At 44.9% G+C, this 53,840-nt stretch overlaps 1 protein-coding gene across 3 annotated transcripts; it reads right to left on the reverse strand.

The window, feature by feature from the left end:
• Nucleotides 1-1,564: 1,564 nt before the first annotated feature.
• On the reverse strand, nucleotides 1,565-29,198 carry IRF4 (interferon regulatory factor 4). Of its 3 annotated transcripts, none has more exons than XM_083623960.1 (9): nucleotides 29,083-29,198; nucleotides 21,790-22,063; nucleotides 16,966-17,152; nucleotides 16,453-16,541; nucleotides 14,868-15,009; nucleotides 11,110-11,217; nucleotides 9,351-9,704; nucleotides 8,073-8,185; nucleotides 1,565-5,490 (listed from the first exon to the last, which is right to left on the reverse strand). In XM_083623960.1, exons 2-9 carry the CDS (start codon nucleotides 22,021-22,023, stop codon nucleotides 5,347-5,349), a joined length of 1,371 nt encoding a protein of 456 aa, XP_083480086.1. In that variant the 5' UTR covers nucleotides 22,024-22,063; nucleotides 29,083-29,198; the 3' UTR covers nucleotides 1,565-5,346. The 3 variants fall into 3 exon arrangements, with proteins under 3 accessions (XP_083480086.1, XP_083480088.1, XP_083480087.1); XM_083623962.1 differs by having other exon boundaries at nucleotides 21,790-22,066; nucleotides 29,083-29,154; XM_083623961.1 differs by having other exon boundaries at nucleotides 11,110-11,220; nucleotides 21,790-22,066; nucleotides 29,083-29,154.
• Nucleotides 29,199-53,840: the final 24,642 nt, after the last annotated feature.

The raw sequence follows: 53,840 nt of genomic DNA on the forward strand, positions 1-53,840 counted from the left end.
GCAATATTTTCTCCTGCTGTTGAGGGTAGGACTCAAACCAATGGCCTCAAGTTACAAGAAAGGAGATTCCAAATAAACATCAAGAAGAGCTTTCTGGCAGTAAGAGCTGTTCGACAGCTGAATGGTCTCCTTTGGGAGGTTGTGGACTCTCCTTCCTTGAAGGTTTCTCAGCGGATGTCGGCTGGCCATCTGTCATGGATGCTTTAGCTGAGATTCCTGCATTGCAGTGGGTTCGATGAGATGATCCTTTGGGTCCCTTCCAACTCTGCAATTCTGTTTTATGCATGTTTTCTCAGACGTAAGCCCCTGTTATCTTTAAAGGAGCTTATCCCCAGGTAACTGTACATAGGTTTGAAGACTTACAGTGCAATCCCATACGTTTACGACAAAGCCCTATTGAATTAGATGAGGTGGAGTCCAAGAGAAGTGTATATGATTGCTATGGGGTGGGAGTGTGTGTATATTAAACAATTTTGGAGTGACATTCAAGAAGAACTTTAAAAAATGCTTAAAATATCATGTAAAAAAAAATACAGAGGTGCACCTTTTGGGAATTATATCTACTGACATTTCTGCTGCTAGGTAAAAAGTTTTCTCATAAGCAACTGTTGCAGCCAGAATGATTATAGCAAAAAATTGGAAGGGAAAAAAAACTCCCTCAATAAGAGAATGGCAAATAAGATTTTGTGAATATATAGAATCAGCAAGACTTACAGCAGTGGTAATAGGCCAATCAGACCAAAAACTGATAGAGGAGTGGACCTGCGTGAAGGAATACATCAAAAAATATTGTTCTGGTATTAATATATCAATATGCAATGAATGAAACTTATAGAGTAAAAAAAAATAAGAAGAAATGGGTATAAGATGAGATAGCCAAAAATAATATTGATAACACAGTGAAAATAAGAAAAGAAACAAAGGAAGCCACATATAGGTGGAGGGAAGTCAAAATTTATGTCTGTATGTTTAGTTTGTATGTTTGTTTTCTTTTTTGTAATCTAAGTTGAGAGGTGTATGTATCTATGTATAATAAGTGTGTTTAGTGTTCTGGTTTGTGTTTCTAAGTATTGCATTTATCAATAAAAGTAAAAAGAAGAAGATGAGAGAGATAAGTGTATATGATTGCATAAAACAATGGAATTTGCCACCGCAATATATAGTAATGACCACCAACCTGGATGGCTTTAAAATGGGTTTAGACAAATTCATGGAGGGTAAGGCTAGGCTACTAGCTGTGATGGTTGTGTAACTACCTCTAGTAGCAGAGGCAATATGCCTCTGAACCCCAGTTGGAAGTGGGAAGAATGATGCTCCATACCCTTCATTCATGTCTTAGCTGGTCTCTGGGAGAATTGGATGCTAAATTAGATGGTCTTTCTGTCTTATCTAGCAGGAATCTACTTACATTCTTATGAGCTGCTAAAAGACTTGAGATAAGATTTCAACAGCAGGAAGAAAGTAGACCTCAAGAGGATATAAGCAGAATTTGAACAGAAACAGGAAGTTGTTCAGAAGCCCCCACCCCCTTTTAGCCATTTGAAAGAAACACTGGGAAAGAGACTAAAAATTCATCACTTTATTTTACAATATTACATTTCAAACAATGTCTCAAAAATCCAGCTTTCTTTTTTCCGCTATTAATAGTACATTTATAGCTCTGTTCTACTACTAGCCAATACAGTGGTACCTCGGTTTACAAACTTAATCCATTCCGGAAGTCCGTTCTTAAAGCGAAACTGTTCTTAAACTGAGGCGTGCTTTCCCTAATGAGGCCTCCCGCCGCCAGAGCCCTTCCACTGTTCGGATTCCAAGATAAAGTTCTCAAACCAAGACACTATTTCCGGTTTTGCGGAGTTTGTAAACCAAAACGTTCTTAAACCGGACTGTTCTTAAACCAAGGTACCACTGTACCACTGTATTCATACCCAACTTGATCCAGTATTTCTATCTGTTCTATTACTACCTTCCTCAGCTGCTCCTGCAGAAACTAGACAAAATAAAAGCTTGAAACTAAATACTCTGAGCACACCTGTGATCCCAAATACTTAAAAGGAAGTTTCGTTTAAGAGCTATGGAACTTGCTTAAAAAAGAAATGTGGTTAGAAATTGTAAACACCGCACTTCAAAACAATACAGAAGGCATGATCCAACAAAACCCAAATAATTTTGAGATTTAAGCTTTCGCTTAAGGGCAAACTCAACATTGCACAGAAAGGTCTGTTACGTCACCCTGACCTCTTTTAATTGGCAGTCAGCTTCAAACTGATGAGCAGATTTTGAACTGAGGGTGGGTGAATGGAAACAGAGCTTCTCATCCCTTTTTTTGACATCACTTTTTCTGCTCAAAATTCCTTCTCCCCAGTGGCTTTTCTCCCCAATGTGTTCCACATAGAAGCAGGGCACATATGTGGAACAGTGTGGGTAGGGCAGTTGGAAAAGGGTGGTTTTGAACAAAATAGTAAGCAGAAAATGGATTCCTTGGCTCAAAACTGCAGTCTTCCAAAGTTCATTTGTGTTTAAATACAAACAAATATTGCAGCCCATTGAAATAATACAGGCATCACTTTTCTGGATTCTGGAGCACAGCTATTTGCATATATCACATTTGCCAAAGCCATTTCCAACTGTGGTTTCCATACCTTTCCCCAAAAAGTATTGGCAATCCTAAAACAAATTGCTAACATTGAGCTTCCTTCCAATGCTAAAAATACCCCATAAGATAAGACACTGCAAAAACTCAATTTGCATAAATGAATCAGTAGGAAAAAGCACTCCCTTCTGCCTTGGATATTCAAAACACAATTTGGTTCTTGGTAACCTTTGCAACTCCTTATAGTGAAGACTAGGCTGTATACAGAAATATCTTGGAAATCAAAATTACTGTTCTTTCCTCCCATAGCTCAGGCCTGAGTTCCTATGCCTGTAAAAGTCATTTGAAAGATGTACTGGACAGCAAACTGAACGCTACTAGGTCAGTTGGCCATCTTTCCCATTCTTTTCTACTACAGGGGGGACATTTCACCTTTTTAAAAAGAACCCTCTTAAAAAACAGCAGGAGTGTCCATTCAGTTGAAAGTTGGTTCAGTTCCTTATTTGTAGGAGAAAAAACGCACACACAAAATGCTCATGCTATGGAAACCAGTATGTCACCTTACATAAAAGTGTTCGAATCCAGCCTGAAGTAGTTCACAGCACGCACCAGCATTTTCCATTTATATATACATTTATTCCACAGTTGCCACTGAAGTGCTTATTGTACCACTTGGAAATATGTTCCATTCAAATCAATAGGACTGTCCGCCAAGTAATGAATTATGAACCATTGTGCTATAAACATAGATGCCACACTGCCTTGTATGAGAAAAAGATGTAGTCATCAAGCCTTTGAAAATTAAACACAAGCTGCATTTCATAACTGGAATTCAGAAATAACATTTCTTTATACAACCAACAAAATAAAGGGGAGGGGGCTGCAAGCAAAAAAAAAAAAGTTCTGTCACACATGAGAGAGAGAAAAAGAGAGAGAGAATGTGCTTGTTCGCTGAATGGATCAACACCACAAATGTATATGCCTGAATATAACCAAACAGCTATGCAGCGCCTATCAATTTTTCAAGCTGAATAAGATTAATAGTACAGTCATATGCATGTTTACTCAGAAGTAAGTCCCGCAATGTCAATGGACCCAACTCTGTAGTAAGCATGGTAAGGATTGAAGCCTAAATACATCAGGAAAAAATGTGCCAGGTGACGGGACTAGCTATTTAGGAGAAGAAAATGGATATTATATCCCAAGGCATCATGCATCTTTAAGATGTATAAATTCGGGGGGGGGGGAGTGTTAGAACATGGGTCTTCTGCCAATTGTATAAAAATATACAATTTGTCCCTGATTAGAAATTCAAGTAGAACACATTTTTAATTTTAATACTTCAATGCAGGAAAAAACACACACCTACAAATAGTTTTTAAGGAAGGAAGGGATCTTGATGACTATTTCCTATGATTCATTAGAATATGCTGCTTTGATACTGACATGTCTGATCAAGCAAATAACCAATAACCTGAAATTTCAGTCCTCCCTTTACTTTTAAAATTAAAATAGTGATGGAAATAAAAACAACATGGAGGTAAGGGTGGGAAGTCAAAACATTAAGGAATATGTGTGTTGATTTGTGTTTTTTTTTGTTTGTTTGTTTTTGAAATTCAATAAATTTTAATATTAAAAAAGGAAATCACTTGTGGTCACATAGTTACTTATGTAACTGGAGCACTTAACTCTGTCCTGAATGAGTGCCAATGTCTGTCAACATTATCACTCAGAAGAAATAATTCTGCCAATAAAGTCAGTTGTGAATTTGCCCAAAAACTGTTTTGAGTGCTTAGATGGCTCATATTAAACTACAGTGCGCTTGTGAGTTCACAATCGGTTTGTATATAGATTTACACTGATTCATCTTAAATCCTGTGCAAACACGTGTTTCACTCTTTGGTAATTGTTTTTTTAAAATGCCTGAGGCTGCAGGACTATACATACGTACCCTGGGAGCAGGTACTACTGAACTCTCAGTAGGCATGTATAAGATTGCACAGCAAATCCAGCAGTTATTGGAAAGAAGCTTTGACTTAAGCATTAAATGAGCTTTATGAAAATGACATATAATGGCATAAATAACATAGCATGATAATAAAACATTTATCCTAGGAATAATTCTGATGCAGAGTCTGCTGCACATGTCCATTTTTCAAAAGAGCAACAATATACACTTTTTAAAAAACGTGAAAAAATGTCAGAAATTATAGTTCTTAAAAAAAAAAAAACAACCATACACCTGTACACTGCAACTTTCTTTAAAGACTATATAGATGTTTTTGAAATAGTATACTTATAAAAATTACAGAATAATTCCATTTCGTTGAATAATGTGCTTTTGAGTACCCCCTTATATCTTAAGTAAGCTGCTGCTTCGGTCTAGGAATTCTTGCCCTGAGATGTCTAATCAAATAAATAATTAAGAGTCTGAAATAAGTTCAAGTCATCTATAAGACACTGCCTCCCTTTAAGAAAATGTAAACATAGGAAGTATTTTGTCAGTTTCATCCGCTAACCCCAGTGTTAGAATCTGAGGTACAGCAATCCAAAAAAAGGAGGGAGGAGAGCATATGTCCATTGTAATATATTTTTAGGCTTGACCACAACCATTCTTTGAACTTAATTGTTGTTGTTGTTCATTTCCCAGGGGAAATCCAAGCATTTACTTATAACACGTAGCTGTGAACCAACGATTCTTGCATTAGGCATAACATCCAACACGATGCTTCAAGGCACCGATTTTCACATGCTTATTCTGGAACAGAGGAATGATGGAGAGCTCGATGGTAGTCTTCTGAACTGGTGACTTGTTCTGGTATATCATAGCCTCTTAGAAAAGGTCCGGTGTTTTGCTGTGCAAAGTAGTATAGCTGCCTTGCAAACATGGGCTCAACCTTAACAGATAGAAAGGTTAATGGGACACATAGCCAGATGGTCTGATTCATTCATATTGAATATATATATATATTAATCATAACAAGTCAACGGAGTTCCACATTAGAAAGCATTTCATTTGTGTACTATCTAGTTTTGTCAATTCCAATGGACTTGCTGAAAATACTGAAGAACATGCTTCTTTCCAGTAGCAATCATATACAGTGGTACCTCGGGTTACATACGCTTCAGTGTCCTTACAGCTAACGCCTTTCATCCTCCTTTATTTAGGGCTATTTAGCCTATAACTCACAAAGGTGTTAAGCCAGAACATCAGTGCAGCAGTCTCCTAAATGGCTTAATTAGGTTGTGAATCAGGTTGTTAATTATAAACAACTGTATATTATAAACAATACTAAGAAACATTCAGCAGAAGAATTAGCTGATCAAGATCACATTATTTGACCAAGGTAATCTTGGAGAAATAAGATAATCTATGTTTTGAGCTTCAGCGTAAGTTGTTTCAAAGTACACGTAATACCTGCAATTTTCATATGAGTTACAGTGGTACCTTGGGTTACAGACGCTTCAGGTTACAGACACTTCAGGTTACAGACGCTTCAGGTTACAGACACTTCAGGTTACAGACTCCGCTAACCCAGAAATAGTACCTCAGGTTAAGAACTTTGCTTCAGGATGAGAACAGAAATTGTACGACGGCGGCAGCGGGAGGCCCCATTAGCTAAAGTGGTGCTTCAGGTTAAGAACAGTTTCAGGTTAAGAACGGACCTCCGGAACGAATTAAGTACGTAACCAGAGGCACCACTGTACATACATACTAGGAACAAGGCCCACAGAAATCAGCAGGACTTGTTTCTAAGAAACAGGCATGGCGCTGTCCAGCATTCTACTACAGTTTCATGTACACAGAAGCCTATACACATGTGCAAGCGCAGGCTTCAGAACATACCAGGTCTGAGATCCTTTATGTGTCTTGGACTAACATTGACCTGAAACATCTACTGCCTACAGTGAATGACGACAAAAATATATTTTCCCTTGCTGAACATGGTCTTTCTAAAAGTATGGAGCTCCTGCAGAGCCCTGGAGATAGCAAAAACTCCACACAGGCATACAAAGGTAGTGGTAGGGATGTTTGAAATGTTATTCCTCTTCACTATGTGAATTGCCTACTTGATCAGTTGCAATAAGTGCTAAATCTTCCTTACATAATCAACTTTTACAGTTGATTGTTGCGGCAGAAATTGTAAAAAAGAGAGAGAGAGAGAAAAGACCCGCAACCAAACATAGGGTGGTATCTGCTTAAATCTACGAGTAAAATTATTTCTACCCACAATGGGATTTCCCCACTCCTTCCCCTGCACCCCCCCCAAATCTGCTCCAGAGAGAACAGATTTAGTTGGCAAAGGGGGGAGGATGGGGGGGAGTCCCGTTGTGCAGGCAGAAGTCAATCCACTCATGCAAGGAGTCACTCAGGGCTACGTTGACACACAGCTTTCAGGACAAAGTTGCAGTGGTACCTCGGGTTAAGAACTTAATTCGTTCTGGAGGTCCGTTCTTAACCTGAAACTGTTCTTAACCTGAGGTACCACTTTAGCTAATGGGGCCTCCCGCTGCCGCCATGCCACCGCCATGTGATTTCTGTTCTCATCTTGAAGCAAAGTTATTAATCCAAGGTACTATTTCTACCTATTTAGCGGAGTCTGTGACCTGAAGTGTCTGTAACCTGAAGCATCTGTAACCCGAGGTACCACTGTAACTCGTATGATAATTGCAGGTATTACGTGTACTTCGAAACAACTTACGCTGAAGCTCAAAGCATAGATTATCTTATTTCTCCAAGATTACCTTGGTCAAATAATGTGATCTTATACAGCTAATTCTTCTGCTGAATGTTTCTTAGTATTATTTATAATAGAATGCACAATTAACAACCTGATTCACAACCTAATTAAGCCATATAGGACAGTGGTGCACTGATGTCCTGGCTTAACAGCTTTGTGAGTTATAGGCTAAATAGCCCTAAATAAAGGAGGATGAAAGGCGTTAGCTATAAGGACACAGAATGCAGGGAGCACTTGGTAAGTGGGAGGAGGGAATCACTATGGAAGTAAGGGGGTGAGATTTCCACTCATCCACTTTGCTCAAAGCATCATTTATTACAGCTTTGCAGAATGCTATAAAAACACCAACACGGCACAAACAATTGGTGGCAAGCCAAAAGCCCCCTCTTTATAGTTCACGTCTAGTTTATTTAGTGGTATTGAAATAAACTGTGATTTCCAATTTCAGAATATTTGAATTGTTGTAACATTTAGCTTAAATCAAAAGCGTAATCACAGATGTGAATCACTCAGAAACTGGTGTTGCATATTTCCAAGCGATTATCATACTTAAGGAAGTTTCAGTTATACTGTACTGCCTAGCTGTAAGAGTGGTGATTTACCTTTCATTTCAATGCTCCTTTTCAACCTTATTTGAATATATTGGATTAACTTAATTCACTTTAAGTATTCACCTTACCCCCTTTAATATATTTGCATACCCCTAGTTTCAAGCAAATCAAATCGTTTATACTTACATGGGCTGTAATTTGTTTCCTTTGCCTTTGTGGATCTGGAAACTCTTCACCGAAACACAACACAATCTGGAATCTAGGCAACGGCCGCCCATGGTGGGCAAATACTTGTAGTTCTGGAAAGCCAACAGAAAATACTCAAGCTATTATGTAGGACTAAACTTCAGAGCTATGGCAGAAAAACAAATATCATGGAAAATCAGCCTATATTACTGATCAAAAGATTCTGTGGCAATGAGGATGGCAAAAGACGTAACAAAATCTAGAATCCAAATCAGTACATATCTGCAACATCCTATCCAGCAATATTAAAAATTCTAAACTTCCCTGGTTCTCCATCTTTCCAATCAGGTACATAAGCGTAACAAAATTTCTCTCAATTTGGCAGGACATTACTGTTTCCAGTTTATTGAGTGCTTCCAGGTATGCTACAGTTTTCTGTATTTACCCTCAAGCTGGGATAAACCAGAGCTGGCTGGCTTCCAGAAAAGACCCCAGATTTTAGAGGAGAACCTTTAAAATATGTATGGAGAAGACACAAGTCTCCCACATGCCTTTAGCGGAGTTACAATTTATTATTTGTTCACTCAAAATTGTATAACTGGGGGTTGATGGGGATTTTACAATAAAGACTATTGGAATCCAAAAAGGCAAATCTATAAAATGGTGCTTCCATTAAAAAAAAACCCCCACTAAATAATCTGTTTAAAATATTCCACTTTCAAATGTGCTGGAGATAAGAAATGTTCGTTTCAGTCCAGTTGTTTCTATATCCAGTCCACATATCACAGTCTCTAATTAAGTGGATGTGTTTATATTAGCCCATTTGATCTCACCAAAGTAAAACCTGAAGCTGCACAATCTTATATCAATGTTATTTTCATTGCAAAACAGCCAGTGTTGTACATACCAAAAGTTACACATACTGTATAAATGAAAGTGTTAGCACCCTGGACACCAAAGACTAAAGGAGCATTTAAGAATGCAGATAAGATAAGAAATAAAAACCTTCTGAAATATTGCACCACTGAAGAGCAGGCAAAAAAAATGTGTGTGAGGAGCATTATTAGCCGACAGTAGGACAACTGGTGAGTTGACATTACATTTCTCAAGTGAAGGCTAATTAGAAATTTTTAGCAAATTAGGTAATATTTCAGCTCATGCTATGGTCAAATAGAGTGAATGTGCATCCAACTCTTTCTGAAACTCACTGCTATGACAAAAGAAGAAGCTTGCATCACACAACCTACAAGGATGCATTTATGACTGTAACATACATACCTGACAAAAACTGCTGAGTATCAAAAAGTTTGCATGTCTGCTCCCTTTCCAGTTTGTTAGGCCTGTCGTTGCAAAATGCCAGAGGACCATCCCAATAGATCCTGCTTTGGCAAAGTCTCTTAGCATAGAGTCCGTCAGGTGTCATCCAGAGTATTACTCCCCTTTCCAGGTGGCTTAAGGATTTTTCAGTTATTTTCCTCTGGTTGTGATCTTCTGGATAAGGGAAAAGAACTTGGTCCAGCCCGCTGACCTCATAACTTTGGCCATGAGATATTCTGCACCCCTCAGGACTTGAAGTAGTGACTTCTTTCACAAGAGTTTCGTGGTAATATAGACAGATGTGCAGTCGACAATCTGAAAGCATATTTATGCAAAATTGTTGTTAACTGTTGGACACAAGACGTTACATGTCATGTAACGTCTAGGAGGAAGCTAAGAAGCATTGAGGTTGAGTTGCACATAGCATCTCGGAGATGTGGCTTCAAACCACTTTTCAGACTTTGAACCTGAGAATGCATATACAATTTTAAAACCACTTGCTAGGAAATTAAGCACAGTGGGACTTAAACATGTGTAAGATTGTGCCACACAGCAGATTAGCTGGGGAAATGTTGGTTGTGAGGGTATTGGCATAGTGATTCCTATGATTCACTGAGTTGAGCTATGCAGTAGCCTTGCTTGTTGGCCAAGTCAAATTGCAGGCTACTTGATAGCTGATAGGTAGCTGTTCCATGGGGGTTTTTTTGGTGGTGGAGCATTGGAACAAGTAATAAATAGGGCTGCTGTGCTGTAGGTACGGGCAGCAAGAGCTATAGTTAGTGAAATCAGCCACCCTTACACCAATATAACACATCTACAAACACGCCACTAAAAATAACTTTGTGCAAATGCTTAAGCGGTACGGAATTCTTGTCAACATGTACATTAATGGGAATTGACTAGTAGTTGTGCATGAACATCAATCATAATGTACACTCACATGACAGCATGGAGAAAGTTTACCAAACAATCAACAGGGAATGTTACAGCCAATGGTATGAGTCGTTGCCAAATGATTTGGGGGGAAATTAACTGATCAGTTGTACTTTAATGCCTCGTTGAAGTGCAACACCTCCACATACGTTTCACTGATTGCCTGGGTAATCCACATAGTATTAGACAGGAGAATTTTGTTTATTTAAATATTTATATGCCCCTCTTCAGTGGAACTTCCATAGCAGTTTTCAAAAATAATATAAAACATTTAACAACCAACTAAAGAGAGGAAAATATATTCAAGTGTCTGTGATAATCCTTTGATTAACACTGAAAGGATAACATGGTTGGTGCTAGACAGGTCATCCTTGGGAGAGAACTCCACAGATAGGAACTTCTATTGAGGAGGAGCTCTCTCTGGTTGCCTCCTGCTTTGACTGGCCAATAAGCATACCATCTAATTGACTTTGGCCACCATTTTCCAACATCATTTGGAACCCACGGACATTCACTAGGCACTGCACAAAATTCCTTGTTCATGTTGTCTGTGAACATTCTCCACACTTCATATATATGTGCACAACCAACATTTATGCACACCCTGTATTCACCTTACATTTTTTTAAACCAAATCAGAGAACCAAACATTGATGGAAATTTCACAGTTATGCTCTCATTTGAGCTCACGGGGAAAGGGTCTCTGTGTGTGAAACTTATCTGGAAAGTTATGAGAGGGCGCTCATGAATTCAATGTTACTTGCCAGTTGTTGAATTATTTATATACCTGACAATGGAAGAGCTTCACCAGACCTTATGCTCGGCTCTATTGGGATCCCAGGAGTCTGTGCCTCGGGTGGCGCACAAGCGTAAAAGGTTCCAGTTACCTGACAACCTGCTTTCACAAACAAAAAGTTTCTGTTCACAAACTATGTTGCCAAGCGGTCCAAAATCCATTGAAGGCTTTCTCCCTCCAGTCTGAGAAATTCACCTTCCATTTCGACCTGAACACATTTTGTTTGTTTGTTTATATGCTGTCTTTCAGCAGCGCTCACAGGTAGTTTACGAAAACCTTGGCAGATGCTTCCCTTCTCCTGGACTCTGGATGTTTCGGCTCAGTTTGGAGGGCCTTGTGCTGGCTGCAGAGATGGATCCCTTGGTGCTTCTGTACTTCCTCACACTAAGTGGTACCTCGTGGATGCTTTAAACCAGCGGTTCTCAATCTGTGGGCCCCAGATGTTGTTGGACTACAACTCCCATCATCCCTGAGCTCTGGCCTTACTAGCTAGGGGTGATGGGAGTTGTAGTTCAACAACATCTGGGGACCCACAGGTTGAGAAAGGCTGCTTTAAACCATTGCATGACTCCAGAAGGGGCATGGCACTGGGAATGACTTCAGGGGCTTACTTTCCAGTAAATGTGTTTAGTATTTCGCTCCACCAAGGTACTCAAAGTGTCACGTGTGGTTCTATCCACTTTATTCTCATAACAACTTTATGGGGCAGTAGTGCCAACTTGGGCCCCAGACTGTGGGTGCCCAGCGCATGCACGCTGTGATGTCATAACGTGACGCTGTGATGCCGTATCGCAATGCAATGTTATGGCGCATGTGCGCTCTGCCGCCACAGTGGCGACTGGGCCAGGGCCTGCACCTTTGTCGCAGGGCCTCTATTGGGGCCTGCTGCAGCAGTAGTCGCACTCTGGAAGCATGTCTGCAGCCGCAATGGGCCCCAACAGAGACCCTGCATGGGGCCAGTCGCTGCTGCAGTGCCACAGCACCAGAGGCAAGGCAGCAGGCGGCATGGGCAGGGGGCAGAGGCTGGGCACCCACAGCAAAAAAAAATAAAATAAAATGTGGGTGCCTGGGCCCCCATGGCTGCCTGGAATTGGCAGCACTGCTGTGAGGCAGGCCAAGCTGGGAGACAGTGACTGGTCCAACGTCACCCAGTAAATTTTCTGGTGGAATGGGAATTGAACCTGGGTCACTCTGATCCTAGTTCAGCCCTCTAATTACTAATCGCACAGGCTTTCAGCCTTAGAGTGACGGCAGATTTAACATTTATACAGCATTGGGAGCAGTATGGAATGCTTTCACTAGATTGCATCCAAATCTACCGTATTTTTCGCTCTATAAGATGCACTTTTCCCCTCCTAAAAAGTAAGGGGAAATGTGTGTGCGCCTTATGGAGCGAATGCAGGCTGTGCGGCTATCCCAGAAGCCGGAACAGTGAGAGGGATCGCTGTGCAGCGCTCCCTCTTGCTGTTCCAGCTTCTGGCTTAGCCCCTCAGTCCCTTCCCCCACCTCCCGGAAAAGCCCACAAGAGCCGTGCTCCCTTTAAAGAGCCACGTGGAGCGTGTATGCGGCTCTTGGGGGCTTTTTCCCTAGGAGGGAGAAGAGCAGCCCATCAGTGATGGGCTGCCTTTCTCCCTCCTCGGGGAAAAGCCTGCAAGCGCCACACACATGCTTCACGTGGCTCGTGAAAGGGAGCGCTGAGCAGAGCCTGGGATGCATACAGGCTCTGCTCAGCGCTCCCTTTAAAGAATTCCCCCCCTTGCATTCCCCCTCTAAAAACTAGGTGCGTCTTATGGTCAGGTGCATCTTATGGGGCGAAAAATACGGTACTTGCCCCTCTCAGGCTAAGCGCTTGAAAAAGAAAAAGAAAAAGAAAAGCAAGAATGCCCAGTTGTACAAGTTTAAAACTAAAACCTACTTTGCATAGGATCGGCTGGCTTTGTGATGTCACAGAGCTAGGAAACCCTCAAGGCAATCGGCTTTAATGATTCATGGTAATGATCGAAAGAGATGCAAAAGCATCTAAGTGATAAACTCTCCCACAGAAATCAATAGGACTTAGAGAAGTGGTTGACTTGGGGGTGTATCATTGTGCCATAAATATCTGTTCATTTATAATGTATCTTTGTATTGCGTTGAAATCAGCCAGATTCACTCATGGGCTAGTAGGTGCAAGAGGGAAGCCAAAAATTAATAAAGCAATATGCTTTTATTTGACAGGCTTCACTGAACACATTCCATGTTTATGAAGCTCTTGGAGCAGCGATTGCCAATTTTAGAAACCTGAGTAATAGGCATTGGCACCGCACTGCAACCACACAGGCAGCTGGCATAGTTCATTTGGTACAGCATGAAACACTTAATATAAGGGCCATGGGTTCGAGCCTGACGCTGGGCAAAAGATTCCAGCATTGCAGGGGGTTGGACTAGAGGACCCTCACGGTCCCTTCCAGCTCCGCAATTCTATGATTCTATGCACACCCCATAGCCATGCAAATATACATGCCCCACAACCATCCATTCACAACCCCATCTGCCCTCCAACACTTTGGCTTGGAACAGTGTTTCAGCCTTTTTTCAAGCTTAATTTGTTTTTGGCAAGGGGAGGGGTGTCATCTTCCTGGAGAGTGCGGCTGAGCAGGAACTGGTTAACCCACTCCAGGAAGTTCTCTCTCTCTCTCTCTCTCTCTCTCTCTCTCTCTCTCTCTCTCTCACACACACACACACACACACACACACACACACAGGCAATTAAGCTTAGGGAAAGCCTTCTATTATAGTACTTTATTTTATTTTAAAAAAAACTAATTGCAGGAGGGGGAGGGGGATTTTTTTGGGTTGCAACAGAAAGGAAAGAAGTCTTCTTTCAGGCCTGACTACAATGGGTGTGGTGTGAGGAGGGGTTACTGTGGGCACCAGGAAAAGCTTTGGCAGGCATATGTGTGCTTGCATGCGCCATGTTGGTGGCCCTACTATGCAGAACAGGGGTGCCAACTTGGCTAAAATACTAGAGGATACAGTACATAATTGATCACATGATGCGGTGCACACACACCATCTGAATGGCAATGCCCATTAAATTTAGAGGGCCCTGGCCTCCTGAAATATTTTATTTTGGGGAGTCAAAAAGACCTCAGCCCCTAGGGGTTGGCTCTTATGCTGCAGAATAGCATCAGTTTTGTCAACACTGAAAAGCTTTCATTATGTGCACCATCAGAAATAGGCCCATTTGACTTACCTACTTTGCCTCGTCCATTATTCTGAATCTTCAAAGTAAAAGCACTCCACACCCCTGTGGAGAGTGCACCATTTTCTTATACTGAGTGCTAATTGTAATGGAACCTTAGAACATGCTCCAAAGTTAACCACTTCTGCAAATCCAATTGATTTCAGTGAGAGGGAGCTTGCAAGTGCTTGCCTATCCCTTAAAGGTTTTAAAGTGCTTACTTTTGGCTGCCTAATCTCATTCATACCATTGTACTTTCTTCTAATAGTGGAATGCACATATAGAGTTTTCCCACTTTCCAAGGCTTCCCCATTCATTTCAACGAAGAGGGGATGTTTACATACACAAAGTGCTGGACATACTGAGCAGTGTCTTCTAATTAAATGAACGAGGAAATCCGCTTTACTCAGGAGCACCTTGTTCACAACCCCATGGACACAGCCACTGGGCCAGGAACCACAACTTCTTTCACAATTTAAATAGCCACCAGATACAGCTCTGTCTAAAAACACTGGAATCTTCTTACCGTTCTGACATGCTGGGCTTTGCCAATGGTGGTTGCGAGCTGCAAAAGGAACACTTGCACACTGGTAGGAGATATCGGGGTGTGACTGCTCTGGCATATAGTCCCTCCAATTACGGTCATGAGACACCATGTAGCTTGGCACCTGCATGTTTAACGAAACATTACTTAATGTGGTGTTGTTTTTTTAATGCATTTTTTAAAAAAGGTTTTCCATCACAGTTCTAAGAAGGAGAAAGAAAACACATATCAGCAAAGTATGTCAATTCACAATGCAATTTCGCAAAAAGCAGGTATGTGTGGCCAAAACCAATAATACAAAATAACAAAAGAGGACGGGAGAGGCATTGACAGATCTTATACGGCATGCAAGTCAGGCAAACAGCTCTGAGTAGGGGTCCAAGATCTCAGAATAGTTGTGATCCATTCAACTTCAGACAAAAGTAATGTTCTCATATGCTGCAGGAGAAGAAAGGACCTCTGACCAATGAGCTCTCAAAGCAGCTGTGTGGTCCTTTCAGTGCTGTCAAACCAGTTACTTAGCGATGAATAAAGTGTGCAGGGTCAGGCTATGGTGTCCCACACATCACATAATGGTTTTAAGGTAAAGGGACCCCTGACTGTTAGGTCCAGTTGCAGACGACTCTGGGGTTGTGGCGCTCATCTCGCTTTACTGGCCGAGAGAGCTGGCGTACAGCTTCTGGGTCATGTGGCCAGCATGACTAAGCCGCTTCTGGTGAACCAGAGCAGCGCACGGAAACGTCATTTACCTTCCCGCCGGAGCGATACCCATTTATCTACTTGCACTTTGATGCGCTGGCAGGAGCAGGGACCGAGCAACGGGATGTCACCCCGTCACGGGGATTCGATCCACCAACCTTCTGATCAGCAAACCCTTGGCTCTGTGGTTTAACCCACAGCACCACCCGTGTCCCCATATAATGGTTTTAGTTATAGTCAATTGCAGACAGAATCTTCAGCTTTCCCACCCGGACTACATCCCATCCTCAAAATGTCCAAACACAAAATGCTCTCCAGAGTCTTGCACAGTGTTCTCTCCAAAACCTGCTACCAGAGATTATTTGAGTACAGGTGCCAGGGGGCAGAACATGGGACTCTATGCACACAAAAGATGTGTTTCACCACCGATCCTTAGGTTCTCCCCTGCAAATAATGAAGATACAGCACCCAAGGTCCCCTTGGAAGAGGAAGCGCACACAAAACTGATGCATTGGTGCAAAGCCAGCGTTGTTAATTAAATTTTTTAAAATGACATTTACAGGGGGGTGTAAATATTTGAAATGTATGAAGATGAATACTTGGACTGCAAATGATGAAACATATATGAAATGTAATAAGAGCTAATAGTATGGATTCAACGGAAAAAAAAGGATCACAGCAACACCTATGAACTCTTTGAGAACATTCTTTAAGTTGTAGTTGTACTCTTTGCTACTCTTTTTCAATCTCACACTAGATCAAGGAATGAAATAGCAATGGTATCAGTACATCTTCATCATTTGACGTCAAAGCTCAAATACATCCATATTATATATATATATATATGTATGTATGTATTTATACATACCTGAGGTGGTAGTGCAGAGTAAGACGAGTTCATGGTGTAAGTATTATTCATAATCATTTGGGGATCTTCCATGCTAAGCTGTTTTGCTCCTGTGTATATAAAACAGGGAGATTTACGCATGCGTATCTTGAAGAACCTTGTGAGAAAAGTAGCTTGCACATTAAAAATGACATTGTTATTGCTTCAGTCTACTTCCTAGCCACGAAGTTTGTTGGCACGCTTTACAGATAGGGGATAAATCTAGAAATCTGTCACTGGAAAACTTTATCAGGATAAAAGACAACATACATGCAAATCACCCGAATTGTATAATTTATTTGCTTACAGAATCAGGCAGAACTGCATCAGTTATTTGAACCCTAGGTGCTTCTATTGTAAACCTATATAAACAAGCATTAGATTTTTAATTCACCAAACTTCATTGCTTAAAGTAATTATAGCGCTGTTGTATATCCCCATCCCACCCCAGCACCATCTCAATAAATGGGATTGTTTCATATAATACAAGATTACCTTTCTTTGCTCCTTCTGGTACTATTCTGTACACTTTATAGGGGTCTGATATATCCAGCTGGCTTCTTTCAACGAGTTCTTCAAAGTCATTGCTCTTGTTCAAAGCACACCGCAGTCTTGTTTTCCAGGTGGGGGGATCTGGCTTATCAATGCCTTCTCTGAACTTCCCTTTAAACAGAGCCCAAGCCTGGAAATATTGATGGTGGTTAACATCTTGTTTTTAAAAACTTCTTTAAACATACCTATACTCAACAATATAAATGGCACGCTGTGTGTGTTCATTGTGGAAGTTCTCTGATGGGACTATCACTAGCTTTTCCCCTGCCACTATAGGATTTTCACTTCCCTAGTCATAGTTCAGCTACAAACCAAAGTTCACAGTGCAATTTTTCAGGACCCAGCAGAGAAGACTGCAGTAAAAGAACTAGATGTCGTCCTAGATTCATAGTAGATACTTCAGTTCTACAGGAAGTATATAGACCCTGTGCCATTCGCAAAGGCTGTGTGCTATTTTAGTTCACTGCAAAACAGCATGGAGTAGCCATGTTTTATTTCTTCATTTATGAATTAGATAGTTTCTATCCCGCCATTCCTCCAGTATGGAGCACAGGGCAGCTAAGAACAATAGTGTATAAAATGTGTGTGTGTGTGTAATTTTTATATAATAAAAATGTAATCCATTGAAGGACACTTGTAGTGCTGCATCACAATTCTAAATTTGCATGAAGTCATGGTGAGATAGCTTGGAGGGACACTGAGGGGGGGGAAAGCAATTTTAAACAGTGGCATTGTATAAAGATACTTTGGAATATTTGAGGAATCTGTGTCCTTTATCTCTCTTGCCTGAGGCAGCTGAGGAATGGAAGACGGAGAAGTTTGAGTACAGCATGAAAGGAGAGACACTGAAAGTAAGGAAAGGTGGGTGCTTTAAACAACAGCAGAAGTTTCAGCAAAGCATGGATGGAGGAACACTGAGAGGAACAAAGTAGTGATTTTAAAGAATGCCAAAAGTTCGAGCTGTGCAAGCGGGTGGGGGAGGAAGACAATGTGGGGGAGGAAGTAGAAGAAGAAGAAGTGTTTGGATTTGATATCCCGCTTTATCACTACCTTAAGGAGTCTCACAGCGGCTAACAATCTCCTTTCCCTTCCTCCCCCACAACAAACACTCTGTGGGGTGAGTGGGGCTGAGAGACTTCAGGGAAGTGTGACTAGCCCAAGGTCACCCAGCAGCTGCATGTGGAGGAGCGGGGAAGCGAACCTGGTTCACCAGATTACGAGACTACCGCTCTTAACCACTACACCACACTGGCATTTTAAAGCAATATTTGAGTACAGTAAGAAGGGAGTTTGGAAAGGCTCTCGGTAGTGGCGCCCGCCCTGTGGAACGCCCTCCCATCAGATGTCAAAGCGATAAACAACTACCTGACATTCAGAAGACATCTTAAGGCAGCCCTGTTCAGGGAAGTTTTTAATGTGTGATATTTTAGTGTATTTTTGGTTTCTGTGGAAGCCGCCCAGAGTGGCTGGGGAAACCCAGCCAGATGGGCGGGATACAAATAATAAATTATGTTGTTGTTGTTGTTGTGTTTTCTTTTTGGTATTATCTTTTGTGTTGTACCCATCTCTGCTATTTTTTCTTGTTAAAATTTGTTTGTTTTAAAAAAGAATACCCTCACTGTCACGCCATCCCTGCTTTACTGTTGTTGTTTAAAATCGCCATTTTCCTCTCTGTTTTTATCCACTCCCCACTTTACTCAAACTTCTGCCACTGTTTAAAACAGCCACTTTTTTCCCTTTCAGTGTATCTCCCTTCTTGCTGTACTCAAACTTCTCCCTCTTCCATTCTTCAGCTGCTTCACATGAGAGAAAGAACGAACACAGAGCCCTGTGCAAATGGGGTGTAGAATAGGAGAGAGGAAGCATGAAAATGGAGTGCTCTGTGCACAAGGAAGAGTTGAGAAAAGTAAGGAGGAGGGTGGCAGGGAAAAGGAACTAAAGGTGATAGCTGGGATGCAGATGGAGGGTGTGAGAGGCATGGGAATGGGGTTGAAGATGTAAGTAGGGTCATTAAAAGTCTGCAGAATAGGAGGGGGTAGCTTCATAACTGGGCAGAAGACAAAAAGGGTGCTTAGTAGTTGCAATGTGTGGGAGGAGGATACAGAATGTTACCATGCAAGTGGTTTATGTGCAAGAGGAGCGTGTTACACAAAAGGAAGGGGAGGTGAAGGCATGGGGAGAAGGTGAAAATGGGTGCAAAGCGGGACTTCAGAATAGAAGACAGAAGTGAGTTTGGGAAGGTGAAAAAGTGAGCATGATGTGAGAAGCTCAAAGAGGTTAATGAGGGAATGGCAGGCAGTTTGCGAGTGGAGAAAGCAGGGGTGCAGTATTATAATACAGTGGTACCTCGGGTTAAGTACTTAATTTGTTCCAGAGGTCCGTTCTTAACCTGAAACTGTTCTTAACCTGAAGCACCACTTTAGCTAATGGGGCCTCCTGCTGCTACCGCACCGCCGGAGCACAATTTAGTTCTTATCCTGAAGCAAAGTTCTTAACCTGAAGCACCATTTCTGGGTTAGCGGAGTCTGTAACCTGAAGTGTATGTAACCTGAAGCGCATGTAACCTGAGGTACCACTGTAGATATATAAATCAGGCTGCAGTTAACCACCTATAAGCCTTCCTGTTTTTATTTGTGTATTTATTAACACATTTTTATCCCGCCTTGTTCCTCCAAGGAGCTCAAAGACACAGTCCTCCCCTTCTCTGTATTATCTTCACAACTACCCTGTGAGGTAGGTTGGACGGAGAGAGTGTGATTGGCCCAAAGTCACCCAGTTAAGTTTCAGGCCTGAGCAGAGATGCGAACCTGTGTCTAGTCCAGCGCTCTAACCACTATACCACACTGCCTCTCAGAAAGATGTCAGAGATTCTATGCAGGCAGAAGGAATGGTGGATTTTTTAGGACCTTAGGTATTTTAACCAAAGTCAGACTCATTGGTCCATCTGTTGTCTCCCCCAGCCCTACTTTGAGATGTCAGAGATCAAACCAGGGACCTTCTGCATGCAAAGTAGATGCTTTACCACTCAGCTATGGTCTCTCTCACTATATAAAAAATAATAATGCAGCTATGGTGGCAGATGTGGTCCCAGCTTCTTCTAGTCTTCTCATTCTGTGTGGTGCAGAGTTCAATAAGAGCCATGCTTGCAGACAGCACACGATGGGAGCAAGGATGTAAAGCCACTCAATCTTTCATAATTGGGATGTGGAATCTGTGACCCTTTGGATGTGCTGTACAGTGGTACCTCGGGTTAAGTACTTAATTTGTATTGGAGGTTCGTTCTTAACCTGAAACTGTTCTTAACCTGAGGTACCACTTTAGCTAATGGGGCCTCACTGCCGCCGTGCGATTTCTGTTCTCATCCTGAAGCAAAGTTCTTAACCCGAGGTACTATTTCTGGGTTAGCGCAGTCTGTAACCTGAAGCGTCTGTAACCCGAGGTACCACTGTAGTCAGGAATTATGAACTCTTGTTTCGTATCATGCTGAGGTGGAAATAACTTCTGCCAAGTCCAGTCTAGTCACTGGAATCTGCAGGTAGCTAAAAGGTAAAAACTATTTTCAAGTCAAGAGATGGCTTTTTAAAAAGCCATGTCACAGTATGAGTTCAGTACACAAAGCTAAGAAAGCCATACGAACATTTAACATTAAGGCTGAGTAATCAAGGAGGGAAGGCGTTGCTTGTGGATTCAACCAGTAGCGTAAATGGTTCCTTTTAAAAATGAGTTACTATTAAAAGTAATTAGCTACATTCATTTTAGCAGAAATGGAACAGTGTTGCTCCAGGTAATGCTATTCAATAACAATCAACGGAAGGAGTTTTAGAAAGGAAGTCTTGCTAAACAGTTATTATGGTGCTTGCTGAAGTTTAATGACAAAGGCTGCAATCCTGTTCAAAATTGTACACAAGTTCCATTGATGTCTACAGAATGCAAGTTTGTGCAACTCAGAGCATCATTGCAGCCATAAAGAGTCACGCCTTGGGGTAGTTAATCAAATAAGGAAGAGGGAATTGTGGAACATGGAAGGAACCTTTCAAGTGTGACAGGAAAGCAGCTTAGCTGGCATTTTAATTCAGAAGCATCTAGGATGCTAGTTGGGTAGAAAAGATAATTCCATCATTGATTGGTGATCATTTAATTTCTCTCTTAAAGTCGGAGAAAAGAAGTGCCCTAAAATAAAAGACCCTCCTAATTCCACTCTCCAGCGATTCTAATAGGGGCAGAGTCCAAGCTACCTCTTGGTTTCTTCAGTCTACACACAGTTTAGGGAACATCAAGTATTTCTTTAACTAGTCACAGGTGAGCCTCTACTGCTAGGGAAAATGTACTTTCACTTGTTACAGGCTATAGGTTACAGAAGGACCCTGCGCCTTTGTGGAATTTGCCAGTGAGGCTGAAAGTGGACAGAGGGTGGAGTTGGACCAATGAGATCTAGGTTCATATCCCAGATCAGCTAGGAAGTTCACTGAGTGGCCTCAGCCAAACCTGTCTTCCAGTCCGATCTACCTTGCAGAGTGTTGACAAGATAAAATAGCCAATTCCATGTACGTTACCCAATGGTCCTAAATCATCTAACTGCACCTGACCCTAAATCTGGAACCAGTTCCACTTACAAGCACGGGCCATTTCCAAGTAAATGCACACTTTGCTTCTGATGGGAGACTGGAGCCAAACTTGCGCAAGGAAATGCAAACAGCCCCTTCGCCTCTGGCTGAGATCCAAGCCACTGGATCGCAAAATCTGCGAAATCTGGCTCCAACCCCTTACCTTGAAAAGAGCGGCGTCCTCCTCTCGATTGTAGTCCTGCTTGCCCGCGTGCTTCCAGGGGATGCGGAAGATGCTCTTCTCGTCGTTCTCCCACACCAGGCCCGGGTACTTGCCGCTGTCAATCTGCTCGATCAGCCACTGGCGGAGTTTCCCGTTGCCGCAGCTCACCGAGCTCATCCCGCCGCCGCCGCCCTCGCTGGTGCTGTGGATGCCGCGCTCGCCCTCCAGGTTCATGCCACGCGCCCAGCCGACGTCGCCCGCTCCGGCGCCTCCCCTGCTGATGGGAGGGAGAAGGGTCACGTGCCACGCGCCAGACACACGCGCGCGCGCGCTTCAGCGCCTCCGGGCTCTCCTTTCTCTCTGGCCTACAGAACGCGCCATTCCGCAAGTTTAGCGGGAGAAGCGCGAACTTCTTCTCCGCACCCGAAGGTCGGGGGTGCCGGTGTCCACCACGGCTGGCTCCCAAGCATCCCCCAAATTTCCCATGAAGGGGCCGGGCAACCACAAATTTCGGTGCCAGGGCCACCATGCACACTTCACGGCGCCCACGGTCGCGGGGTCAAGTTAGCACTCCTGGTATCCAGACTGTGAGAGAGAGACCCGTTTCACGAGGAAGCAGGGAGACCGTTCGCTCGTTTGGCGCCAACACAGAGTAGCCCCTGCTTATGCCGCGTCTCCCTCGCTCTCTCTCTCGCGCGCACCTCCTCTCCTCGCAAACACCTCAGAGCGGCCCCTGAGGAGAGCCACAAAATGGTGCCGCCCTCCCCGCCAGGGAAGGAGGACAAGGGGCATAGAAAGGGCGAGAAGGGGTGTCTGCTGCCCCTGAGGAACCTGCCGGCCGAAGCCGTCGCCTCTCCTTCGGCGTTTTTCCACCCCTCCCTTCCACCCTCCTGGTCACACTTCTCCCTGACCAGCTCTTCCGAATTATCTTTCTGCGTGTGCCTGCTTCGTTTTGTGCACTCCTCCCCCCTCAGAGCCGTCTTTGGTGTTGTTTTCTCCCCTGACAGGCAACCCACATGGCCCAAAGCCGCGCCTCACCCAGCTCCCACTTCCCTGTCGCCTTCCCTCTCCCGCAGACGCTCCTCCGTCCCCGCTTCCTTCCTCTATTCTGGCCTTCCTCGCGGCTGGCACGAGCCGGACCTCTCCTCATACTCACAGAAGCCCCTTCCACTCTCTCCCCGGCCGCCGTCCTTCTCTCTCTCGCTCCCTCCTTTTTCTCTCTCTGTTCAAACCCCCCGCCGAGGCCTTTCCCCCTTCGCTTTCCCGCCCACGCCGCGGACTCTCCGCAGGAAACTCCTCACATTCGCTCGCCAACGCGGCTGGCCCTGTTACCGTCATTCCCGCCCGCGCGCCCCGGCCCAGAGAAGGCCGAGAGGGGACTCGGCTCCGAGCAGCCGCTTCGCCCTCGTGACACATTTCCTCTCAGCCGCCCAAGAAGCGCTGGCTCACAAACCCGCGGCCGCCCCGGCTCGGCGGGACTCCCGCCCGCGCGGCACGAGGGGCGCCCGCCGATCCAGAACGCGGGGGATGGCGCTGCGCCAGGGGCCAGACGCGCCGCCTCCGCCGCGGCTCTTGGGCGCGTTTTCTCGGGGGAGCCCTAGGAAAAGGCGCCCCGGCGAGGATCGCGGCGCGCGTTGGCGCAGCTGCGCTCAGACAGTACTATTTGGCCCCTCGCCGACTTGGAAGCACTCAAACGCTTATGAAGCACTCAGCGCAATGCTGTGGGCTCCCACGGGGTGCGAGGCCACTGGCGCCCCCTTGGGGGCGTGATTTCCGAGTAAACGTGCATAGGATCGTCCTGCTCCAGCGCAATCCTGTGCCTATTTATTCTGCAGTAAGTCGCGCGCAGGGTTTGTTGAAGCAGCTCCCTAGTAAATGTGTGTAGGATCGCAGCTTGCGAGTCCGTGTCTTCGAGTTTCGGGGGCATAGCTGTCAACTTTTCCCTTTTCTTGCGAGGAATCCTATTCGGAATAAGGGAATTTCCCTTAAAAAAAGGGAAAAGTTGACAGCTACGTTCGCGGGGCTTGCGAGTAAACCTAGAATCCAAGAGTTGGAAGGGACCTTGAGGATCATCTAGTCCAACCCCCTGCGATGCAGGAAGATGCAACTGTCCCTTTCCCGCGATCTTGGTATTTTCAGCACCATGCTGTAACCAAACGGAGCTACCCAGTGGTAAGAGGATCGCGCGGCTAGGCTGCTACTGCCGGACATCTTCCAGCCACGCTGAAAATCGATGGAGTTGTTTCGACAATGAAATACATTGTGGGTATTATGTAACCAGTCAAGGCAGGATCTGCGGAAATTCTGGTGCCGAGATTGAAGACATCAAGCCTTTGCTACTGCCCTTAAGCAGCGAGGTCTTCCCACCCCAAAGCAGGTTTTCATCCATAGAGATCAACGGTAAACAAGCACACCTGCACAAATTCTACATTAACGAATATCCCAAAGGGCGATTACCGAAGCAAAGCCTTCTCGGGGCAGAGAAAGTGCTTTGAAAAGCCACACATGCACATCTCCCCCCCCCCCCAAAAAAACAAGACGATCGGTATGTATATAAACATTATTTACACCAAAACACAAGCATACTTACTGAACCACGAAGCTAAGCACTATAAATAAACGCTGCGCACACCGCAGTGCTTACGTGTGGGCCGCAGGAGACTTACATAAGGAAAGGCGCAACCCCAGACTCACTTTCAGTGCCATTGGACTCAATGGGGCTTCCTTCTGGAACTGCACTGCTGCTGGAGGGGCAATACCTTACAGAGATAGGCGGCTACATTTAATTATCTACATGCAAATAAATATTATTACCAACGGGTGGATGCTGCTTTCCTATAGGGAAGCAGAGGCGGTTGAAGTTTAAAAAGGGAATATAGACTGTATAGTAAAAAAGTGGATGTATTATATTAAGTAGAGGCATTCATTGAATTGGAATAAATGGGTAATCACAGACCCCCCGGCGGAGGCAGGATTGCGTTTGCTTACATCCATCACTTGCTCTCGTTCTCCCTTCCCTCCTGCTCTTGTCCTCCCCCCCCCCCGTCGAAATTTCGACGGGAAGCTCCCGGCCAAGCGCCTGGACAGGGGTTCATGCCCTTCTATAAAGTAAAATCTCGTAGGTAGAAATGAATGTGAGCTGCAGGGCTAGTTATGCGCTAAGTATCATCTGGTCTCCCGCTTCTTCCATTCGCCAGGCCCTTTTCCCGGGAGACCTGGCGCTTGCTGCGCCCCCCACCCCATCCCAAAAACAAGAATCACCTTCTCTTCATTCCTGCATTGCAGGGGGGTTGGGCTAGATGGCCCTTGAGGTCCCTTCCAACTCTTCCATGATTCTATGAACTGTTTGCTTTCCCTCTCCAAACGGTGGCCATTCCCACGAGATGACCGAGACCCGCATATACTTTCTCCCTCCCTCGCATCCTTCCTTGAGCTTTGCACAACCCACATTCTGCTTTCATAGAACCTGAGCCCCCAAATTCGGGGGGGGGTTCTTTCCTTTTTCTGTCCTCTTCAAAGCTGGCAAAAAAAAAAAAGTTGTTGAAATTCAACAGCTGCCTCGGTTGGTCTCAGAATATACTTTGGTTCTCTTGTGCTGCGGGCAAAGTTTGTACTCGACCTGAAGTCCTAGTCAAGCTTTAAACTGCTCCGGTTCCGCTTTCAACCTTAGAATCACAGAATTGTGGAGTTGGGAAGCGACCCCAGAGGGACATCTAAGTCCAGCCCCTTGCAAATGCAGGAATCTTCCCGAACTCGAACCCACGACCATGAGATTGAGAGTTCCATGCTCTAACGACTGAGCTGTCCCAGTCACTTCTGTTGCTTGTTCTGCCGTGGCCCAGGAGGCTGCGGTCTACATGGCTGCCTCCTGTGAACCAACACACCATTTTAATACGTTTCTCAGAAGACTTGGGGGGTTCAATCGACTTCACCCATCAGTTATGCATAAAGTGAGTTGAACCTGAGAGTAAGCCGTGCGGGATCAGACCCAAAGTCGGCACGGTATCCTGCCTCCCGCAGCAGCTATCCACACACTTACAGGAAGCACAAAAGGGAGGCATGAATGCAACGAGGAAAGGGCCATAGATCAGTGGAAGAGAGCGCAGAATCACAGAATTGCAGAGTTGGAAGGGACCTCGGGGGTCATCTAGTCCAACCCCCCAGGAATGCATGATTACCAGTTCGAATCCCCTGCTAAGATGCAAAAGAACCCTGCCTAAAACAATGAGGAGGAGAGGAGGGATCTACCTCCGGTTGGTAGAGCATTGCGACTCTTCATCTCAGGGATTGTGGGTTCGAGCCCCACTCCGGGTGAAATGTGCCTGCATTGCAGCGGGTTGGACTAGATGATCCTCGCTCGGGGTCCCTCCCAACGCTGCAATCCTGAGACTCTGTGACTTGCGCTATTGGGAGCTGGAGTCCAGCAACATCCGGATCGTGCCCCAGTTGAGTTAGATGGGCTACTGGTCTGACTCGGTGTAAGCCAACTTCCTAGAATCCTCCCCTGCTGCTTGCCCTCTTGCAGCCAGATACACTGCCTCTGATCCCGGAGACTCTATCTAGCTTTAGGAGAGGGTAGCTAATTAAGTACTTGCCTGCCTGCCTTCATATCACCGTAACATACATTGCCTATAGGTTCTCCCAGCAAGGGCTTCAGTTACCTTCCTCTAGGATTCACTCACCCCACATGGCAGCTCACCTGTGCTCTCTGTGTGAATGGGTCTGGGGGCTGGAGGGACAACAGAGCCCCTTCCAACAAATTTTCCACTCTTCCAGCTGCGCGAGAACCCTACCGATGTCTTAATCATCTGAAGCAATCAAGAGAAATGTAGATCTATCTCAATACTATTTACCCACCCACCACTACTGCTGCTAATCTAAAGAGCATGGTTAGCTTGATATGAGAGTAAATAGGAAGGTCCTCAAAGTTTAGGTTACCAAGGTATTAAATGCAGAGTCTGGGAATCAAAAGGCAGTTCTGGAATCACTTGATCTCCATTAAGATCGGGCAGCAGCGTCGAAGTCTGTCCTAGCAAAGACAAAAACCTCCTATCACCTCCGAGGTGAGCTCTTAGGACGAAGGGCGGTATATAAATCTAATAAATAAAAACAAAATAATTTTTTAATTTGTCCTCGTGAGTTTTCCTGGGTCAGGAAGCAGCTCTGATCCAGGGAAGCTCGCGATGACCAATCACACCTGTTCCCCTCTAAGGCATCACCAAGCTGATTTTTTTTAAAAAAGCACTTCCGAAAGACTGCAGCATCAGAAGAGAAACTGTCCCCTACAGAGACCAGTAGCAGGCTTTTCCTTACTGAATTGGTCTAAACTTGCAGCAAGCTTTGGGGGAGCACATCATTTTCCTTTCTCATCCGGAAGGAGAGCGCTGTGCGGTTCGAAAACTTGCTTAATATAATAGAGCCAAATTTCTTATGCTAAAGGGATTTTTAGATCCATGCGGCTGTGCCGGAGACCAAACCTGCGGAAACTAAAACTGCAGAACTAAACACACTTGCAAGGCGGTAAGTCCCACTGAACTCAGTGTGGCTCACTCTGGAGTAAACATGCTTAGGGGCAGTGTCAACGTGCAGGCGTATTTATTCTGGAGTAAAACCCCTCTGTGCTTGGTGGGGCTTACTTTCGAGTAAGTGTGCGCTGGGCTACAGTCGTGAAGTGGAATCCTCTGCACATTATGCACTGCTGGGAAGGATAAATGGGTGTTACTCCCTCCTAAGTGGGTTTAGGATTGCAATCTTAGCTGCTCCCTCTTTCTACGTGAAGTGTACGGCTAGGGTCAGAGGAAAGAGTATCTTTGCAGAATATTTGCACAAACAGGGCTGAAGTCTCCTAGCTGAAGTCTGCGGGGGCGCTTCCAGACGGTCGCTATTTTCGAGTGGGACTCGATCACATCCTGGCAAAGTCAGTTTACAGAGCACTTTTCGGGGTAAGGAAAGAGGCACCCGAATGCGCTGCACAGTAACAATTGTTATATGACGGAACGTCGTATAACCTCCCCGTCGATCAATCGGAATGGACTAGGCTCGGTAACGGGAGCCTCGCGAAAGAACGTGGCTCTCGGGTTGCGCTCAGAAATAAAAGAAATATCACCCGGAGCCTTCACTTCTGCAGCCTGCAGCAGTTGTGGGGTGAGAAACCTCGCTTGGGCAGGCCTTAACCGAAAGGACTAGGAATCCGGTGGGTAATTTGCTTCCCAAAAACATCGCCCGCCTCCCTCCTTTTAACAGAACAGACCAAAAAGAAAGAGGGAAACGACAGGCCAGGAGCCAAATCTTTAGCCACCTTTCTTCCCATCTCGGCACAGAAGAAGTCTCAGCCACGTGATTCGGCATCACCTCTTCTTGGGCCAGGATCAGACCCACATCTCTCTCCCGCACCTGCCCGCCACGCCACGCGGTCTCCCCGGAGTACTACGAAATGCACTTCATTCATAAAAGACGACGAACGCAATCTCGACTAGCAGAGATAAGGGAAGCGGAGCGGAGCCGCCGGAAGGGGTAGAAAAGCGATTCAACTTGCAAAAAGGGCTGCGAGAGGGAGAGGAGACAGACGACGCTTTAGAACAAGCTCTGGAAGAGGATCCACAGGCCAGTTAAGCCCGCACACCTCCGAGATGAACTCGAGAGGCGGGGATGGGGATTGCTTGGCAAATGGTCCGTATCCTGAACCCGTCGCTATTTGGCCTTCCGATCATCACCTATGGCTGCAATAATCTTATCTAGATGGAGAGAAGTCCTACGGGATTCAAGGGGGCTAGGGCAAAACTGCGCTTTGCAGCCACGCACTGGTACCCATAGCTCAGTTGGTGGAGCACGAGACTCTTGAGGGTCGTGGGTTCGAGCCTCAACTTGGGTAGAAGGTTTCTGCGTTGCACTAGATGACGCTGGTCCCTTTTAACTCTACGATTCTATGAATTCGTCCCCGGTTTACTCTCGCCACCACCGCGGCTGCGCGCGTTAAAGAGTCGACTGGCTTAAGATCACCAGGAGGGCTCGGAATTCGAACTCGGCTCCCTCAAGTCCAAACTCCAGGACTTCTTTGCTTTGCTTTGCCTCGCTCTCCGATGAGTGAACTCGGTCTTAACACAGGCTGAGGGTCCCCGTGTGCCAGATCTATAGCGCACCTGAAGGCGGTCAAAGAGACCTCACTCCAGAGCGGGATCTCTGGAGCACGTTTACTCCGAATTAAGCCCCATTGGACACGGAACTGGCTCCCTCTCCATCACCAACTGTCCCCGCCACCCCCTGAATGAAAAGAGGGCGATTTGGCAAACTTACCTCTCTCTCTTTCCTCCCTCGCGAAGGGCGTGCGCGGAGCCTTTTCTCCAAATGATTTTGGAGACGTGGGGGGGGGGGGGAGCGAGAGAGAAATCAGATTTCAAACCGGAATAAACTGAGCCGCGAGAGGGAAAGGGGAACTCTCTTTTATGACCCAAGCGGAGAGCCTGAGGAGGGGGCGGGGCTTTAGGGGGCGGGACTTGACAGCGGGATGAATGCTGGATGCGTCCCGTTAGAGGGCGTTTCAGCATCAGAGAAGATGCGCAGAAGAAGACGAAGGGCTTCCTTCATGCATCCCCGCGTTTCCTAAACGAGATTTGCTAGGGACTCCCACGCCACCCTCTCCCTGGAAGCCCTAACCCTTCAAACCCCCGACGGCGGGTTCACACGTGTTTAGTTCACCCCAACTTGACTGTTGCGTCTCAGATGTTGACTTGTCTGGCTAAGGTCCGGCCAGCGCAGACAGAACTTCGGATGGATTTTGTTCACACGTCGCACCGCTACTCGCATCGTGTATGCTCAGGAATCCGCTGCAGAGGAACCATTACACGTGAACGTGTGAACCAGCCCCAATGTTGTGTTGCCCCAATGCCAGGGGCCCCCTCCTCCTGCCTTGACTGTATGACTTCCCATGTCCCAGGGCTGAACAGGTGACAAGCCTAGAGAACACGGTTGCCACTCTCCTTTAGAACCAAAGAGCAAGTTATATTAGTCTCAGAAAGAAAGAAAGAAAGAAAGAAAGAAAGAAAGAAAGAAAGAAAGAAAGAAAGAAAGAAAACGAAAGGAAGAAGAAGTGGGCGCTTTTATTCTGAGCAAAAAGCAGCGGCACGCCAGGTTTCTGTGGGAAATCTCCCCTCTCCCCTGCCTGAAACTTTTGGGCAGCCGAAGGACTTGTGCTCCTTTTGCATTAACAGATCTGTGGCATTTCTGTCTGTCCCGCCCTACGGATCCAACCCACAAACATGCCACGAAACCGCGAGGAGCAATCACGTTTCTATTCAACTCCATTCCCTTTCGTCCGCCCAGTTTGACCCGGGTGCTAGAGGAAGCTTCTGTTGTTTTGAAAAAAGCTGCTTCTAGACAGAGAGATATCTGGTTTCCATCAAATGGCGAAAGTGTTCACAAAGAGCCCTCGACAAAACCTTTCGTGTTTCATTTAAGTAAAGCCTAGGGGCTTTCTTCTTAGTTTTCAGAACTGGATGACAACTGGAACTGAGAACAGCGCCACCCTATGCTGGGCTTGAGTCTCTGCAAAGATGGGAGCATGACGCCACCACCCTGCTTATGTTCCAGATTGAGGAAACACGCAACGTTGATCAATTGGTTGTCTGTATCAGCAGCCTTGGGGGACCTGTGACCCTTCAGATGCTGCTGGAATAGAATAGCCTCCATCCCTGACCATTGCATGGAAGCTGGTGCCCAACAACATTGGAAGAGCCACTCAGGTCCAAAAAAAACATCTGTGCAGCCTTGCAACTCCAGAATTACAGGGGAAGGCCCCACACCCCTTCATCTGCATGTATGCAAAGCTAGACCCATCAACTGACACTTTTTTCGTTTGGTTCTCGAGCCAGTCACCAACTTTCCCAAGGTGGTCCTTTTGAAATCAGGCAGGGCTGCGCAAAAGAGAAGCAGGAAGATGCGGTTTATTGGTGCTGCTGACCGTTTTAGGGGACATCTAAGAGTCATGGGACGTGGGTGGCGCTGTGGGTTAAACCACAGAGCCTAGGACTTGCCGATCAGAAGGTCAGCAGTTCGAATCCCTGCAGCGGGGTGAGCTCCCGTTGCTCAGTCCCTGCTCCTGCCAACCTAGCAGTTCGAAAACACGTCAAAGTGCAAGTAGATAAATAGGTACCACTCCGGCGGGAAGGTAAATGACGTTTCCGTGCGCTGCTCTGGTTCACCAGAAGCGGCTTAGTCATGCTGGCCACATGACTCGGAAGCTGTACGCCGGCTCCCTCGGCCAATAAAGCGAGATGAGCGCCGCAACCCCAGAGTCGGTCACGACTGGACCTAATGGTCAGGGGTCCCTTTACCTTTACCTATAAGTCATGCACACCCTTGGGCAACTTAGGAGCGAGCTGAGGAGCAGGCTGAACTAGCTAGCCAGGTCTCCCTGATGGCCTACTTCTAGATACCCGAAGTGGTAATGCAAGAAAATGATGGCTCTGAGCATGTGCAGAGTGCACTCCTCCCTAACCCCTGTGGAAGTAGTGTCCACACATATTCGGGAGTCAATTGCAACATTTTTCTGGACATCACTGAGGATCTATCAGACCCAGAGGACACTCTCCTTATCTCTCTCCACCCCTGCCTTGCTCTCCTTGCTCTCTGTACTCTTTGAAGCATTACAGTGGTACCTTGGGTTACATACGCTTCAGGTTACAGACTCCGCTAACCCAGAAATAGTACCTCAGGTTAAGAACTTTGCTTCAGAATGAGAACAGAAATCAAGCAGCGGCGGCTGGAGGCCCCATTAGCTAAAGTGGTGCTTCAGGTTAAGAACAGTTTCAGGTTAAGAACGGACCTCCGGAACGAATTAAGTACTTAACCCGAGGTACCACTGTATCATCATCATTATTATCATGATCACTATAATTAATAATGATTATTATTTGGTACCTGCCCTTCACTCCAGGGTCCCAGGGAAGGTTGCAACAACAATTAAACAATTCAATGAACTTCACTCCTATTGTTCTACCAGCCTTGTCTGGCTGAAGATAAGAGATCTCAGGTGGCGCAAGGGGTCAGTGGGTCGGGCTGTTAACCAGAAGGTTGCTGGTTCAAGCCCACCCAGGGATGTCTGTGAGCAAGATTTCTGCTTTGCAGGGGGTTGGGCTAGATTTCCAATGGGGTCCTTTCCAACTCTACAGTTCTAGGATTCTAAGGTCTCTTGCTCCTCAAAAATATTCAGCCCATTCTCCCTTGCTGCGTTTTATGTTTGGAGTTTGCCTCCCAGAGCACTTCCTTCAAATCCTTTCTCAAGGCTTACTTGTTTATATCCACTTGCTGCTATAGGTAAGCCTGTAACCAAACCTAAGCACGGGCAACTGAAACAACTTCACATTCTTTCCCTCTTGAGCTTAATAATAATAATAGTAATTTATTATTTATACCCCGCCCATCTGGCCACTCTGGGCGGCTTCCAACAAAATATTAAAATACAATAACCTATTAAACATTAAAAGTGTCCCTAAACAGGGCTGCCTTCAGATGTCTTCTAAAAGTCTGGTAGTTGTTTTTCTCTTTGACATCTGGTGGGAGGGCGTTCCACAGGGTGGGTGCCACTACAGAGAAGGCCCTCTGCCTGGTTCCCTGTAACTTGGCTTCTCGCAGCGAGGGAACTGCCAGAAGGCCCTCAGTGCTGGACCTCAGTGTCTGGGCAGAAGGATGGGGGTGGAGACGCTTCTTCAGGTATACTGGACCAAGGCCATTTAGGGCTTTAAAGGCCAGCACCAACATGAATTGTGCTCGGAAATGTACTGGGAGCCAGTGTAGGTCTTTCAAGACCGGTGTTATATGGTCTTTCCCCCCCTTCCTTTGCCCCGACACCCCATGTCAAAGTTTCATTATAGGCTCCTTGTGAAAAGTTTCCTTATACTGAGTCAAACTACAGTGGTACCTCTGGTTACGAACTTAATTCATTCTGGAGATCCACTCTTAACCTGAAACCATTCTTAACCTGAGGTACCACTTTAACTAATGGGGCCTTCCACTGTCACCACGCCACCAGCGCATGATTTCTGTTCTCATCCTGAGGTAAAGTTCTTAACCAGAGGTACTATTTCCGGGTTAGCAGAGTCTGTAACCCGAAGTGTTTGTAACCCAAGGTACCAATGTACCGTATTTTTCGCTCTATAGGACGCACTTTTCCCCCTCCAAAAATTAAGGGGAAATGTTTGTGCGTCCTATGGAGCGAATGCAGGCTCCTTGGCTTCAGCGAAAGCAACGCGAAGCCTCCAAAGCACAGAGGGAGCGCTCCAGAGGCTACGCGTTGCTTTCGCTGAAGCCTGGTGCGCACCGACCCCTCTCGCTCTCCAGGCTTCAGGGATAGCCGCCTGAAGCCTTTGGAGCGCAGCGGGAACTCGGGCTGTGCTCCAAAGGCTTCAGGTTCCTTTTGCTGAAGCCGGGAGAGCTGTGGCTTGAAGCGCGACCGGCGGTGTCTGCGCAGCTTGCCCTAAGGCAGCTTGGCCGGCCGGGTGGGCTGAGGGAACTCCTTGGCTATGCAGACGAAGTGCGGCATCACCGCCTGGTAGCTCGAGTAGATGCCCATCAGCTCTGTGGGCTTGGTGGCAGCGGCAGCCATCAAGCGGCGGAAAGAGAAAAGCAGCAAAAAAGGGAACGCCGAGAAAGAGCGCGCGCGGCAGAAAACCAGTGCCCCGAAGAGCACCTCGCGCTTGGGTCTCGCTTTGTGCTGCTGCTTATTCTTCGCTGCCTTGAGGCGTATCTCTCTAATGCGAGGGAGACCCGGGCGAAAAAGGCAGGAAAGCCGCCGGAGGTGGGACGAGAGGGTGGCTTCTGCAGCCGAAAAAGCACGCTGGGGAGGAGGGTAAATCCTGCTGGTGGCGGCGACGGGCAGAAAGAAGCGGGCGCTCCGCTGGTGTCCCTGCGCCACGCTCTCTCTCTCGCCTGCCCACACAGGAGCTTGCTCAGATGACAAGCAATGCCACTGAAAGGCGGTGAGGCCGCTTCCCTTCCGCCTGACGCGCGCTCCCACCGCCCCTCTCCCTCGCTGCTGTGGGGGGATTGCTCTTTCAAGGAACGGCGGAAAGACCCGCCAGCACCCACCGCAGAAACGGCAGGGGAGGGAGCGAGGGAACCCAGAAGGTGAGGCGGGGGGGGAGACGAGGGACGCGCCAAAACACATTGCCCCTGCCTGCTGGGGGAGGGGGGTTCCTGGAAAAGAAGCGGCCCCTTTTTTGCAGGGGGAGGCGGCGAAGGCAGCCGGGAAGGCAGACGTGGAATAGGCACGATGGGATCTCCCGACTTTCTTACTTTTTTAAAAACTTTGAAGCAGCCACAGGGGAAGCATAGAATCATAGAAGTCCGACTTTGATCATAGAATTGTAGAGTTGGAAGGGGTCCCAAGGGTCATCTAGTCCAACCCACTGCAATGCTAGGGGATTTTATTAGCAGCGTTTACAGGAGGGGGGTTAAGCGCATGAGTGTGGATTTAAACCCCGCTCCCCACATGGTCTGTTTCCTTCCTCTTTGCAGCCCCAAATTCTGGCTGCTGTTACCCCACCTGCACTGGGGACGATTTTCACACACAAACATGACTTAAGACGGCAAAAAGATCAGTGCAGACATACATCGTGTCGCTTGCAAAGCAGCGCTTGGTTTTGTCAACCCGATTTGGAAGGAAGATGTCTTTGGGATGGTTGGTCTGGGGCTCTGTCGCTTCAGCCCCCCCTAACCCTAGCCTTGTGCTGCAAAACGGATCCCCACATCAATTTTCTTGATTTCCCCCCCCCTAAAAACTAGGTGCGCCCTATGGTCTGGTGCGCCCTATGGAGCGAAAAATACGGTATTTGTATTGTGTAAGCTGGCTAGCAACGGATCTCCAGGATTACAGACCAGGATCTCTCCCTGTCCTGTCTGGGGATGTCAGGGATCTCCCCCCACTGAGCCAGCATTGAGAGCCCCACCATTGAGAGCAAATGTGTCTCACTCACCTTCCTCAACTTGTAGCCTACAAGGCTCAGGCCTATTGGGCAGCCCTAAACAAGAGCATTCTTAAGTGAGGTTGGCATATACTGCAACATTTTGTTGCAGCTGCCCCCAGTTATAGCACCGAATGATCATTCAAATGCACTTGTTGAAAATGGAAGGGGGCAGTTCACACAGTCAGATGCGGGTCTCAAGTGTTAAGAAATGAAGCAGCAGGAAATCAAAAGATACTGTGGATCTGTGAATGGCCTCACAACTGATTCCTGGGTTCAAACTGAGATAATTAGAGCAAATAGCTGTGGGTTAAACCACAGAGACTAGGACTTGCTGATCAGAAGGTCGGTGGTTCGAATCCCTGTGACGGGGTGAGCTCCCATTGCTTGGTCCCTGCTCCTGCCAACCTAGCAGTTTGAAAGCACGTCAAAGTGCAAGTAGATAAATAGGGACCGCTCCGGCGGGAAGGTAAACGGGATTTCCATGTGCTGCTCTGGTTCGCCAGAAGCGGCTTAGTCATGCTGACCGCATGACCCGGAAGCTGTACGCCGGCTCCTTCGGCCAATAAAGCAAGATGAGCGCTGTAACCCCAGAGTCGGTCACGACTGGACTTAATGGTCAGGGGTCCCTTTACCTTTACCTATACTTAGGATGTGCCAGTATGCCTCCAGTCAATTACCTTTTGTAATCAGAGCATTCTCAATTTCCAACATTTTGAATATTAGAAGCGCAAGAAAAGATGCAGAATATATTAAGAAACCCATCAAAGAAGATGAAATTAGGTAAGATGGAACCTTAAAACGCAACTGTATGTAATTTGGGTTATAAAAATTGACGTTGGGCGAGTAGGAAGTCACTAGTTTTGCTGTATTGGAATATAACCGTTGAGTAACAAATGTAACTTTCAATATGGAAGAAGAATAAAATATTATTATTTAAAAATATTAGAAATATTCTGCCCTCCCCTCCGTTTTTAAGCTATTCATACCAATTTTACCTTGCTTGTGAATCCCCTCGGCATATTGCCATTTCTTGGAAACAGTTACTTTACAAAAAAGAGTGTGTGAGAGAGAAAATCTAGCACAGACAAACTATCCTGAGTAAGAACAGATGTAAAACAGAGTGTACTAATAGTGCTATCCTATGAATTCCTACTCTGAAGCAAGTCTTATTAAGTTCAATGAGACTTACTCCTAGGGAAATTATTAAAGGACCTAAATTTTCAGCCTTTCAGGAAAGGTAGGAGGATGAACTCTGTACACAGGAAGGCCCATTTCGCTTTCTCGTAACCACTTTGCTACTCTGTTAACCACTGGTGTTTTTACACTTCTTTTGAAGTCACTCTAAGCATTTGCCAGAAATAGTTATTGTTTCTTCTAAACTCAAGGCCTTTGAGTATGTGACTGCTTGGGGGAAGAGGAGCCTAGTCTGTCCTTTAGCCTTTTTTTCTCTCAGCTAAGCCACAGGCAGAAATTCAGCAGGTGTCACTTTCCCTATCTCTACAAGGGGGAAACCACACCTGTTGAGTCAATACCTGTCTCACAGCTCTTAAAATTGCTCCTGCCAGAATTAAAACTGCAAACCCGATTCCCAGCCTCAGGAGACCCTCAGGATGACATATTTATTTAGCATTTATTCTGATTTGCTTGCACAAAATTTATGCAGGAGTCAGACTATGTCCAGTCCAGCATTGGTTATACAGTGGTACCTCGGATTAAGAACTTAATTCGTTCTGGAGGTCCGTTCTTAACCTGAAACTGTTCTTAACCTGAGGTACCACTTTAGCTAATGGGGCCTCCCGCTGCCGCCATGTGATTTCTGTTCTCATCCTGAAGCAAAGTTCTTAACCCAAGGTACTATTTCTGGGTTAGCGGAGTCCGTAACCTGAAGCGTCTGTAACCCGAGGTACCACTGTAATATGATTACAGGGAGGTTATGTGACAATGAACACCCTGCATTCATCCCGATTTGCTTGTGAGGTGTTTAACCATTTGTTCCTTCCACACTTTTCAGTGTGGCCACTTCCAGACAACCTGTTTATTGAGCATTTCTCCTGATCTGCTTGCAGGAAGATTAGGTAAAGGTAAAAGGTAAAGGAAACTTGGACGGTTAAGTCCAGTCAAAGGAGACTATGGGGTTGCAGCACTCATCTCACTTTCAGGCCGAGGGAGCCGGCGTTTGTCCACAGACAGCTTTCTGGGTCATGTGGCCAGCATGACTAAACCGCTTCTGGTGCAATGGGACACCATGGTGGAAGCCAGAGCGCACGGAAATGCTGTTTACCTTTCCGCCACAGCAGTACCTATTTATCTACTTGCACTGGTGTGCTTTTGAACTGCTAGGTTGGCAGAAGCTGGGAGAGAGCAACGGGAACTCACCCCGTCCTGTGGATTTGTTTTGTTTTTTTTAAATAATTTTTTATTCAAGGTTTTTATAACAATAACAGACATATAACAAATACATAAACAGACAAAAACGAAAACAAAACAAAAAAAAACATGTACCATTTCATATCTTAATTTCTTATACCTTTCTTCCCCGACTTCCTCATGCCTCCCTTTTCTGTATTCCAAATTCTTATCAATTACTCAGCAAATCTTCCCTTATTTTAATTTAAATTTAATCTAATCTTCCTTATTCTCCTTGTCTTAACCCTTGCTAATAGTAACCGTTTACTTTCCAGTCCAACATCATTCTAACTTTCGTTAATTTTATAATATTTCTTTAAATAGTCCTTAAACTTTTTCCATTCTTCTTGCGCTGCTTCTCTTCCCTGGTTTCGGATTCTGCTCGTCATTTCTGCCAGGCCCATGTAGTCTATCACCTTCATCTGCCATTCTTCCAGTGTGGGTAGTTCTTGTGTCTTCCAGTACTTCGCAATAAGTATTCTAGCTGCTGTTGTAGCGTACAAAAAGAAGGTTATATCCATCTTTAACACCCCCTGTCCGACAATGCCCAAGAGAAAGGCCTCTGGTTTCTTAGGGAAAGTATATTTAAATACCTTTTTAAGTTCATTATAGATCATTTCCCAGAATGCCTTAATCTTCGGGCACGTCCACCAAAGGTGAAAGAATGTACCCTCCTTTTCTTTACATTTCCAACATTTATTATCAGGCAAGTGGTAAATCTTTGCAAGCTTGACTGGGGTTGTGTACCACCTATATATCATTTTCATAATGTTTTCTCTTAGAGCATTACATGCCGTAAATTTCATCCCGGTGCCCGTCCTGTGGATTTGAACCCCCATCCTTTTGATCATCAAGTTCAAGAGGCTCAGTGGTTTAGACCACAGCCACTGGCAGAGGAATGTGGGGGGAGAGCACACTGCCCCTGGCACCATTGGGGAGGGGGGTACCATTGCGGCTGCCCCCCTGGACATGTGCTGTGCACATTCCCGCCGCACTGGGTGCCACACCCCCACGGATGGCGCACCACACCCCAGGACGCATGCCACGCCCCCACAGACGGCGTGCCGCGCCGCCAAGACACACACCACGCCACCTAGGATGTGTGCTAGCCACGCCCCTGCCTGCTCTCCGCCCCTGGTGTCAGAGCATGCAGCTTCGCCACTGACCACAGCGCCACCCGCGTCCCTATAGGGAGATTAGATGACATTGGCTATTCAACGAGTATTCACATTCTGTCTTGTTTGTGGGAAGGTTAGGTGACATTGCAAGAACACAAAAGTTATCCCACATTTTCCAGTGCATTTCCTTGTCACAGAAAGGCCTACATTTTGGGGAAAGCAGGTTTGTTGTGCAAGAATCAGAGAATCATACAGCTGGAAGGGACCTGGAGGATCATCTGATCCAGGCATGTCCAAAGTCTATTTTGGGGGCCTAATCAGGCCCACCGGTCAGTTTAATCTGGCCCCCGTGGCAGTTTATTTCCTGGCGTAAAATCCTAAAAAAAAACCCCTCAACAACTTCAATCTGTGCACAGCCCAGCAAATTTTAGGCACTTTAGAAAATTATTGTTATTAGAATTGATAATACCTATTGTGATAAAATTGTACTTGTAATTCCATTTGAACTGTGTCTTCTTCATGTTTCAGCACCAAGTTATACAGATGTAACTTGAATCCCTGGTTATCAAAAAGGCTTAGGGTGGTATTTTGTGGTTTTTTTATATTTTAATTTTATGTTGTGAACCACCCTGAGATCTACAGGTATAGGGTGGTATACAAATTTTATTATATACAAACAACAAACAAACAAACAAACAAACAAACAAACAAACGGACAATACTGGTACTGAGGAAAAGGGCTTCTTATCTCTTTCCCTTTGGGCCATTTTTCAATGGCTTTTACCGTATTTTTCACTCTATAAGACGCACCAGACCATAAGATGCACCTAGTTCTTGGAGGAGGAAAACAAGAAAAAACCAGTATAAAGTAATGGGCAGATTAAGTACAGTGAGATTAATTGGAAGTCAGTTTTAAATTTCTTCTATATCAGTTTTATAATTGTGTTCAGTATCAGGAGTATATAGGATGATAATTATATTAATCTTCTTGTATCTTGTAGTGTGTTGGTTTGTTTGGTTCTTCTGTTATTTGTTTGTTTGTTTGTTTGATTGTATTTTGTTTACTTTTATGAACGTCTTAAAATGTATTTATTTTAAATTAATAAAGATATATTTTTAAAAAATGAAAAGCAAGAGAGAGAGAAATGTATTGATTTGGTTGTTGGCTGGTCGGCATCCATCTGTCTCGAGAGACAAAGGCATGTGCACCCAGGGGTGAAGTCAAACCACTGAAAAAAGAAATTAGCGCAGCAACGAAGGGAGTGGGTGGTGTTACATTCATAAAGCATAAGTGTAGAGCCTAGCCCATGAAGAAGGAAGTCTAGGTTTATAAGGGACCACTGTATTTGTCCCAACACTTTACAGAAAATGATGAGTCACTGTTCTCAACAGCTCTTTGGGAAACGGCACATTCACACAGAAGCAAGAAGAGCCATAGCTGAACAGATTTTGCATCATAATTAATGCCAGGGAGCATAGAATCCGTTAGATTAGCATTTGAAATGTTTTAAATAAGAAAACTGCAAATTTTAATAAGCATCTTCACATTTCTTAAATATTTTCATTGGAACACAGGGTACTAAAACACATTTTACAAAAAAACAACACCCACATTTAATTCTAACCTTTTAAAAAAATATTTATTTCTTTATTAAATTTATATACTGCCCTAGCCCTCAGGGCAGTTCACAGAAAAGATCACAATATATAAAATCAAAATCAGAACAATAACCCAATAACATCCCCCCCCAAAAAGCCACATTTTAGAAGGGTGTTGGATGTCAATCAGGTCAACCAAAGGCCTGGTTAAAAAGGAGAGTTGATGAAGGCACCAGGCAAACTTCCCTGGGGAGAGCATTCCACAGACGGGGAGCCACTGCAAAGAAGGCCCTGTTCTTGTGTTGCCACCCTCCAGACCTAATCTCCATATGTGTATAAGGGTCCTGGGCTGTCCAGATGACAAGGCACACACACACACACCCCTCAGCCTCGCCAATGTGGTCCAAAGGAAAGCAGAGCAATACGTCTGGCTCCAGCTTGGCTGCAGAAGTTGCCAGAAGGAGACGTGCAAAGAACCATCCAACCCTCTTAGGGACTCTGCTCTGGATTTATGCAGGCTCACCCCCTGAGCCAGGCATAGGCAAACTCCGGCCCTCCAGATGTTTGGGACTACAATTCCCATCATCCCTAGCTAACAGGACCAGTGGTCAGGGATGATGGGAATTGTAGTCCAAACATCTGGAGGGCCGGAGTTTGCCTATGCCTGCCCTGAACCTTTTCTCTTCCCAAAGGTAGAAGAGGTTTAGGATGAGAGTTCTCCTTCTCTTAGATGGGCTACCTTCCCAGGTGGATGAGCTCCACCCAAAGGTGGACTTTGGGCAATCAAAATTTGTCAACACCCCTGCTTCTCATGCTCCATTCTACAGCATTGTTTTGGTGCCTCCTACCAGTCGTACTACCTTAAAACCGCCTGTACCCCTTCTGCCCCTCACTTCCCCCTACAGCGCATGCAGAAACCACCTTATCGACCTGTTGAGCTGCTATTGGTGTCGTCCGCTCAATCTGCCTGTCTTCCTATGCCAGGGATGTCTATTGATTGAATGGCTCTCTAATACATGGGATGCAGGTGGCACTGTGGGTTAAACCACAGAGCCTAGGACTTGCCGATCAGAAGGTTGGCGGTTCAAATCCCCTCGACAGGGTGAGCTCCCGTTGCTCTGTCCCTGCTCCTGCCCACCTAGCAGTTTGAAAGCACGTCAAAGTGCAAGTAGATAAATAGGTACCGCTCCGGCGGGAAGGTAAACGGCGTTTCCGTGCGCTGCTCTGGTTCGCCAGAAGCGGCTTAGTCATGCTGGCCACATGACCCGGAAGCTGTACGCTGGTTCCCTCGGCCAATAAAGCGAGATGAGCGCCACAACCCCAGAGTTGACCACGACTGGACCTAATGGTCAGGGGTCCCTTTGCCTTTTTACCCAATATGATACATGCTTAAATGGAGTAGTGGTGGTGGTGGGGTTAAGCTCATAGATTCTATGGCTCCCTTGAGATGTGACTGCTCCCTCATAAGCCATTTAAGTTAGGAAGGTATAATTTCGGTTTGTGGTTGAGCAAAGGTGGGGGAAGGCAGGTTTGCATGATAGCAAAGTCCTTATATCTGCACATGACAGTTATTGAGAGGCAGAGGGACCTCTTGGGTTGTGGTGAAGGTGTGAGATAAGCTGAGGACTTCCCTGCTCACACCCTCAGTCACTGTTCAGTACTAGCTCCCCCCTGTGAGAGATGCTGTTTCCCCAATACTGTGCAGGGATTCTCCACCTAGCCTCAAACACCTACTGAGTTCTCAGGGGTTGATGGAAGTTCTTGAGCTGCAGCAGAGGGTCCTACATACATTTATTTGCATCTGCAGGCTGTGCACATGTAGGGTTATAGCTTTTTTACAACCCTGTGTTCCTGTAGCTGAGTTTAGATGAACATTTGCCTAAAAACAAAGGAATGAACTCCCATTTCCAAGTCTTTTGGGAAAAGGTCTCCCTGAAATCAATAAAGCGATTTTTGTATATGTGACTGTATAATGTATTATGTAATATGCATGGCATGTATTACAATACAGGAAAAATAGAGATTATACTTGTACAACATTTTGTACATTGTACAAGGTACAGTGGTACCTCGGGTTACAGATGCTTCAGGTTGCAGACGCTTCAGGTTACAGACTCCGCTAACCCAGAAATAGCACCTCGGGTTAAGAACTTTGCTTCAGGATGAGAACAGAAATTGTTCGGCAGCAGCACAGCGGCAGCATGAGGCCCCATTAGCTAAAGTGGTGCTTCAGGTTAAGAACAGTTTCAGGTTAAGAACGGACCTCCAGAACGGATTAAGTACTTAATCTGAGGTACCATTGTATGTCATAACACCAGTGCTCCTTGCAGCCAACTGAATGCACCTATGTCTGTGCAGTTCTTTCTTATCAATGAAGAGACGGAAGATCACACAGTTTGGCCCTTATTGCATAGATTAATTTGAGGTTGCAGTTCGTCTTTGTTTCTGTTGCAAGCACCATAAAGTTTCCACATTGCTTTGATTGCACATTCTGCACAGTGATGATTTCTTGGTATCTGGAGAATGGATGGCTCCTGCTTTAGGAGGATTTAGGAAGTTCCAGGCAGCTGTAAACATTTTAAACAGTTCCATAAAGTTTTAAAAAGTGCTAATACTTATGAGTAGTAACGTTACATATACAGTGTTTTCAGCTTTTCATTTCAAGGTGACCTTTTTTCACAAATGAAAATAATTAGTTCCCTTTGCAGTGTTTCCAAGCAAACGTTCATCCCTTTAGGATACAATAAATCTCTCTTTTAAGTCAAAAAGTTATCTCTAGCATACACACTGTGCGTTCAAGGCACATAGCTTCCCCCAAAGAATCCTGGGAACTGTAGTTTCTTAAGGAGGCTGGGACTTGTAGTTCTGTATTTCCTGGAGTTCTTTGGGGGACGCCATGGGCTGCAAATGTACAGTGTGTACACATGCTGAGGTTTTTTTGCGTGCTGACTCAGTGTTTTTATTTGCTGATTCACCTGTCACTTTTTAATTTTAGTTTAAATTGTTGTGTTGTTGCACCTTGAGGCACATGTGGAAGGTGGGGGAAAGATTCCTAAAGTAATATAAAAACGCATGTTTTAAGGAGCATAGAATAGCCATGAGCATAAAAGGTAAAGGGACCCATGACCATTAGGTCCAGTCGTGACCAACTCTGGGGTTTTGCGGCGCTCATCTCGCTTTATTGGCCGAGGGAGCCGGCGTACAGCTTCCGGGTCATGTGGCCAGCATGACTAAGCCGCTTCTGGCAAACCAGAGCAGCACACGGAAACACCGTTTACCTTCCCGCCAGAGAAAGTACTTGCACTTTGACGTGCTTTCAAACTGCTAGGTTGGCAGGAGCAGGGACTGAGCAACAGGAGCTCACCCCGTCATGGGAATTCGAACCACCAACCTTCTGATCGGCAAGTCCTAGGCTCTGTGGTTTAACCCACAGCGCCACCCGTGTCCCAGCCATGAGCATACTATGACCAAAATTTGATCTTGCATCAGTTATGACAAATAGTGTTCGACAAGCACTTCCTGTCCCCATGGTCTGTACTCTTCCTTCTCTGCAGGCTCTTTCTGGGAGCCTTTTATACAATTCTGGCAGGGAAGCTGTGCTACTGAGCAGGTGAGGAGGGATGGGCAAATCTGTCAATTTCAGTTTCTCTCATTTATCTAGTCTTAAGTTCAGTTCTTGACATTTACACATCAGCAGGCTCTTCTTATGTTTTTAAACCCTACCCCACCAATGCTGGGCAGACGAAAGAACCCTCCTAATTGATCTGAGCTGATAGGCAGCTTCAGGCACATATCTACACTACAAACCTTTTAGATACAGTGGTACCTCGGGTTACATACGCTTCAGGTTACAGACTCTGCTAACCCAGAAATAGTACCTTGGGTTAAGAACTTTGCTTCAGGATGAGAACAGAAATCACATGGCGGCAGCGGGAGGCCCCATTAGCTAAAGTGGTACCTCAGGTTAAGAACAGTTTCAGGTTAAAGTATGCAACAACAGCAGCAAGAATACTGATTGCAAAGTATTGGAAGACACAAGATTTACCCACCCTGGAAGAGTGGCAGATGAAGGTGATGGACTATATGGAATTGGCGGAAATGACTGGCAGAATCTGAGACCTGGGAGAAGAGTTGGTGGAAGAGGACTGGAAGAAATTTAAAGACTATCTGCAGAAACACTGTAAAATTAACGAATGTTAAAATGATGTTGGATTGAAAATAAGTGGCATTAGCAACAAAGTTAACAAGAGTATGCAAAATTGAACTGAAAATGGATGAAAATATAGAGTTATAATATGTTAAGATATAGAGTTAAGATAAACGAAAGAGGGTAAGGATTTGCTGATTTGATTATTTAAATGGGGATACAAAAAGGGGAGGTGTGAGGAGGCCAAGGAAATAAGATAATTAGATAGGGTTACAAAAATGGATTTGTTTTTATTCTTCTTTTTCTTCTTTTATGTATTTTTCTATGTTTCTTTTATTGTATTTCTTTCTTTTTATATGATCTTTTAAATTTATGTTTTTGTAAAACTCCAATAAATATCTTTTTAAAAAAAGAAAAAGAACAGTTTCAGGTTAAGAACGGACCTCCGGAACGAATGAAGTACTTAACCCAAGGTACCACTGTACTAATTTAGATACTAATTTAGATACTAATTTATCCATCAAACTACCGGTAGTTTATCGGCCACAGCGTTGCCCAAAGAAGCTCGTGGTTTGGTGAAGGTGCAGAGAATGATTGGTTAGACAGCTTTCGCCTGCTTCTCAGATATGGAAGACCTGTAATCTTCCAGGTATTGCAGCCCTGCCCTTCCTAGAATTCAGTACTGGGAAGGCAGAATCATTGCTGAACTTTTTGGAGTTTGTGGTGAAAAACTCTCACTGATCTCATATGTGCCACTTTCAAGTCTCTCTCGTTGCTATGCATGTGTGAAAGATGCAGAAGTGCAGCCTGAAATGTTGTGGCCTCTTGGGTTCCCCCCATTGATAGATGGGCTGCCTGCATGGGTGTATGGGGAGGGGTAGTAAGGGAGGAGTAGTACCTCTGGGGGGGGGACAGGTTGTGCTCCTTCTCAGTGGCGTAGCGTGGGTTGTCAGCACCCGGGGCAAGACAAGTAATTTGCGCCCCCTAACCCGTGGATTTGCGCCCCTAACCCTAACCCCCAGATGTTGCGCCCGATGTGGCCGGGCCCCCCTGCACCCCCCACGCTACGCCACTGCTCCTTCTGGTGTAGTTTGTCTACCTTGAGATCCCAACCTGCACTGAGCTCTCACCTGTGGCTCCTAGAAGCTGTCAGCATGCGACAGCAGCCACATCCTGGGTAAGACTTTGACTCACCAGCTGAAGCAGGTGAGGGTAGTAGAAAAAAGTCACGGAACCCAGAAATTGCACAAACCAAATGAAATACTGTGAAAATCCCTGAAACGAGAAGTAATCGACTAGAAATGTTATCTTATGGAAATAAACTAAATAATAAAAATCAAAACGTTTAAGGAAAAAATTAGAAAAACCTAAAATTGAACAAAGCCTTAACGGGATGCCGGCTACAAACCTCGTTTTGCTGAACTATTCAGTTTCCTCAGAAGGAAATAGAGAAATCATAAACCTTAAATGACCAAAATTCAAAAAAGGGGGTAAAACTCCCAAAAATTCTGAAGTATTATAATCCTAGCTCGACCTAGGTGAAGCAAAGTGCAGTAATAAAGGATTGAGGACGCAAAGGTACAGTTTCTGATTTCTCTATTTCCTTAAACTTTTTGATTTTTATTATTTAGTTTATTTCCATAAGAGAGCATTTCTAGTCGATTACTTCTCGTTTCAGGGATTTTCACGGTATTTCATTTGGTTTGAAGCAGGTGAGGGTAGTCAATGAGCCTCAAACCCTTGGTGAGTTAGGGACTTACTTCCTTTGCATGCAAAGACAGGCTCCAGAGGATTGAGGCGACGAGACCAATAGTGGATCCAACAGTCAATAAGGCAGTTTCTGCATGTGCTGTAGGGGAAAGGAGGGGCAGATGGGGCACAGTTTTAAGGTAGCACAACTGGTAGGAGGCTCCACAACGATGCTGTAGAACGCAGCACGGGAAGCAGGGGGGTTGGCAAATGTTAGAGTCGCAAGGGGCGCCACTGAAATTTGATTGCCCAAAGTCCACCATTGGATGGAGCGCATCAACCTGGGAAGGTAGCCTATCTAGGAGAAGGAAGACTTTGATCCTAAACCTCTTCTGCCTTCCAGAACACCACTGGGAGGAAAAAAGGCTCAGGAGCAAACCCTACACAAATCTGGGGTGGAGTCCCTAAGAAGCTTTGACGTCGCCTTGTATGCTTCCTTCCAGCAACTCTTGCAGCCAAGCTGGTGCCAAATTGCTTTCCTTTTCTTTGGACAACATCAGCAGGCTGGGGGGGCAGGATCATGTAGTTTGGGCAGCCTAGGACTTCCATACCAGGACTTCCATACCCACTGCCCAAGCTCGCACCCCGGAGTGGTCACTTCAGTGCTGCTAACACAGTGAAAACAACAGAGGAAGCAGCAGTTACGAGTTACGGGTCTTCAGCCACAGCAGGCACTGTGATTCTCCAGCAGTTTAGCTTCACCCCCAGAGGCACACTCCATTGTCTCTTGAGACAGATGGATGTCAACAACAACAAATATTTAGGCATGTAACGGGGACATATCAGATGTGGCCTTTTGTATCCAGTCCATATTGCTTGTAGAGCTACAGATCTCCTCTTGCATGCTTTCCGTTGGGGGAAGGGGATACTTGACGCCTTACAGATATTGCAGGACTCCAAACTTCCATCAGCCCCAGACCACATCAGTGAGACTGAGGGGGGCAGGGTCTTGCCATCTGGGCAGCCTAGGATCTCCAGACACACTGCCCAGGCTTATACCCCAGGGAGATAACTTTGGTGCTGCTAACACGATAGTTTGACTTCACTCCTGGAGGTGCACTCCATTGTCTCTCGAGACAGATAGATGGCAACACGCTGGGTTGTGGAAAGGAGGATTTAAAATTACATTTTAATCAACTTTTGCACAATTATCATGTTTTCAGTGTCAGTTGTGAATGGAGGCATTCTGTTTGCATCCATTCTGACTGCATCCTTTTAGTTCTTCATCTACCCCCATTCCCCACCCCCCCCATAAGATTGTACACATTTGGGAACCTGCAAATATGCACATTTTAAACTCTCCTCCCTGTATCTCTGTGGCCCCGAGAACAGACATAGTGCACCTGCTTACACAATTTGCTTTTCAAAATTTTCCACTCTCGTTTGTGGCCCTTGCTATTCCTGCACCACTCTCTGGCCTTTTCATTTCTTTCAAATGAACAGTATGTGCACCATTGCAGACACAGATAGTAATAAAGGAAACAAAAGATGGCAGTGAAATTGAGAATTTCCCCCAAGTTTGTCAGTTTCATCATTGACTAGAAAGGTATTGGTGAAAACTCCCAGTTTCACCAGGGGATGGGAACATGAATGAAATGTTGAGAAAATGAAAGACTGCACGCACTGTCAAGACATTCATCAACCACAACATGAGAGGACCGCAGTTGTATCGAGTAGTAAGTCAGTGCAGAGCAGGATCTGGGGCAGTTAAGCAAGAAGGTATCTTGTCGTGCATTAGCTGGAGAGAGTGTGTGAAAGCAAAATTTTGTGAATGGTGGTATTGTAACATAAAACAGAGGTGGGGAGAATCCCTGTGATCATAAAAGACCTGAAAATGTTTGTGTGATTTCAACCTGGTGGTTCTTACTTCATTTAGATGTTTGTAATGTGAAGAGGTAGCCAATGATGGCTAGAATGCTTATTCACATTATAGATGCCTGGCCTTTTCCTTTCTGCAAACAATTTCTGCAAACAGAAATAACACAAGGAAAGTTCAACACCATGTGCCCATATCTGGTAGACCAGCTAACTTATCCTGATAGGGGCTGGACTACATTAAGGTTACCAGATTTTTTTCAATGAATCTGGGGACACTTTTTTGGGGGGGGGGATTTTTATTGATACAGCAAGAAAAAAGAAAAAAAAAACCACAAATACCAAATTACATACAGGAATAACCATAGACACATAATTTTCTTAGCAAACAATAAAACATATATTGGTCTTAACACTAAAGACCCAACCTCCCGTCTATTCCATATTTCGATTTCATATTATTGCCAATACACACTTTTATCATAATTAAACTTTTTCTTAATATATCTAATTTCTTATATCTACCTTGCAACTATTACTGAAGTTCCTCGAATGCTGCAACAGAATTTAAACTACTATATTTATTTTTCAGATATTCTTTGAAAACCTCCCATTTTGAAACAAATTCCTGTTTTGATTTATTCTTTATTTTTTCTGATAGACCATCTAATTCAGCATATTCTGTTAGCTTTTGGATCCAGAACTCTTGCTGCCGCTGTCGCATATAAAAAGATACCCTTCCTCTTTTGCAGAATATCCAAATCTGTTATTCCCAGGAGGTAGGCCTCTGGTTTTTTATTGAAAGAGATCTTTAGCATTTTTTGCAGTTCTGCATGGATACTCTGAATCTGGGGACACTTTTCAACTTCCTACTAAATAGATAGATTTTGTATGGGGACTGAATTGTAAATCTGGGGACTGTCCCCAGGAAATGGGGACGTCTGGTAACCTTAGACTACATGGACTTTGGTCTGGTTCCAGCAAGTTATTTCTTATCAAAGAGCATGTATTAAGGGTTCCTTAATAGTTAGGTGATCTTGCAAATGCATTATTGCTTTGTGAATTTGTAAGCAGTGGCGTAGCGTGGGGGGTGCAGGGGGGGCCGGCCGCACCGGGCGCAACATCTGGGGGTTAGGGTTAGGGGGCGCAAATCCACGGGTTAGGGGGCGCAAATCCACGGGTTAGGGGGCACAAATTACTTGCCTTGCCCCGGGTGCTGACAACCCACGCTGCGCCACTGTTTGTAAGACATTGGTTGGCTGTTGGCATCCGTCTGTCTTGATTTAGCAACACCCTGGGGCGCAAGCCTGGGCAGTGTGTATGGAGGTCTTGGGCTGCTGAAATGATGAGACCCCCCCTCTTGATCTCGCTGATGTGCTCCAAAGGAAAGGAAAGCAATATGTCTGGCACCAGTTTGGCTGCAGGATTTGCCAGCAGGAGATGTATAAGGTGCCATCAAACCATTTTAGGGACTCGGCTCCAGATATGTGTATGGTTTGAGCCTTCTCCCAAAGATGTCCAACAAGGCAGCAGACTTTGAGGATCAGAGTTTTCCTTCTCCTAGATGGACTGCCCTTCCAGGCAGACAAGCCCCCACCTGCCCCTCACTTCCCTCCACAGCATACGTAGAAACTGCTGTCTTGACCGTTGGACCCACTATAGTGGTACCTCGGGTTAAGTACTTAATTCATTCTGGAGGTCCGTTCTTAACCTGAAACTGTTCTTAACCTGAAGCACTACTTTAGCTAATGGGGCCTCCCGCTGCCGCCTCACCACCGCCGTACAATTTCTGTTCTCATCCTGAAGCAAAGTTCTTAACCTGAAGCGCTATTTCTGGGTTAATGGAGTCTGTAACCTGAAGCGTCTGTAACCTGAAGCGTCTGTAACCCGAGGTACCACTGTATTGGTCTTCTCCGCTCAAAGATTCAGTGTTTCTGTTGGTTTCAATGGGACCTTTTTAAGCAATGCAAATTGCAGCCCCTCTTCCTCAAAGTCAGGCCCACCTAGAGATGTAAATTTTCTGGATTTTTATAAAGTCATTGGAGGGGGAGACACACACCTGAGTTTTATCCCAGGGAGGGGGAGGCATTGAGGGGGTACGGCAAATAGTTTTGCAAAAATGAAGAAGGAAGTGCAATATTTCTCTTTAGCTCTCTTTACATTTCCAAAGTCGCTTTGTTAATTTAGGAACATAAAATGCATTCTGCATAACTTGGTTTACTACGGAGTTGTCATGTTTGGTATGTTAAAATTACAGTTTGTTCAGATAATAATTACAAACGGGAATTCTTCTTCAAAGTTTTTGTTACACATGGAGCTGAAAGCTGCAGAACTGTTAGGAAACTAGCATCTCTTTGGTTTTGCCACTTTTGAGGAGCAGGCAAAAACAAAGAAAGCCGAAACCATCAACATTGTAGTAAAACATATTATTATGTATTCTGAAAATTATTATGACTCCTCCAGTCCTCCACAGCGTCGAGCAGAGATAAATACTCATTTCCATAGAAAGAGCTGAGAAAAAGAGGGGCGGAGGAAGAAAACACTATATGAAATGGAATCAACCTCTTTTTCTAAGATATCACTATGTTTCTGTTTCTTCCTATTTGTAATCATATTTATCATGGACTTCTAAAAACTGAAGGCTTGCCCAGATTGAAACAAGCTTCTACACTTTCATATGTCAGTTTGTTTCTTGATTTGCTGTGAGTATTTCCAGACATGGACCAGTTTCTTTCACATGCTGCAGAAGATGGAGGAATTTGAAGTAGGTAAGAAGCAAGAGGTGTCTTTTTTTTCTTTTTCTTTTTGGAGTTTTGCTCAAAAAAGCTAAACAATTTTGCCTCCCCCCCCAAAAAAAAAACTTTTCGCAGGATTTACACTTTTTGAAATATGGCAACCCTAGCTGTGCAAAAGCTTTGCCATCACATTGCAGGAGGGATATACAGTGGTACCTCGGGTTACAGATGCTTCAGGTTACATACGCTTCAGGTTACAGACTCCACTAACCCAGAAATCGTACCTCGGGTTAAGAACTTTGCTTCAGGATGAGAACAGAAATCGCATGGTGGCACGGCGGCAGCAGGAGGCCCCATTAGCTAAAGCGGTGCTTCTGGTTAAGAACAGTTTCAGGTTAAGAACGGACCTCCAGAAAAAATTAAGTTCTTAACCAGAGGTACCACTGTACTTGGCAAAATCCCAGACCAAATTCCTTGGTCAAATACGCAAAGATGTTTTATACCATGGGCGTTGCAAAGGGGATGGGGTATCTGCCCCCCCCATCAAGTAAAACAATAGAAATACTTAAGTAACTGACTAATTACTTTGGTTCTGCCCCCCAAACAAAAGTCCTTTCCCCGCCCAACCAAGTCCTACCCCCTTCTAACAAAAATCTGGGCTATGCCCATGTTCTATACCCTGCAACATTTGAAAGTACCTTTCTAATAATAATAATAATAATAATAATAATAATAATAATAATATATTATTATTATTTATGCCCCACCCATCTGGCTCGGTTTTCCCAGCCACTCTGTTGGGCGGCTCCCAACAGAATATTAAAAACATGATAAAACATCAAACGTTAAAACCTTCCCTAAACAGGGCTGCCTTCAGATGTCTTCTAAGTGTGCTGCTTGCTTCGTAATTTTGTCAAATGTAGATGCTGCGTTATCATCACTTATGCTTCTGCCTTTGAATCTTGGATTTGCAACACCATGAAGTGGATGGCAACAACAGCAGCAGCAGCAGCAACAACAACAATAATGGAATAGGATGCACCTATTTTCATCGGAGAAATGTTGGAGAGTATGAACTAAGCCAGCAAAAGGGAGGCCCCATGCAAATATGACATCCTTCTTCCTTCTCTTCAGACCATGTCAGGGCTCTCCAAAAGGCAGAAATGCATCTTGCTCAGTGTACAACTCAGGGCTTGCTTGTAGTCTGTATACAGAAATTATAATGACCTGAATTAAATAAAAGTTTCAGAAATCATTTTGGGCTACTAAATATAGGAACACCTTGTCTTAAGTTTTCTGATCATCTTTCTAAAATACTATTTCATAAGTCTTTCTTCTTCTTCAGTTTTTTTTGGGGGGGGAAAGAAAGGCTTTGGGGCAAAATGGGGGAAGTCCCCCCACATCTGTCTTTTCCTGTTTGAGGCTTTACATCTTTAGGCCCACCCACATACAGGATCGAAGAGTTAGAGTCCATCTGGCATCCCCCCCAAATCTGGCCTCGAGGTCCCAACCTTGTTTTTCGTATTTCTTTTTTTAAACCAAGCCAACAAAGCACAGACCTCTGTGACTAACATCAGGTGTCATTTGCCTTTGGTCACAAGTTCATGGGACAGATTTGGGCTCCCATTAAAGGATATATATATATATATATATATATATATATATATATATATATGGATGCGGGTGGCACCGTGGGTTAAACCACAGAGCCTAGGACTTGCTGATCAGAAGGTCGGCGGTTCGAATCCCCGCGATGGGGTGAGCTCCCGTTGCTCGGTCCCTGCTCCTGCCAACCTAGCAGTTCAAAAGCATGTCAAAGTGCAAGTAGATAAATAGGTACCACCCTGGCGGGAAGGTAAACGGCATTTCCGTGCACTCATCTGGTTTGCCAGAAGTGGCTTAGTGATGCTGGCCACATGACCCAGAAGCTCCACTTGGCCAATAAAGTGAGATGAGCGCCGCAACCCCAGAGTCGGCCACGACTGGACCTAATGGTCAGGGGTCCCTTTACCTTCATATATATATATATAGTATTGTGCATCTCTACTGTATGATTCTGAGGCATCAACTGTCACCATAAAGTTGTGGTATTACCACCTCTGTTATTGGTCTGAATTTCCCTCTGGTCTAAGCAGCTATTTCAGTATGAAGAGTTCCCAGAAGATGTCAAATTCACATAGAAAACAGAAATTAGCCCAGCGCCGATTGGAGTGGGCGGTGTTACATTCATAAAGGATTACTGTAGAGCATAGCCCATGAAGAAGCCCATAGTCTAGGCAAGGCCTGATTAAGACCATAAGTACATAAAAGAGTTTGGTGCCCCCATATATATCTAATTCAAAATATAAACAATGATAAAATTTCATTTTTCGAAATGAAACAAAACCTACAGTGAGGTGGGAAACAATGTTTATTTTTCTATACTTCCACTTTATTGGGGGGGAAATTCCCCTACTTTTTCCAATTGCAAAGTCTTTTATCAGACCCTCAAAACTAATCTTACGTAACACATCTGCTTCTATACTTAGTAGAGATCAGGCATCCAGCCTGCCTTGTTGCATGGTTGTTCTGTTGGGATTTTTAAAAATATACTTCGACTGAGAAAACGAACACTCAGATGAGAAATTTGTGACCATTAATGTTAAAAATGTCTGTGGTGGCCCCCTTCTCTTGATGCCCCAAGGACGAGTTTATTTTGCTGAATGGTTAATCCAGCCCTGAGTCCAGATCTTCAAAGGACTACTGCATTTGACCCAACACTCTGCAGAAAATGATGAGTCACTGTTCTCGACAGCTCTTTGGGAAGTAGCATGTTCACACAGAAGCTGCAAAAAAAGAAGGGCCATATCAAATTTTGTGTCATAATGAATGTCAGGGAGCACAGAATCAGTTTGACACAAGTATGAATAGCAGTTAAAAACATTTTCAAAAGAAAACTGCAGATCTTAATAACCAACCTCATATTTCATAAATATTTTAATTGATTTTAATTGGAACACAGAGTACTAAAACACATTCCTTAAAAACCATTTACTTTTAATCTTTTAAAACTTCCTTATCTCATATGCATCCCTTCATGGAGATCAAGCAGATGTACATTTTAGGGCTGTCATATTCTGAAGATCAGAAAAGAGGACACATTTGCTGGCTTCTACTTTTAACTATGGATTGCTGTGACGACTCTCATTTTACATACCCACAAAAAAGAGGAGGTGTCCTGGAAAAAGAGATCATATGGCAACCCTATTTTATCCTCTTTCTCACCCTATAAAATAAGCTTGGGTTGACAAAGGTCCATATACTTAAAGCTATGGTTTTCCCAGTAGTGATGTATGGAAGTGAGAGCTGGACCATAAGGAAGGCTGATTGCTGAAGAATTGATGCTTTTGAATTATGGTGCTGGAGGAGACTCTTGAGAGTCCCATGGACTGCAAGAAGATCAAACCCCTCCATTCTTAAGGAAATCAGCCCTGAGTGCTCACTGGAAGGACAGATCCTGAAGCTGAGGCTCCAATACTTTGGC

Source organism: Podarcis filfolensis, assembly GCF_964270895.1.
Source record: "Podarcis filfolensis genome assembly, chromosome: 7".
Lineage (NCBI taxonomy): Eukaryota > Metazoa > Chordata > Lepidosauria > Squamata > Lacertidae > Podarcis > Podarcis filfolensis.

What these genes read in the sequence shown, in the direction of transcription:
- IRF4 (XM_083623961.1), bottom strand. Translation starts at nt 22,023, where the DNA reads ATGAACCTGGAGGGCGAGCGCGGCATCCACAGCACCAGCGAGGGCGGC. An exon ending in ACCAGAAGGAGCAAAGAAAG is followed by an intron (nt 16,542 to 16,965) that starts GTAATCTTGTAT and finishes TTATATACACAG; the next exon opens with GAGCAAAACAGCTTAGCATG. An exon ending in GGAAACAAATTACAGCCCAT is followed by an intron (nt 5,491 to 8,072) that starts GTAAGTATAAAC and finishes CTATCTGTTAAG; the next exon opens with GTTGAGCCCATGTTTGCAAG.